This window comes from Lithobates pipiens, unplaced genomic scaffold (assembly GCF_037356315.1).
Source record: "Lithobates pipiens isolate NorthernLeopardFrog02 unplaced genomic scaffold, aLitPip1_a1.2 Scaffold_23, whole genome shotgun sequence".
NCBI lineage: Eukaryota > Metazoa > Chordata > Amphibia > Anura > Ranidae > Lithobates > Lithobates pipiens.
In genome coordinates this window covers 99,277,827-99,349,915 of record NW_027507785.1, presented here as the reverse complement: position 1 = coordinate 99,349,915, position 72,089 = coordinate 99,277,827, and positions in this window count along the sequence as shown.

The following is a 72,089-nucleotide window of genomic DNA, read 5'->3' as shown; positions in this document are numbered from 1 at the left end:
CGCCGGTTTGTTTCCAAGTGATCACTCCGTCATTTGACGGAGCAATCACGTGGTAAACGGCCGCTATGAGCGGCCGTTTACCGTGATCCGTGATGCGACCCGGCGGTCACGGATGCTCTCGAGTGCGCACACCTCGGGGCACGCGAGAGCAGAATTCTGGGAGGCCGTTAATTAACGGCCTCTCAGAGTTAAACAACCCCCCTGAAGCCGGCAATGGGCAGTTGTTAAGTGGTTAAAGCTAGATCACTAGCTATATAGGTGAGGTGAATATAGTGGTGTATACTGCAGTCAGGGCACAGACAACAACCACTACACAGCAGCAAGATAGGAAATCAGCCAAAAACGATTGGTGTGTACTGTGTTGAAGGTACACAGAACACCCACTGCTTCAGATGCTAAGTAACACACTACAGGAGGCCGCCTCAAAGGCGGCCTTATATAGTGTGGGGCGTGCACTACACAGCCTGAGCTATGATTGGCCACAGGCAGGATGCCTGTGGCCAATCATGGCTCTCCTCGCTGCCGGCGCTGCGATTTGCCAAGCATGCGGGGTCATAGTGCATGCTTGGCCAATCATGGGGCAGCAATGCACTGCGCCACCGCAGTGCATTGTGGTCCGCGCGCGCGTCACTCGAATTTTGACGCGAACGGCCCAAACGTTCGGAATTCGCCGAACAGCCAATGTTCGAGTCGAACGTACGTTCGACTCGAACACGAAGCTCATCCCTACTTGTAGAACCACAAGTATTAGCAGAACACAGCAACAAACCCCAAGCTTATGGAACCACAGGTGACAGTTCAGGTCTGCAGCTGATCTGTGCTAGATATTGCATTTATGCCCCTAGATCTGTAGTTACAGTATGTCCATACACATGCAAAGCACAAAGCAGCTTCTGATCTTCAAAGGTACAGCTCTACCAAAAGTAAAAAGGTGTGCTTTTATTTTTTGTAACTGTGACCTGTTAATTGAAATATTGATGATTTTGTATATGTTTTATATTGATTAGGTTGTCTGTCTCATTCTGTACCTGTATATTACAAAAAATTTAATTTTTAAAGGGAGGGTGGGACTTTAATTGAAGCACCAGGCAGCAAGAGAGTATTAAGATGAATATAAGGAATTTTATTGAAAAGCTCAATTAGCAATATACATATACATGGTAGCAATAGTAAAAAGTTATATACATATAATAGACCATTGAACACAGTCCATACAAGTAATAGTATAGAATACACAAGATACTAACAGTGAAGTTAGAGATGAATGTTACATGGTATAAACACATTAAATTCCTTAATTCATCTCAGAAGTATTAGGTATAAAAATAATTCAAATGGTATTGCCTGCAGGACCTATGACCTCCCTAGATCTGAGGGGATAAATTACAATATTGCTTGAGAAAGTCTTGATAAGATTGATGAATTCATGGCAACCAGTATCTCTACGTGTTTCGTGACTTAAAATGCCACTCGTCAGGAGCAAGCGCATGTGATATCTGTAAAAGGTTATTGTAGAAGTAAGAAAAAAAAAGATAAATATATGAAGAGACAAGGTTAGGGGTAAAATGTAAAACCCCAATAACCAGGGCTTACTCACTGAGGTTTGATGTGTTGCTGATGTGGTGGTAGGGCCCCGCAAATAGTCTGGAAATGGCTCCAACCAGGAGCGTAGGTGAAAAAACCCAGCTGGCTGGGAAGGAGCGATACCCAGAGCAGGCACGGCAAGTGAGGACATGCTGTGAAGGGAAAACAATGTGTTAACAATAAGGAATGAGAGGAGAAAAATAAAAAAAAAGATTATTGTCCCATTCTGTACCAGTATATGTTATGAAATATTTATCTGTGGACTATTCTTTTCTATTAGCCCTTGCACACACGGTCGGAGATTCCGACGGAATGTGTCCTATCGGACCATTTTGTCAGATATTCCGACTGTGTGTGGTCTGCATCGGACTGTTTCCGTCGGAATATCCGACGGACCAACTTTTCCAACTTGCCGGTAAAATTTTCCGACAAAATGCTCCGATCAGACATACTCCGATCATGTGTAGCCTACTTCGAAGGACAAAGTGTCACGCATGCTCAGATCAATTTCCTAGACCATAGCTATTGGCTACTAGCCTGAACGTAGTCCCGTCGTAATGAAATAACGTCATCACGTTATGTACAATCGGATTTTCCGTCAACTTAGTCCAACCGTGTGTATGCAACATCACTTCCGGAATTAATCCGTCGGAATTACTCCGACCATGTGTACAAGGGCTTAGATCTTTGGAAAAGGCAAAAATGTTATATATTAGCCAACCTACAACAACAGTAAGTTCATCTAAATAACGACTTTACTCGTTAATACAAAAGTACAACACCAAACACAACACTCATGCAACACATTTGGGATATGGAGATTATCTAGATATTTAAAAATTAAATCTTTGTCTGGTTGGGAAGATGAGCTGTAAAGGTTGGAATAGAAATCTTGACATGCGCCCAAGATTTTGACTGGATTACCTGTGGGGGGTTGACCTGCTATTCTGATCTTGGGCATTGTATGAATTTTGACTAGGGGGGAGAGTTTTGTCGCTAGTAGTGACCCTATCTTGTTTGTATGTAAATAAAATGTATTACTACTCCATCTTATTAAATTTTTTGCTTGCGTAGTGAGGTCTAGGTTGAGATCTAGTCTAGTTTTATCCAATAGGGAAGTAGAAACCGAGGATGGATCTCGTTTGTGACAAGCTCTGAGGGCAGTGAACTCTGTTTCTATGTGCTCTATTTCAGCTCTTTATTTTATTTTGCTTTGGGGAGAGATTTGAATAATTTTACCCCAAATGAAGGCCATGTGGGCAGCCCATAGGGTTTCATATGAAATGAAACGTATCATTAAAGGAAAAATAATCTTTAAGTGCTTTATCGATTATCTCTACATTTTGTGGGTTAGATAGAATTGACTCATTTAGTTTTCAATGACCTTGCTTCCTACTTAGCATACTAGAACATATAGTTATGATAACCACTGAATGATCAGATAGGGCAGTGTCTGTGTGTTGATGATATTTGGTATGTGAGGGTCAGAATAGGGTCTATTCTAGAATAAGCATTATGAGGGTGTGTATAATGTGTGAAATAACGTTTCGTGGGGTTTAGTTCCCTCCAGGCATCAGCTAAACCATTATTTTTTCAATTTTATGACTTTCTTTGGTTGGGCGAGTAAATTGATCCTTTAAGGGTTTAGATCAGGGGTCTCAAACTGGTGACCCTCCAGCTACTGCAAAAATACAAGTACCATCATGCGTCTGCCTGTGGGAGTCATGCTTGTAACTGTCAGCCTTGCAATGCCTCATGGGACTTGTAGTTTCCCAACAGCTGGAGGGCCGCCAGTTAGAGACCTCTGGTTTAGATTTATCCAAAGTCTGATCAAATGCTACATTTGAATCTCCCCCAAAAATTACTGTGCCCGCGAGCATGGGGTTCAATGTGTCCATCATAGTCTTAAAAAAGACAGCTTGTCCTCTATTGGGAGCACAATAAGACACTATAGAGTAAAGGTGTCTTTCTATTGTACCCTGTACCAAGAGTATTATCCCTTCAGGATCAATGTACTCTATATTCTTTTAAAATTTACACATTTTTGAAAAAATTATACAGTGGTGTGAAAAAGTGTTTGCCCCCTTCCTCATTTCCTGTTCCTTTGCATGTTTGTCACACTTAAGTGTTTCGGAACATCAAACCAATTTAAACAATAGTCAAGGACAACACAAGTAAACACAAAATGCAATTTGTAAATGAAGGTGTTTATTATTAAAAGTGAAAAAAAATCCAAACCATCATGGCCCTGTGTGAAAAAGTGATTGCCCCCTAAACCTAATAACTGGTTGGGCTACCCTTAGCAGCAACAACTGCAACCAAGCGTTTGCGATAACGTGCAATGAGGCTTTTACAGCGTCCTGGAGGAATTTTGGCCCACTCATCTTTGCAGAATTGTCCTAATTCAGTTACATTAGAGGGTTTTCGAGCATGAACGGCCTTTTTAAGGTCATACCACAACATCTCAATAGGATTCAGGTCAGGACTTTGGCTAGGCCACTCCAAAGTCTTCATTTTGTTTTTCTTCAGCCATTCGGTGGTGGACTTGCTGGTGTGTTTAGGATCATTGTCCTGCTGCAGAACCCAAGTTCGTTTCAGCTTGAGTACACGAACAGATGGTCGGACATTCTCCTTCAGGATCTCTTGGTAGACAGCAGAATTCATAGTTCCTTTTATCACGGCAAGTCTTCCAGGTCCTGAAGCAGCAAAACAGCCCCAGACCATCACACTACCACCACCATATTTTACTGTTGGTATAATGTTCTTTTTATGAAATGCAGTGTTCCTTCTACGCCAGATATACTTGGACACACACCTTCCAAAGAGTTCCACTTTTGTCTCATCGGTCCACAGAATGTTGTCCCAAAAGTCTTGGGGATCATCAAGATGTGTTGTGGAGAAATTGAGACGAGCTTTGATGTTCTTTTTGCTCAGCAGTGGTTTTCTCCTTGGAACTCTGCCATGCAGGCCATTTTTGCCCAGTCTTTTCCTGATGGTGGAGGCATGAACGCTGACCTTAACTGAGGCAAGTGAGGCCTGCAGTTCCTTGGACGTTGTTGTGGGGTCTTTTGTGACCTCTTGGATGAGTCGTCGCTGCGCTCTTGGGGTAATTTTGGGCGGCCGGCCACTCCTAGGAAGGTTCACCACTGTTCCATGTCTTCGCCATTTGTGGATAATAGCTCTCACTGTGGTTCGCTGGATTCCCAAAGCTTTGGAAATGGCTTTATAACCCTTTCCAGACTGATAGATCTCAATTACTTTCTTTCTCAATTGTTCCTGAATTTCTTTGGGTCTCTGCATTATGTGTAGCTTTCAAGGATCTTCTGGTGGACCTTACTGTGTCAAGCAGCTCCTATTTAAGTGATGCCTTGATTGTGAACAGGTGTGGCAATAATCAGGCCTGGGTGTGGCTAGAGAAATTGAACTCAGGTGTGGACAACCACAGTTATAGTATGTTTTAACAAGGGGGGCAATCACTTTTTCACACAGGGCCATGATGGTTTGAATTTTTTTTCACCTTTAATAATAAACACCTTCATTTCCAAATTGCATTTTGTGTTTACTTGTGTTGTCCTTGACTATTGTTTAAATTGGTTTGATGTTCCGAAACACTTAAGTGTGACAAACATGCAAAGGAACAGGAAATGAGGAAGGGGGCAAACACTTTTTCACACCACTGTAGCTACCCCTTTAGTTTTATTTTCAGCGCTAGCTAGGTGAAATTGGGGATAGGGTGGATGTATAAATTTGGGACTATACCGTACAGGAAAATGCGTCTCTTGGACTAGGAGGATATCTAAATTAAGGGATTTGTGGTAGTCGAGAATTTTTCTTCTTTTGACTGGTGATTTAAGGCCTTGAACATTGCTAGTAGCTATTTTAAGGAGGGTCTGTGTATTATCAGCCATGGAAGTCAATAAACATGTACTCGTGAATTAAGTCCTCACTCACCCGAGGAAGTCTTCTGATCAAAAGCGTTATAATGACCTCATCCAATAGATAAATTCGGAGGCTGATATACATTGTTAATCTGAGAATGTGGATTTATGTAACATAAAGAGAGGTTAGACACATATCAATAGAAAGGGGAAGAGAACAGGAAGAGAAAAGAGGAGAAAGGAAAAAGTCTCCTATCATACAGAAACAGGGTACGGGAGGGGAGACATTCCCCAAAGCCTGGGAAAAAAAAGTAACAGAAAAAAAAAACGTATTAACAAAAATAGCACAACAAGATTGACGTATACAATCATGCAGTGTCACAGTCCTCTGAGAATTAAATTTTTCCATGAGGACCTAGACATTAGTGATGGCCGAACGGTTCGCCCGGCGGTCGTTTCGCGGCGAATTTCCGACTTTCGCCGTCCGCGGGTTCGAACGCCTTTTTCCGTCGTTCGCCCCGGCGGACTTACGTGTTTAATGTATACAAGAACTTTAACCTTTCGTGACACGTTTATCATGTGTTACAGGACAACCAATTGAGACATGACAGCTCATGGACACTTGGACATTCCCCCTAACCTATAAATACACCCGATCCGGTGGCCATTTTACATTCTTTCTTCTGTCACTGTAGGGAAAGGATCCTGTGTGGAGTAGGGACAGAGAAAACGCTAGCTATTTGGTACACAAAAGTTCTTTTCAGGACTGGTATAGGTGTTAGGTCAGCAGCCTGAGTTTCTTTTGTCAGTTTAGATAAAGGGACAGAGCGCTGTATGCTGCTATTTTAGGGACAGCTCAGCCAGATTAGTCTTTCTTCATCATCATCATCATCATCATCATTAGCTGTTACTATCAGGTCCACAAAAGAGCTGTTCCAGCTAATCGTTCCAGCCTACTCTTTTTTGCCAATTTGTATAGGGACAGGCAGGAAGCAGTGTGTCAGGCAGTGAGGATAATTTTAAAGACTTGCTGTTACTATTAGTTCCACAAAGGTTCTTTTCAGGACTGGTATCAGTGGTACGGTAATAGGCTTGTACACGTATAATATTCTTTCTTCCAAATATAGAAAGAATATTATACTTGACTGCTGCCCTTCTGCTGCAGTCTGCTAATCATTCACAACTCACTTGTTCCACAAAGCTCTTTATCAGGACTGGTAACTTGGTCTGTCTAGGGTGCTACGGTACATAGGCTTGGGTGCGGTACAGTCTGCTGTTCTGTAAGGACCGCTATCGGTCCACAATACATAGGGTTGCCGTGCACTACTGCTGACCGCTGCCCTATACTGCAGCAGTCCTTCATTGGTATAGGGACTGACGTACAGTCTGCTAATCACTAACACACAACCTGCTTGGTCCACAAAAGTTCTTATAAGGACTGGTAACTTGGTATAGGGTGCTACGGTACATAGGCCTGAGTGCGTTACAGTCTGCTGTTCTGTAAGGACCGCTATCGGTCCACAATACATAGGGTTGCCGTGCACTACTGCTGACCGCTGCCCTATACTGCAGCAGTCCTTCAGCGGTATAGGGACTGACGCACAGTCTGCTAAACACTAACACACAACCTGCTTGGTCCACAAAAGTTTTTATAAGGACTGGTAACTTGGTATAGGGTGCTACGGTACATAGGCCTGAGTGCAGTACAGTCTGCTGTTCTGTAAGGACCGCTATCGGTCCACAATACATAGGGTTGCCGTGCACTACTGCTGACCGCTGCCCTATACTGCAGCAGTCCTTCATTGGTATAGGGACTGACGTACAGTCTGCTAATCACTAACACACAACCTGCTTGGTCCACAAAAGTTCTTATAAGGACTGGTAACTTGGTATAGGGTGCTACGGTACATAGGCCTGAGTGCGTTACAGTCTGCTGTTCTGTAAGGACCGCTATCGGTCCACAATACATAGGGTTGCCGTGCACTACTGCTGACCGCTGCCCTATACTGCAGCAGTCCTTCATTGGTATAGGGACTGACGTACAGTCTGCTAATCACTAACACACAACCTGCTTGTTCCACAAAAGTTCTTATAAGGACTGGTAACTTGGTATAGGGTGCTACGGTACATAGGCCTGAGTGCGTTACAGTCTGCTGTTCTGTAAGGACCGCTATCGGTCCACAATACATAGGGTTGCCGTGCACTACTGCTGACCGCTGCCCTATACTGCAGCAGTCCTTCATTGGTATAGGGACTGACGTACAGTCTGCTAATCACTAACACACAACCTGCTTGGTCCACAAAAGTTCTTATAAGGACTGGTAACTTGGTATAGGGTGCTACGGTACATAGGCCTGAGTGCGTTACAGTCTGCTGTTCTGTAAGGACCGCTATCGGTCCACAATACATAGGGTTGCCGTGCACTACTGCTGACCGCTGCCCTATACTGCAGCAGTCCTTCAGCGGTATAGGGACTGACGCACAGTCTGCTAAACACTAACACACAACCTGCTTGGTCCACAAAAGTTTTTATAAGGACTGGTAACTTGGTATAGGGTGCTACGGTACATAGGCCTGAGTGCGTTACAGTCTGCTGTTCTGTAAGGACCGCTATCGGTCCACAATACATAGGGTTGCCGTGCACTACTGCTGACCGCTGCCCTATACTGCAGCAGTCCTTCATTGGTATAGGGACTGACGTACAGTCTGCTAATCACTAACACACAACCTGCTTGGTCCACAAAAGTTCTTATAAGGACTGGTAACTTGGTATAGGGTGCTACGGTACATAGGCCTGAGTGCGTTACAGTCTGCTGTTCTGTAAGGACCGCTATCGGTCCACAATACATAGGGTTGCCGTGCACTACTGCTGACCGCTGCCCTATACTGCAGCAGTCCTTCAGCGGTATAGGGACTGACGCACAGTCTGCTAAACACTAACACACAACCTGCTTGGTCCACAAAAGTTTTTATAAGGACTGGTAACTTGGTATAGGGTGCTACGGTACATAGGCCTGAGTGCAGTACAGTCTGCTGTTCTGTAAGGACCGCTATCGGTCCACAATACATAGGGTTGCCGTGCACTACTGCTGACCGCTGCCCTATACTGCAGCAGTCCTTCATTGGTATAGGGACTGACGTACAGTCTGCTAATCACTAACACACAACCTGCTTGGTCCACAAAAGTTCTTATAAGGACTGGTAACTTGGTATAGGGTGCTACGGTACATAGGCCTGAGTGCGTTACAGTCTGCTGTTCTGTAAGGACCGCTATCGGTCCACAATACATAGGGTTGCCGTGCACTACTGCTGACCGCTGCCCTATACTGCAGCAGTCCTTCATTGGTATAGGGACTGACGTACAGTCTGCTAATCACTAACACACAACCTGCTTGTTCCACAAAAGTTCTTATAAGGACTGGTAACTTGGTATAGGGTGCTACGGTACATAGGCCTGAGTGCGTTACAGTCTGCTGTTCTGTAAGGACCGCTATCGGTCCACAATACATAGGGTTGCCGTGCACTACTGCTGACCGCTGCCCTATACTGCAGCAGTCCTTCATTGGTATAGGGACTGACGTACAGTCTGCTAATCACTAACACACAACCTGCTTGTTCCACAAAAGTTCTTATAAGGACTGGTAACTTGGTATAGGGTGCTACGGTACATAGGCTTGAGTGCGGTACAGTCTGCTGTTCTGTAAGGACCGCTATCGGTCCACAATAGATAGGGTTGACGTGCACCACTGCTGACCGCTGCCCTATACTGCAGCAGTCCTTCAGCGGTATAGGGACTGACGTACAGTCTGCTAAACACTAATACACAACCTGCTTGGTCCACAAAAGTTCTTATAAGGACTGGTAACTTGGTATAGGGTGCTACGGTACATAGGCTTGAGTGCGGTACAGTCTGCTGTTCTGTAAGGACCGCTATCGGTCCACAATAGATAGGGTTGACGTGCACCACTGCTGACCGCTGCCCTATACTGCAGCAGTCCTTCAGCGGTATAGGGACTGACGCACAGTCTGCTAAACACTAACACACAACCTGCTTGGTCCACAAAAGTTTTTATAAGGACTGGTAACTTGGTATAGGGTGCTACGGTACATAGGCCTGAGTGCGTTACAGTCTGCTGTTCTGTAAGGACCGCTATCGGTCCACAATACATAGGGTTGCCGTGCACTACTGCTGACCGCTGCCCTATACTGCAGCAGTCCTTCATTGGTATAGGGACTGACGTACAGTCTGCTAATCACTAACACACAACCTGCTTGGTCCACAAAAGTTCTTATAAGGACTGGTAACTTGGTATAGGGTGCTACGGTACATAGGCCTGAGTGCGTTACAGTCTGCTGTTCTGTAAGGACCGCTATCGGTCCACAATACATAGGGTTGCCGTGCACTACTGCTGACCGCTGCCCTATACTGCAGCAGTCCTTCAGCGGTATAGGGACTGACGCACAGTCTGCTAAACACTAACACACAACCTGCTTGGTCCACAAAAGTTTTTATAAGGACTGGTAACTTGGTATAGGGTGCTACGGTACATAGGCCTGAGTGCGTTACAGTCTGCTGTTCTGTAAGGACCGCTATCGGTCCACAATACATAGGGTTGCCGTGCACTACTGCTGACCGCTGCCCTATACTGCAGCAGTCCTTCATTGGTATAGGGACTGACGTACAGTCTGCTAATCACTAACACACAACCTGCTTGTTCCACAAAAGTTCTTATAAGGACTGGTAACTTGGTATAGGGTGCTACGGTACATAGGCTTGAGTGCGGTACAGTCTGCTGTTCTGTAAGGACCGCTATCGGTCCACAATAGATAGGGTTGACGTGCACCACTGCTGACCGCTGCCCTATACTGCAGCAGTCCTTCAGCGGTATAGGGACTGACGTACAGTCTGCTAAACACTAATACACAACCTGCTTGGTCCACAAAAGTTCTTATAAGGACTGGTAACTTGGTATAGGGTGCTACGGTACATAGGCTTGAGTGCGGTACAGTCTGCTGTTCTGTAAGGACCGCTATCGGTCCACAATAGATAGGGTTGACGTGCACCACTGCTGACCGCTGCCCTATACTGCAGCAGTCCTTCAGCGGTATAGGGACTGACGCACAGTCTGCTAAACACTAACACACAACCTGCTTGGTCCACAAAAGTTTTTATAAGGACTGGTAACTTGGTATAGGGTGCTACGGTACATAGGCCTGAGTGCGTTACAGTCTGCTGTTCTGTAAGGACCGCTATCGGTCCACAATACATAGGGTTGCCGTGCACTACTGCTGACCGCTGCCCTATACTGCAGCAGTCCTTCATTGGTATAGGGACTGACGTACAGTCTGCTAATCACTAACACACAACCTGCTTGGTCCACAAAAGTTCTTATAAGGACTGGTAACTTGGTATAGGGTGCTACGGTACATAGGCCTGAGTGCGTTACAGTCTGCTGTTCTGTAAGGACCGCTATCGGTCCACAATACATAGGGTTGCCGTGCACTACTGCTGACCGCTGCCCTATACTGCAGCAGTCCTTCAGCGGTATAGGGACTGACGCACAGTCTGCTAAACACTAACACACAACCTGCTTGGTCCACAAAAGTTCTTATAAGGACTGGTAACTTGGTATAGGGTGCTACGGTACATAGGCTTGAGTGCGGTACAGTCTGCTGTTCTGTAAGGACCGCTATCGGTCCACAATAGATAGGGTTGACGTGCACCACTGCTGACCGCTCACCTATACTGCAGCAGTCCTTCAGCGGTATAGGGACTGACGTACAGTCTGCTAATCACTAACACACAACCTGCTTGTTCCACAAAAGTTCTTATAAGGACTGGTAACTTGGTATAGGGTGCTACGGTACATAGGCTTGAGTGCGGTACAGTCTGCTGTTCTGTAAGGACCGCTATCGGTCCACAATAGATAGGGTTGACGTGCACCACTGCTGACCGCTGCCCTATACTGCAGCAGTCCTTCAGCGGTATAGGGACTGACGTACAGTCTGCTAAACACTAATACACAACCTGCTTGGTCCACAAAAGTTCTTATAAGGACTGGTAACTTGGTATAGGGTGCTACGGTACATAGGCTTGAGTGCGGTACAGTCTGCTGTTCTGTAAGGACCGCTATCGGTCCACAATAGATAGGGTTGACGTGCACCACTGCTGACCGCTGCCCTATACTGCAGCAGTCCTTCAGCGGTATAGGGACTGACGTACAGTCTGCTAAACACTAATACACAACCTGCTTGGTCCACAAAAGTTCTTATAAGGACTGGTAACTTGGTATAGGGTGCTACGGTACATAGGCTTGAGTGCGGTACAGTCTGCTGTTCTGTAAGGACCGCTATCGGTCCACAATAGATAGGGTTGACGTGCACCACTGCTGACCGCTGCCCTATACTGCAGCAGTCCTTCAGCGGTATAGGGACTGACGTACAGTCTGCTAAACACTAATACACAACCTGCTTGGTCCACAAAAGTTCTTATAAGGACTGGTAACTTGGTATAGGGTGCTACGGTACATAGGCTTGAGTGCGGTACAGTCTGCTGTTCTGTAAGGACCGCTATCGGTCCACAATAGATAGGGTTGACGTGCACCACTGCTGACCGCTCACCTATACTGCAGCAGTCCTTCAGCGGTATAGGGACTGACGTACAGTCTGCTAATCACTAACACACAACCTGCTTGTTCCACAAAAGTTCTTATAAGGACTGGTAACTTGGTATAGGGTGCTACGGTACATAGGCTTGAGTGCGGTACAGTCTGCTGTTCTGTAAGGACCGCTATCGGTCCACAATAGATAGGGTTGACGTGCACCACTGCTGACCGCTGCCCTATACTGCAGCAGTCCTTCAGCGGTATAGGGACTGACGTACAGTCTGCTAAACACTAATACACAACCTGCTTGGTCCACAAAAGTTCTTATAAGGACTGGTAACTTGGTATAGGGTGCTACGGTACATAGGCTTGAGTGCGGTACAGTCTGCTGTTCTGTAAGGACCGCTATCGGTCCACAATAGATAGGGTTGACGTGCACCACTGCTGACCGCTGCCCTATACTGCAGCAGTCCTTCAGCGGTATAGGGACTGACGTACAGTCTGCTAAACACTAATACACAACCTGCTTGGTCCACAAAAGTTCTTATAAGGACTGGTAACTTGGTATAGGGTGCTACGGTACATAGGCTTGAGTGCGGTACAGTCTGCTGTTCTGTAAGGACCGCTATAGGTCCACAATAGATAGGGTTGACGTGCACCACTGCTGACCGCTCACCTATACTGCAGCAGTCCTTCAGCGGTATAGGGACTAAGAGTTTTGTCACAGGGTCATTTAAAAAATGACATGCAGAGGAAGAGGCAGGCCCTTCCGCAGGGGTGGTAGGGGTAGGGCAGGAGCAACAGGCTTGAGCCAAAGTGGGAAGTTGCAGAAGGTGCGTTCAATTACTTTAAAGGATGCACCAGACTTGGTTGAGTGGCTCGCTCAGCCTTACTCTTCTGCACCCTCCTCATCCTCTCGATCTGCACCCTCTTCTTCACTCTCTGCTATGTGCACCCCCAAAGACACTACCACCAACAACACGACCACCACCACCACCACCACATACCTTCCGCTTGAGTCACTGGAATTATTTTCCGATCCATATCAAGAGGACATTTCTGATGCGCAGCCACTCTTGGTATTGGATCAGGAAGAGGAGGTAGCAACAAGCGCTACTCAGCAGTCTGACGCCAGTACCCAGATCAGCCCAAGGAGGAGGTTGGTCCCCGGTGTTGCTGCCTACTCTACTTATAGCGGTGGGGAAGGTGACGTTGATGATGACGTGTCTAGTGATGTCACGTGGGTGCCCACAAGAGAGGAAGAGGAGGGGAGTTCAGAGGGAGATATGGACCAGCAGATAGGGAGGAGAAGCAGCAATGACTTACATTGCACAGCAGGGACAAAGCAGACTGCAAATGTATCAGGAGCGAGTCATCGACCATGTACGGTCACATCTGGCGCTCCCAGGACACCGGCACATGGCTCCGCAGTGTGGGCTTTTTTTAACGTGTCCGCTGCTGACAATAGCGTTGCCATCTGCAATCTTTGCAGTCAACGCGTTAGTCGCGGTAAGCCCAATACTCACCTAGGGACGACCGCCTTAAGAAGGCACATGAGCAGCCATCACCGAGCCCAGTGGGAGCAACGGAACACACAAAGCCACACTGCAGGCTCTCACCGTCCAGCCTCGTCTTCTACTTCTCCTTCTCCTCTCTCCTCACAATTGTCCTCCACTCCACCTTCCATCACGCCAAGCTCACATTTTTCTGCAAAAAGGCAGGCTTCCGTGGGCCTAATGTTTGAGCGTAAAAAAATGATGACGCCGGATAACCCTCTTGCCCAACGGTTGGCGGCTGGCTTGTCAGAACTCATAGCCCGCCAACTACTGCCATATAAACTGGTGGACTCGGAGGCCTTTCGCAAATTTGTGGCCATTGGAACACCACAATGGAAGGTCCCAGGAAGGAAGTATTTCTCAGAGAAGGGCATCCCAGAGCTATATGGCCATGTTCAGCGGCAAGTGAATGTATCTCTGGCACACAGTGTCGGTGCCAAGATACATCTGACCACAGACACGTGGTCTAGCAAACACGGGCAGGGAAGGTATATCAGTTTTACTGCCCACTGGGTGAACCTTCTGACGGCCGTCAAGCATGTAACCCGTGGCACCCGTGTAGATTTGGTTTTACCGCCACGGATTGCATGCAGGCCTGACTCTTCTTCTCCTCCTCCTACTCCATCCTCCTCCCTCTCCTCCTCAGCTGCCTCCTCCTTTTCCGCTGCTAGCGTCTCTTCCACTGCACCGCCCAAGCTCCCCAGAACCTATTCCACATGCCAGGTGAGACGTTGCCATGCCGTGCTGCGTCTGTTGTGCCTGGAAGCAAAGAGCCACACTGGCCCGGCACTCCTTTCAGCTTTGCGTTCACAGGCAGATGAGTGGCTAACACCGCTCAATTTGACAGTTGGTAAAGTGGTGTGTGACAACGGTGCCAATCTGCTTAGCGCATTGAAACAGGGCAAAATCACGCACGTGCCGTGCATGGCACACGTCTTAAACTTGGTCGTGCAGCGATTCCTTGTCAAATACCCTGGGGTCCAGGACATCTTGCGGCAGGCAAGGAAAATCTCGGCCCATTTCAGAAGATCTTACACGGCCATGGCTCGCCTTGCTGACATTCAGCGGCGACACCATCTGCCGGTCAGACGTCTTATTTGCGATTGCCCGACGCGATGGAACTCAACCTTCTATATGCTTGATAGGCTGCTCCAGCAGAAACGTGCAGTTAACGTCTACCTGTATGAACTCTGCGAAAGAAACGGTTCTGGGGAGCTGGGTTTTTTTTCACCGCGCCAGTGGCTGCTCATGCGCGACACATGCAGACTTCTGCGGCCATTTGAGGAGATCACCAAACTGGTCAGTCGCAGCCATGGCGCCATCAGTGACATGGTACCTTATGCCTTCTTTCTGGAGCGTGCATTGCGTCGTGTCATTGATCAGGCTGTGGAGGAGCAGGAGCGGGAAGATGAGGAAGTCGCAATGCTGGATGAATTCCCAGGGGGGGCTACTCTATCTGAGACAAGTCAACAACAGGAGTCTGATGAGGAGTCAGAGGAGGATGGTGCCGGGGCGGATGAGCAGGAGCAAGAAGAGCATGCTTTAAACCTTTCTGGGATCCCTGTTGTGCGAGGATGGGGAGAGGAGAATGAAGAGGACGACATTATCCTGGATGATGAGCAGGAGCCAGGCCACCACACCGCTTCCACTTTAGTGCAAATGGGGGCCTTCATGCTCCAGTGTTTTAATAGGGACCCCCGTATAAAAAGCATGAGGGTCAAGGACCAGTACTGGGTGGCAACGTACTTAGACCCCCGGTACAAACACAAAATGGCGGAAATGTTACCGCCGTCGCAGAGGGCTGTCAGAATGCAGCACTTCCAGGCCTTGCTTCGAGAAATGCTGCATTCTGCTTTTGCGTGCGCTGGCAGAGGAGCAATTCCCACTCCCAGAGAAGGATTTGCGGGTACCAATCCAACAGCGCCTGCAAGAAGAGGCCGGTTTGAAGATGTGTTGGTGACTTCGGATATGAGGTCATTCTTTCAGCCGACCCATCGACAGGTGTCATCCGGATCCAGCATCAGGGAACGCCTAGACCGTCAGGTGTCCGACTACATTGGGTTAACGGCCGATGTGGACGCTCTGAGGAGTGATGAACCCCTAGACTACTGGGTGGGCAGGCTTGACCTCTGGCCAGAGCTTGCCCAATTTGCAATCGAACTGTTGGCTTGCCCCTCATCCAGTGTCCTGTCCGAAAGGACGTTCAGCGCAGCAGGGGGGATTGTGACCGATAAGCGTACTCGCCTAGCTCACCACAGTGTTAACTACCTCACATTTCTAAAAATGAATGAGGCATGGATCTCGGAGGAATTCAACACATGTGATCAGTAGACCATGTATATGTCTATAAACAATTTTTGGAATCAAGCACACAGACCTTCTTAATTCATTTGGCTCACTTCCCTGACCCAAAAAAGCACACCGTACTATATGCCCCTACCCTCCTCTTTGAAGAGGTTGAGCGGTGTCATATTTCTACTGGGGCTGCTTATTATGAGGGGTTCCCACCATCCCTGTGCTGTGCTGACTTCCTCCTGGGTGTTCTTATTATGAGGGGCTCCCACCATCCCTGTGCTGTGCTGACTTCCTCCTGGGGGTTCTTATTATGAGGGGATCACACCATCCCTGTGCTGTGCTGACTTCCTCCTGGGGCTGCTTACGGTGCTGCTGTCAGCGCTGTATGTCACGGAGCTGCTGTCAGCGCTGTATGTCACGGAGCTGCTGTCAGCGCTGTATGTCACGGAGCTGCTGTCAGCGCTGTATGTCACGGAGCTGCTGTCAGCGCTGTATGTCACGGAGCTGCTGTCAGCGCTGTATGTCACGGAGCTGCTGTCAGCGCTGTATGTCACGGAGCTGCTGTCAGCGCTGTATGTCACGGAGCTGCTGTCAGCGCTGTATGTCACGGAGCTGCTGTCAGCGCTGTATGTCACGGAGCTGCTGTCAGCGCTGTATGTCACGGTGCTGCTGTCAGCGCTGTATGTCACGGAGCTGCTGTCAGCGCTGTATGTCACGGAGCTGCTGTCAGTGCTGTATGTCACGGAGCTGCTGTCAGCGCTGTATGTCACGGAGCTGCTGTCAGCGCTGTATGTCACGGAGCTGCTGTCAGCGCTGTATGTCACGGTGCTGCTGTCAGCGCTGTATGTCACGGAGCTGCTGTCAGCGCTGTATGTCACGGAGCTGCTGTCAGCGCTGTATGTCACGGAGCTGCTGTCAGCGCTGTATGTCACGGAGCTGCTGTCAGCGCTGTATGTCACGGAGCTGCTGTCAGCGCTGTATGTCACGGTGCTGATGTCAGTGCTCTGTATTACGGTGCTGCTGTCAGTGCTCTGTATCTCCTGCACCCTCTTGTTTGCCTACCCTGGTCCCTGACCTTCCCTCTCCTCCATTGCCTTCATTAGCTCCATAGTCCTGAATTGTCAGAACAATTTCCCAAATAAAAAAAAAATGCTTGTAGTTATCGATCCCAAATTCACCTCATACATGTATTATGCTATTGTCCAGGTGGTGGGACTACGTGCTACCCCCTAATAATTACCCCGTGGCCGCAAATTCGACCTAAAGGTTTGCGAAATTCGCCTCCCATTGAAGTCAATGGAGCCCGCGGCGAACGGTCGTTTTCGCGAACGTTTGTGTCCGTTCGCGTTTCGCGTTCGCGAAACGTCCCGTCGGAAGTTCGTCCATCACTACTAGACATCTATGACCGATAAATGCTGTTAAAGCCTATAAGCGTATAATTGGAACCTATAGACTAAAACATAATAAGTCTGTAGGATTGTGAATAACTATAGAACAGGCAAGGGGAATAGAAGAGTAAATGGGGGTAAAAGCCCCTAAGGAGTGTCACAGATAGGTCTGTGAGCGGTCTCTAAATCCGATTAAGAGACGAGGAACAAGAGTGGTGTAGGAATCATTGTTCAGGTGGGTCCATCGTCCTTGCTTTTCTTTGCCCTTCCCTTGTTCCAAAGGGGGCCTTGTGGGCTCGTCGGGTTGGGTCTTTTGGTCGGGCTGGAACAGACAGTAGCGGTATCCATTTTTGTTTTTTGCAAGATGAATTTGAGTTGTAACAGCAATGGCTCCCCTTTCTGGAAGCTGGAAAAGGAGTAGGATCTCCCCGTGTTAGTAAACTTGACTGTGAATGGGAAGGCCCATCTGTATTTTATTTCTTTCTGTGTGAGGATCAGCAAAAGTGGCTTCAGTGCCCTCCTGCATTGAATCGTGGGGGGGGGGGGGGGGATAGAGCTGCGAAAAGCTGAATCGGGTGGCCAAGGCAGAATATTTGAGGGGCAGATCTGGCCTGTTTTATGACCTCTTCTTTCATGGCATACAAATGGGGCTTGGCAATAATATCTCTGGGTTTTCCATCCTTTCTAGAAGGCCCTAGAGCTCTGTGGGCTCTATCCAGCTCTAGACGGTGCTGGGGGATATGAGTAATCATGGTTCTGATCATTTCCTGGACTGCTGATGGTATGTTCAAAACAGATTCAGGTTGCCCCTTGATCCTAATATTATACCTGCGGGATCTGTTTTCCAGGTCATCGATTCTGGAAATAGCGAATTCTAGTTGTTCCTCGACAGTGTATAATTGTTTTTCATTTTGGTTCGATGCGGCCACTGTTTCATCCGATTTGTGTTCTATAGTGTCAATTCTTGATCCTAGATTTTGAAAGTCGGTTTTCAGGTCTCCGGTATTTTTAGCCAATGTCTGTGCTAGTCCTCTATCAAGAAGTTCTGAAAACCTTTGAAATAGGTCCGTCAGTATAAATGCCTGCTCCCCGGAGAGACCCTCTGAGGGGATTGAGGTAGTCTGAGAGGAAAAATTTAGCACTGAGGAGACTATGGAATGGTCAGGTATTAAGTGGCTAGTGAGGGGCTCAGCATATGCCAGTGGAGGTATGAGTACCTGAGGGGGGGGCTGTCTGAAGCCCTGAGGTAAAATTCAATGTCTCAAAGGAGAAAACTGTGAGGCAGAGTGTGCTGGGTTGTGTATTCTGGATAGCGGCGGCCATATTGCATTTTGCCCCTCACAGTCCTCAGACTTAAATTAGGGTCTGGAGTCCTTCCTAAATAAAGTTTGACTATTGGGGGGTGCTCCCGGTTTAATAGGGAGTCTGCCTGTAAATTTTTTTTGCCGCTATGTTAAGCTGGAGTGGAGATCTTACCTCAGGTGGCCATCCTCGGAGCTCCGTGCATGTGCACCTCCAGCTTATTTATATTATTAAACTGAAATTGCATGATTTCAAAACCGCCCTCAGTGGGAATGTGGGCTTAATCCCCTTTCTTCCCCATTCTGATGTTTGGTTTGAACTTCAGCAAGTCATCTTCACCAGGTCTAGATGCCTAAATGCATCTGCCATGTGAATGGCTGATTAGCAAGTTGTGTTACCAATCAATTTAACAGGTGCACCTTATAAAGTGGACGGTGAGTATATATACAGTATCTCACAAAAGTGAGTAAACCGCTCACATTTTCGTAAATATTTTATTATATCTTTTAATCTGACAACACTGAAGAAATTACACTTTGCTACAATGTAAATTAGTGCTTGTACAGCTTGTATAACAGTGTAAATTTTCTGTCCCCTCAAAGTAACTCAACACACAGCCATTAATGTCTAAACCGCTGGCAACAAAAGTGAGTACACCCCTAAGTAAAAATTTTCAAATTCGGCACAAAGTGTCAATATTTTGTGTGCCCACCATTATTGTCCAGCACTGCCTTAACCCTCTTGGGCATGGAGTTCAGCAGAGCTTCAAAGGTTGCCATTGGAGCCCTCTTCCACTCCTCCATGATGACATCACAGAGCTGGTGGATGTTAGAGACCTTGCACTCCTACACCTTCCATTTGAAAATGCCCCACAGATGCTCAATAGATTTTAGGTCTGGAGACATGCTTGGCCAGTCCATCACCTTTACCCTCAGCTTCATTAGCAAGACAGTGGTCATCTTGGAGGAGTGTTTGGGTTCGTTATCATGTTGGAATATTTCCCTGCGACCCAGTCTCTGAAGGGAGGGGATCATGTTCTGCTTCAGTATGTCACAGTACATGTTGGCATTCATGGTTCCCTCAATGAACTGTAGCTCCCCAGTGACGGCAGCACTCATGCAGCCCCAGACCATGACACTCCCACCACCATGCTTGACTGTAGGGAAGACACACTTGCCTTTGTGCTCCTCACCTGGTTGCCACCACACACGATTGACACCAATATTACACTGTTACGCAAAGTGTACACTCACTACTTTGTTGCAAATCATCATTTCTTTAGTGTTGTAACAGTAAAAGATATAGTGAGGGATCTACTCACTTATGTCAGATACTATAAATAATTAAATATATATATATATATATATATATATATATATATATATATATATACAGTATATAGTAACAGAGTGTCTCAAAGTGAGCCTGGAAAGGTCCTGTTTGGAATTTAGGCCCTGTTCACACATAGTTAGCCAGGTTGAGAAAAGTCCATGCAGTTCAACCAATAAAAAATAAAAAATCATACAATCCCATATTCACAATCTTATACCCACAGTTGTTCCAGAGGAAGGTGAAAATCCCCAGCAAAGCATGATCCCATATGCTACAGCAGGGGAAAAAATTGTTTCCTGATTCCCAGGGAGGCAATCAGATTTGGCATGCGATTTGACATGTCAAATCACATGTCAAATTGGCCCAATGTGATACAAGGACCCATAGCAATTTAAAGTGATCAAAAACATGTGCCAACACACGTGCAAAAGAAATGTATGCCATTGGAAGGCATATTCATTTTTGAGTATTTTCATGCATTTAGTGCATGTTTATTTTTTGAACAGGCACTTATATATCTCCCAGGCACCTGTCCCACACCTTTCGGGACCTCAGATTATTTGTCCACTCTGGATCTTGTACAGGTCATGTCTGTGAGAGCTAAAAGGTTGGTGGAACCTGGAATATGGAGGCACACAAGCGTTAAGCGTGGAAAGCCTGGTAGTTATGTCATTGATTTGTGCAGTTAGTGCCGGGACATGGCTTGGATTTTGTTTTTGGAATTTTTTTAATTATTTATTTTTAGAGCACTGTACACCACCTGTATATAGCCTGTAAGTAGCACTAATAAATTCACCACTGTTTGGCACCTCATCATTGAACTACTTTTGCCTGAAAGGGTTGAGCACCTCTCAGTTCACATATGGATGTTGAGCAGTTTTGGCAAGAAACTGCTATTTAAAGTGCCAGTGCCTGGGGGGGGGGCATGTCCAAGATGTCGGCATGAGCAGACGTGCTTCCCGCAGCTCTGTTAGAGACAGATCCTAATTGATCCTGTTGCCCGTGCTGCTGACCTGGAGCTGGCCGTTCTGACCCCCCTTATGCCGTCCCAATCCTCGGCTGGACCTAAAGGAGGCAGGAGGCTCCGGTTTCCCCTGGGTGAGCCAGCGCTGGATGTTCTGATGCCACGTGGAGCGGGAGGCCTACGCGGCCATTCCATCATGGCTATGCAGGCCGCACCTGTTGAGACTGACACCTCGTCTCTCCCTGGTATACCCGAAGTGACGGCAGTGATCTTGGCATGTCAGACAGCGCTGACGGGGAAGATTCTTTTTTTTTTTTCACAGTTTTCAAATGCAATTTTACTTAAATGTACCTGATATGGTAAGAGGTTCAGTCCCATGGGAATTACATGCCACGCGGTCTCTATGTATGGGGACAATTGGCCCTATGTCGAGGTGGGGTTTCTGATCCCCGGGAAGGTAAACTGTTGGACTAAATCCTGAGATACATGTTACTCGGGCACCCCCTATGGCTAACTTCTCTGTGCTCTCCTGGAGCATAAAGCGCTCGTTAGTTTTAAATTTTTTGAAAAATATACCCTCCAGTCTGCATACTGCAGAAGACCCACCTAGTGGGGTCTCGAGTGCTTGGTCTCAGAAGAGCGTGGGTTGGTCAACATTATCATGCCACATACTCTAGCTACTCCCGGGGGGTGAGTGTGTTGATCCACAGGTCCCTCCCCTTCCAACTCCATGAGATGAAGACTGACCCAGGGGGTAGGTTCATTATCATGTATGTCACTATAGCCAATGTGGAATATGTATTAGTAGGAATATACTTCCCTCCACCTGTGGATACCTCTCTTTTGTTTGACATAATACAGACTGTCATACAGTATGGGATACAGAATGTTCTGTTGGTGGGGGACTATAACATGGCTCCATGCCCGGATCTAGATAGGCTCCACCAGTCGACCCGAAGAACATCAAATTTAATGCAATGGGCCGACACTTTTGAGTTGATAGATGTTTGTCGTCATTATAACCCCTCAGACAGAGAGTTCACCTGTCATTCCTCTACGTTCCACACTCTCTCCCACATAGACCTGAGGTTTGTTAGGCGGGCTATGCTGCAGCGGGTAACGAATGCCCAAATTCTACCCAGAGGGGTTTCTGATCACGCCCCTCTTCTTCTCATGGTGTCGTTGGGACTTCCTGGGGGGGACACTGTGGAGGCTATCAAGGTATTGGATTGCAGATACCAGGGTTCAAGAGGATATGTCGGAGGCCTTGTGTTGGTTCTGGCTTGAGAATGGTTTAAGTGATGGCTGAGGGGCAAATACATCTCCCGAATTGCTAGTAGTCGCAAACAATCTGTGCAGTCGCTGGAGGACCTGGAGGGGACACTCAGAGATAAGGAGGATAGGTATACTGAGAATCCTACACCCCTCAAATATGGGGAGCGGTCGAGCTCCACAGGATTGACATGACCAAGAAATCTATGCTGAGTGCTGCACAGAGAGTCTTTGAGTATGGGGATAAAAACAGGAAATTGCTGTAATGGCTAGCCCGGGGATACTTTGCCAGCGCCCATATTGGAAGAATTAGGGACGAGGGAGGGGTCCCCATTAAGGATTCAGAGGAAATCCTGGCTAGGTTTGTGCGATATTATAGCTCCTTATACTCAACCAGGGTGGAATATGACAGATCGGATCTGCTGGCCTACCTGGATGGAGTGGATCTTCCCACTCTGTCTCGGGGGGCAGTGGACCACTTGGAGCGGGACATTATTTTGGAGGAGGTTCAGATTGCAGTGGCCCAATTGCAAGCAGATTAGACCCCCGGTGCCAACGGAATCCCGGTAGATTTTTATTCGCCCTACCAGTAACTGATAGCTCCTGAATTGCCAGCCCTGTTTGCCTGGTCTCTAGAGGCGGGGTCACTCCCGGAATCCATGTCGGAAGCGATTATAGTGTTGGTGCCCAAGCCGAGTAAGGACCCCGAGGACTGTGCGTCATACCGACCGATGTCTTTGATTAATGTCGACGCTAAGTTGCTGGCCAAAGTATTGGCAAATCGGCTGGAACAGGTCCTGGAGGAACTTATCCATGTTGATCAAACCGGGTTTATGCCCAGTAAGGGCACCGACATTAATCTAAGGCGGCTACACTTGAACTTGTCTAATCCCCTTGATAACACCAGGGCTAGAGTCATCGCCTCACTCGATGCCAAAAAAGCATTCGACTCAGTGGAATGGGGATACCTCTGGGAGGTACTGAGCAGATATAGTTTTGGCCCCGTTTCCTGAGTTGGCTGCAGCTGCTTTACAAGTGTCCCATGGCTCGCCTACGGATTAATGGTAGGCTGTCGGAGGGTTTCCAGTTGTGGCGTGGTACCCGCCAGGACTGCCCCCTCTCCTCCTCTCTATTTGCGCTGGCGCTAGAGCCTCTAGCTATGTCACTGCAGGCATCTAGGAGGGTGGAGGGTCTACAGATCAGCCCCCTGGAGGAGAAAGTATCATCGTACGCTGATGAAGCCCTGCTATACTTGCATGATGTGGACTCCTCCCTGCGGGCTGCTCTGGAGCTTTTTGATGAATTTGGCCACTTTTCAGGGGTTAGAATAAATTGGACTAAATCTTTCCTTTTTCCTCTGGACCCGGGGTCGAGAGCTGCTGCGGCGGATACTCAGCTAAAATGGGTCACCGGTTTTAAATACATCGGGGTCTCGGTGGGTAGTGATCTTTCTGCATATTATGAACCTAATATTCGTCCCGCCCTGCTCAAGCTCAAAGCCCGGTGCTCTTCATGGGGAACTCTTCCACTTAATTTGCTAGGACGAATTAATTTCATAAAGATGGTGTTTCTCCCCAAGTTCAACTACCTGTTTAGGAACTTCCCCATTTGGATCCCGGGCACATTCTTTAATGAATTAGACAGTTGTGTTGGGTCCTTTATCTGGGGGGGCTCCACACCTAGGCTTGCGCGCTCTACCCTTTTCCTCCCTGTGTGTTGTGGGGGGCTGGCTCTACCCAATTTTAGGGTGTACTACTGGGCAGCGGTTTTAGTGTCGGTCCACTGGTGGTTTGCCCGCTCTAGGGCAAATGCTGCAGTCTGCCTATAAGCAGCTAGGGTGGGTTCACTCGGTGATCTGAACAATCTAGTGTATAGAGGCCTACCCCGGACTCCTACTCCCAACCAAGACAAAACTCAGGGTGTGGGTGGTGGCCAAGAAGCAGTTTCTTAAACCGGGTGTGTGGTCACCCTGACAGCCGTTGTGGGGGTACCCGGGGTTCCCACACTTCCGTACCGTTCTGGACCCGCAGGTGTGGGCAAAGTATGGGGTGAGGATGTTGGGCAATGTCATGGTAGCTGGAAGGTTGCTGTCCTATAAAGACCTCTCTACTAAATTGAATCTACCTAGATGGATGTATTTCTGCTATCACCAGCTGTACCATGCGGAAAGAGCACAGCTTCTGGAGTCTACGATCCTCTCTATGGACCCCATAGAGGAGCTCTTAGCTCAGGAATCCCTTTCCAAGCCTCTCTCCTCCCTTTATTTCTCATTACTCAATGTAGACTCTCCCAAGTTGGAGAGGCTGTGGGAGGCTTGGAAGACAGACATCCCTACACTGGAGAGAGAGGATTGGAACGATTGTTTTGAGGAAAGCCTGGGACTGGTTATCTCATCTAAAGACAAAGTGATCCAGACTAAATTTCTTCATAGGGTGTATTACACTCCACAGCGACTGCATAGATTGTACCCACAGAGAGATCCCTCTTGTACTAGGTGTCGAAGTGAGATAGGGACATTTTATCATATGTTTTAGAGCTGCCCTGGTGTGGCCAGATACTGGGCTGCAGTGTTTGAAACCATAAACGAGCGCCTTGATCTATCCCTGGTCCAGTCCCTGGAGCTGGCTCTGCTTGGCATTCAGGAGGACGACCAGAGGCCACGCTATTCTAAACTTCTGGTTGCTTTTCTACTCTATTATGCCAAGAAGGCCGTTCTCCTTAGATGGACTTTTACGTCCACCCCTACAATGGCTTTATGGGAAGACATTATAAACAAGGCCCTTCTGCTGTATAAAATGACATATCTGAGTATGAAGTGCCCTAGGAAATTTGAGGGCATTTGGTTACCCTGGATGGCATAAAACACTGGGGTTACCTAGGAGGCCAGTTAAGGTACTCCTGAGCTCTCCTGTGGCTGCCCCCCTTCCCCCCTTCCTTTTCCTTCTTCCCCTCCATTCCCCCCCCCCCCCTTTTTCTTCTCTGTCTCTCTCCTCCACATGTCTGGGATGGCCTGTCGGGAGTCAATAAGGATACATTGAACTACTGAGTGATGTACAGAACTCAGAATCCTAATAACGTGGTAAATGCATTTTCCTGTGACGGCTGTATAACCTCTCTATATGGTAGACGATGTATGAATACCAATTGTTTATATGCTCTGTACCATAGTTGTTTATTTGTTCCTTTGTTTGTATTTTCTAAATAAAACAAACCTTTTTCACCGTGAAAGTGCCAGTGCCTCAAGTGACTGAACATAGAGATAATAAAACAATTGGTTTCCTCTAATGCCACACAACAGCTAGTAAATGCTGCACAGCAGCAAGCAATCACTGTACTACAACACCAGGTGCTGTGCAGGAACAAACACAGGTGCCAATTCAGCAGAATCAACAGAAGATCTGTACAGTAACAAATGCATTTGCTATTTTAAAAGTTAGAAAGTATTGTGGAAGAAAACAGCAAGGCGTTGACAGACATGGTGCAGATGCTTGCACAGAGGTCTCCTGCAAAAGCTGCAGATGTTCTTCGCAGTTCCTCAGCCATCCAAAGTGGTCACATTTTGTCGAAGAAGACTGCTGATGATGACCTAGGGCAGACATGTCCAAAGTCCAGCCCCCAGGCCAATCGCGGCGTGTGGTCCGGTTTTGAATGGCCCGCCTGGTTATTTAAACATGCATATCTTTTGTGGCCCCCGACGATCTCCCAGCACCGGGACCATAAAAGATATATAGGCTGACTGCCTCGGAGGGAGGAGGCGGGACGAGTGCTGTGCACACAGGAGGAGTATTTCCTGTTTACTCGGCAGCCTCTGTAATAGGAAGTCCCGTCGCCATTGGACGACTATTCTGTCCATCAAAGAAGGGGGGACTTTCTCTTAAAGAGGCCACTGTGTAAACAGGAGATTCTCCTGTAGGATGTCTTTGGCGGTCGTCCTGCCCCCTCCATGTTCCCTCCAAGGCTGCACTGATGGTAATGGTGAGTGTATTTCTGGCAATTGTGGGGCTGCATTCCTGGCAATGGTGAGCTAATTCCTAGCAATGGTGACTGCATTCCTGGCAATGGTGGCTGCCTTCCTGGCAATGGTGAGTGAATTCCTAACAATGGTGGGTGCATTCCTGGCAATGGTGGATGCATTCCTAGCAATGGTGGGTGAATTCCTGGCAATGGTGGGTGAATACCTGGCAATGGTGGGTGCATTCTTGGCAATGGTGAGTGAATTCCTGGCAATGGTGAGTGAATTCCTAGCAGTGGTGGGTGCATTCCTGGCAATGGTGGGTGTATTCCTGGCAATGGTGAGTGCATTCCTGGCAATGGTGGGTGCATTCCTGGCAATGGTGGGTGCATTCCTGGCGAAGGTAAGTGAATTCCTGGCAATGGTGAGTGAATTCCTAGCAATGGTGGGAGCATTCCTAGCAATGGTGACTGTATTCCTGGCAATGGTGGGTGCATTCCTGGCAATGGTGAGTGAATTTCTAGCAATGGTTGGTGCATTCCTGGCAATGGTGGGTGCATTCCTAGCAATGGTGGGTGAATTCCTGGCAATTGTGGGTGAATTCCTGGCAATGGTGGGTGCATTCTTGGCAATGGTGAGTGAATTCCTGGCAATGGTGAGTGAATCCCTAGCAATGGTGGGTGCATTCCTGGCAATGGTGAGTGTATTCCTGGCAATGGCGGGTGAATTTCTGGCAATGGTGGCTGCATTCCTAGCAATGGTGAGTGAAGGTGCGTGCTATACGCCAATAAATACGGTATATCCAAATAATACACCTGAGTTCATCTCTTCACCACACACAACCACAAAGGAAAGAAAATTCTTGTTGGGCAGTGTATTAGTGCTGGAACTAACACACTTAGACCAAATTTTAATGATTCAAAGAATGTCAGGCAAAATGGTTGGCCCTCGCTCATGTTCACTTCATCAAATCTGGACCTCTTTGAAAAAAGTTTGGACACCCCTGACCTAGAGAATTTTCTGGTTATGTTTGAAGTAACCGCTGTAAGGGATCTTCCCGGGGTAGGGTGTGTTTGGACACAGTTCACAGCAGACTTGGAATTTGATAAAGCAGATCTTGGCGTTTATTCGTGGTACAAACAGTCCAGCAAACAAAATATACAGCAACACCGTGCTTTCTAAGTACAACAAAAATAAAAGTCCTAGCCCGGCTGGGCGCTTACTAACAGGTTCTGCTCACCTATCTGACACTTACAAACACAGCGTCTTTCGCCTGGATATCGCAGGGTGAGTTTTAGCTCCAGCAGTGGCTGTGCTTGCAGCTTCCTTCAACACACAGATTGTTCATTCCCTGGCTGAGAAGCAATCACCTGCAGACCCTACAGAGCCTTTAGCTTCCCAGGCTAATTAGGATCCAAGCTCACCTGATCCCAAACCCAGAACTGGATCGGGGGATGTGGAATGACAGGTCCCTCTACCAAACCTACCTGCCATTCCATATAAACCCAGGCCCGGCAAAATTAAATAACAACTCAGCAGCATATCGCTGCTGAGAAACTGATCCATCCTGGATTTACCATCTCACCCTGTGTAGCAACCTAGGTGAGATGTACACCCCCTCGATCACTTCTCCAGTGACATGTCTACACCGCCTAGAGGGAAGGCTGGCCTAAAACACAGTGCTCAGGGCTGGTCGCCCCCTTACAAACTAGTGAATAGTAGAAGGCCTATTATGATTTGGAGTCTATGGAGGATTTGGATTATGATGAAGTCAAGCAGGAAATACTGGCATGACTAGGTGTTACCTAAGCGATACAAGCACAGCTGGTAAGAAGCTAGTCTTTTCAAGTTAAGCGGCAATCACAATCTCAAATGTTTGACCTTATCCACCTGTTGCAAAAATAGCTGCGACAGAAGTCCCTGTCTGGACCACAGATAGTGGAACTTGTGATAATGGATCATTGCCTGAGGTATTTACTTATAAAGTGGGTGACCAAGGGGACCAAAAGTCAGCTGATAGTCTAGTGGGGTTTGAGAGGTGCTTTGCTGTTGAGAGCCTAATCACCTTCCCTACAACCCCATGGACTTTCCACCCAAAGCCATGGTCTCCCCAGGCAACCAGTAAAACAACTCCAGGGGAAGTGGGTGGCAAGCATGGCAAGGAGACAGGGGAACTATTAGTGTCAGGTGTGAAGTTTGGCTTCCCAAACCAGGGAAATTGGTGCCTGTTAGCGGACCTAACTGGGCAAACATTAGATGTTTTTTTTGCCAGAAACTGGGCAGAAAACAGTCCATTGACTAATGGACAGTGGTGTAGTGGTTAGCACTCTCACCTAGCAGTAAGAAGGGTCGCTGGTTCAAATCCCAAACCACAACACTACCTGCCTGAAGTTTGCATTTTCTCCCTGTGCCTGTGTGGGTTTCCTCCGGGTACTCCGGTTTCCTCCCACAATCCAAAGACATGCAGGTAGGTAGATTGGCTTCTGTTCAAAATTGGCCCTAGGATATGAATGGGGACCTTGGATTGTGGGCTCCTTGAGGGTAGGGACCAACATGAGTGTGCAATGTACAGGGATGGGGACAATTGTAGACACTCACTCAGGTTGAACTGGATGGACTGGTGTCTTTATTCAACCTAACTAACTATGAAACTATGAAACCTATGCAGTGTGACTTCTTTTTCAGGGGTAGATGGCAGTCTGTTTACTGCTGTTTTTTGCACTATAGTGGCAGTAATGGGAAAACGTGCTAAATGATTGTAAATGATAAGCATATTATGGCCTCACTGGAGTCAGAGATTTTGGTTACTCTGGTTAAAGTGGATGTGATTTTACCTGCAGACTTTCATGCTAGAAAGATTGCTGTAATCTGTGTACATGGGGTTATTTGAGAGTATCCTTTTGCAACAGTAAACTTTGAAACTGACCTGAGTACTGTGATGCATCTGGTCAGAGGGGTACCCCACTTGGTCCATAATGCCATAATTTGTAGGGATTTCCCTAATTTTTGGGAACCGTGGGGTCATCCCGAGCTGGTCATAGTATCTGAATCAGAGGCAGAACCAGAATCCATAGCCTGCACAGACAATTTGGTTTAAAAAAACTCTTCTCAGGGACCCCTAGAGTAGATATTCCTTTCTCAGCTATGGCAGGAGAACAGGAGGAGTCTGAGAAAGCCCATACAGCCAGTGAGAGTGAACAGCCTTCTGCTGACACTGAGGATTCATTAAGTTTTCTGTTCTTAACAAAAACAAGGAAAACATTACCCTTACCTGGGTCTGGGAGAATGTTGTGGTAATTAATGATATATGTGTCAAACCAAGGGACAGACTCTGTTTTCCCTATTTCAGTATCAATCAGGAATTGTATGAAGTGTATAAAAAGAATATTGAAACTTTTGGGCAGTTATTGGTCCCTAAGCCATACAAAAGGGTGGTACTGGAGCTCACCCACATACCCTTACTGGGAGGTCATTTGAGTGTAGAAAAAAATACAGAAAGAATGTTATACAGGTTTTGCTGTCCTTGGGTACAAAAAGACATTGAGAATTATTGTAAATCCTTTCCAGTATGTCAAATGTTGGCACCCTTGCCCCACTGTCAAAATTATCTAGTGCCATTGCTAATTATTGAAGTGCCCTTTGAGAGGATTGCCATGAACCTTGTAGGTCCATTGCCCAAGTTTTCCCAGGGCCATCAGTATGTTCTTATTATTATGGATTATGTCACCCGTTCCCTTGAGGCAATTCTTCTGCGTGACACATCTGCCAAGAACAATGCCAAGGAATTGTTCACAGTGTTCAGTCACATCAGGATCCCTAAGGAGGTCCTTGCAGACTAAGTACTATGATGGGAAATGTAGACAATCTGTCTTAGTTTCACTTGAGACTTGGGCTACAGGTGTCCCAAACCTGGCCTTGAAACAACTGGGGGGAGAGGGCTACAGGGGAAATATGTGGCAGAGTGTCTTAAAAGGAGAATGGAAAAGTCCTGTTTGGGATTCATAAATCTCCATGCTCCGGTTCTACACCTTTTAGGACCTCTGATAAATTGTCCACTCTGGGTTTTTTAACTCTTTCTCGCTCGCCACTTAGGATCACCTGAAACTCAGAGGCAGTGCTCTACAGCCTGGGGAATACACAAGTCATGTCTGTGAGAGCTAAAATGTTGGTAAATGCTGGGAAACTCTGTATGTAGAGTCTGACAAGCGGTAGGTGTAGACAGTCTAATAGTTTTGACTTTGGTTTGTGTAGTTAGTGCCTGGACATGGCTAGGATTTTGATTTGGAATTTTTATAGTTATTTATTTTTACAGCACTGTACATCATCTGTATATAGCCTGTAAATAGCACTAATAAATTCACCACTGTTTTATATATATATATATATATATATATATATATATATATATATAAAGAGCACACATAAGGGACAGTTAACTCATTGGCTCACAGATGTGTCCATTTCCACTTTTATTCTTAGCTGTAGGTAACAAAACAAAGTTTTAGCCCACCAAGTGGTATCGGTCTACATAACATAAACTAGGGGTTGCAGCCATCCTATAAGTCCTAGACTTAATCTGTTGGCACATCACAGACAAGCACCTCCTACTTCCCCCTACAACAGACACTTCCTGGTTTTTACTTTAAAAAAAAAAAACTTACTCTGTGTACTTGAATACATTTAGTTCTATATGTATTTCTATAGAAAGTCCCCCCAGTGTCTGTCAGTGACCAAATCAAATCAAGTATTATTTACCTGTATATATATCACTGTTGTTCATTTGTCATGTAGCTATGATTAAGCTAGTACGTGTGATGTGAAACGTGTCAGATGCTGTACATTTTATTCTGCTTGTATGGACTTTCTCTTCAATAAAGGCATTTTCTTGACCATGTGTGGCCATCCAGATTATTTTTGCTCACATTTATCTTGCATACTATCTGGGTGGGGGGGTGTTATTTTGGAACAGCCACCATGTGCTGGTTTTTCTTCTTGTCTCTCAGTGAGCATTGATTGACACAGCAACATTACTTGGATGGACTTTTGTCTATAGAACCATTTCAAGCCTTCCAAAGCTTTCACTTGTTGCCTTGAATTGCTCTTTTATGAGAATCACCTTGGCCAACCCTCATGTATTAGGGTACAAAAGAATCAAGGGTTTCAGGAAAATGGTTATAGGGCACGTTTAATTATCTCTCTGTGTTACTCACTACATATTTCTGAAGGACAACGTGCTTTAAACAAATTACTCCCTGGAAAATGACCTCATCATCTCACCAACAATCCTGCATTATAGTTAATTAAAGCTATGACATATTCCATATATCTAAATTGCTCTCTGCTGCAAAAATGGCTTGAGACAAACTGCTAAATGCAACTAAGTGGAGATCACCAAGCTAGGGAGCAGAAGGCATAACTCGTCAAACAAAAAAACAACACAGGTTGCATAAATAATATACATTCCCTGACTGACTGATAGCTTCGGATGGGAGCTGTCAAAACCTATCCCTTTGTGTTTCATGGCTGAGCACTTTTGAAAGCTGGCATCAAAAACACCAGTTACCCAATAAAGAGAACATCTTAAATCAATAATGTCCTGAGACCTTCATAACAAATGTGGCTCACGTAGCTTTATTCTGTTGCTTACTTCTTTTTGGATGACATTTTTTTTTCCTTGCTGATTGTATTTAAATGGACAGTTGAAAGCATATCTGTGTAATTGCTTATAGAAAAATAATTTCATGTAAAAATATTACAGATGAAGCTGAAAAAACAAGTTTTATTGGTAAGGATGATTGTTATTGTATCAGTTTTCTCTCTGAAGAATGTAAATTTGAAAACAGTACACTGAAATATTTGCTGTAAAACTGATGACCTTTGAAAGTCAAAGAACACAGGCAATAGAAGAAAGAGCATCAAGGTGAAGGAGGCAAACACAAGTCTTCTAATTGATGCACTCACATTAGTAGTGATAGTAGTAATACTATGGCTTTTCAAAGGATTTCACATTGGTTTCTTCCTTATTAAAATTGGTCAATATCCCCCTTCAATTTTCCTTTTTAATTTTTAAAGTCCAACCTCTTCCCAGAAGTCTGTGCACGTGTCTTCCTTTTCTTTTTTTTTTTTTTTTTTTAACAATCTTTTTATTAAAGGTTTCAAAAATTGACATTCCACATAGGCATATACATACATAGTAAGCCATAAAGAGGATTACATATCTCATACAGAATCGTAGAAGTATAAATTATGAAATACCAAAATAAAACAAAACCAGTAAAGCCTTCTTTGATAACAATGTTGTATCCCAATGGGCGGGTTGATAGACAATCATATAAATGCAGCAAATGAGTGAGACAACGGCAGAATTTCAGGCAAGTCACAACAGATTTATCAGATATAGTCAAGAAACAGTATGATGACGTCTTCTAAATTTGTCCCATAACGCCCATTTTTGAAAAAAGGATTTTAATCTGTCTTCCTGAAACGCTACAGTTTTTTCATATTCAAACGAGTGATCCACTAGGGTCACAACTTCTGAAACTAAAGGAGATATATTTGACTTCAATTTTCTTGTGATGCTCAGCCGAGCAGCAAATAATATATATGTCACTAACGTGCGTTCTGGGATAGGGTATACATCCAAGTCCACCCCCAGGAGGGCTTGTTCTATTCTAAGGGGATTCAAAATTCCTGTCAGTTTAGCTATCAATTTACCTATTTCTCTCCAGAAGCTTCGTAAGGATATGCAGAACCCAAAAATATGTGTCAGATTTCCTATCTGGCCGCAACCCCTCCAGCACATGTTTGAGCCCTCTCCTGCATATTTCGCTACTATGTAAGGGGTCCTGTACCATCTAAGTCGTAAATGATGTGCGCCTTCCCTAAAGTTGGAGCAGCAGGTGGAGCTATAACTACCTTTAATAGCTCTCATCCATTGGTCTGGGGAAATGGTGATATGTAATTCCTCCTCCCATTTGGCCAGCTGATTAAACACTTCAAAATGCATTTTGCCATGTAAGAGATTGTATATGGCCGTTATCCCTTTTTTGTGTGCAGATGCGGGTTGCCACAGCTCCCAAATACACTCCGGGAGGCTAAAATACCCTGTATGTTCTCTAGGGATCATGCTAGTCAATCTGGCGAAATTCAGATATTCAGTTTTAGGAATACCTTGAGTAGCCATCAAATTTCCAAATGTCCGTGTGCGGCCCTGTGTTAAAAGTTGGTGAGTAAAACAGAGTCCATAGTTTGCCCAATGTGTTACTTGTAAGTTCGGGGTAAGAAAGGACAAGGCCGAAAGGGGAATAGGGAGGTATTTAAGGTCGATATTGGATGGTTGGTGTTTACGTAAGTAGGCCCAGGCCCGCAATGTAGCATTTATAATGGGATGATGTGTATGTGCTTTAGGATCACCTATCATAAGAACCTGCTTAATTGGCATTGTAGCGTTGCATAAAAGGAGACTGGAAGCACAATTGGAAGTGTTCTAAAAAGATAGAGGAGTTTGGGTAGTAAAAACATTTTGTACGCGGCAAGTCTACCGGACCAAGAAAGGTAAAACTGCTTAAATCTAGACAATTCCCCCTCAAAGCTGGACGGAATAGATTCAAAGTTGCATCTATAAAGTTGAGATAGGGAGCTGGTTAATCTAATACCTAAATACTGGACCCGTAAAGCCAAACCTCGAGAGAACCGCCGAGAGATACCCCCGGCCGGACTCTGTCAAAAGCCTTGTCGGCGTCCAGCGAGAGGAGGACCGCTGCCCCCCCCGGCCGGACGCCGAGTGGATCAAGTTCAACACCCTCCTAGTGGCATCCGGGGCCAGCCTCCCAGCCACAAATCCAACCTGGTCGGGCTGTACCAACTGAGGCAGAACCCCAGACAGCCTATTAGCCAAAATCTTGGCATATATCTTCAGGTCCACATTTAATAAAGATATGGGCCTGAAGTTCTGAACCTTATCTGGATCCTTTCCTGGCTTGGGTAACGTAACTATAGTAGCTGAAAGCATCTCGGATGGAAAGGAAGCTGAGGAGGCAGCTGCATGGAACACCCTTTGCATGTAGGTGGATAAGATATTAGAAAATGTCCTATAATATTCAGAGGAGTAGCCATCTGGACCGGGAGAATTATTTTTAGGGAGAGCGTCTATAGTTTTTTGTATTTCGGCTAGCGAAAATGGGGCATTTAAGTGCTCTAAGTGTGATGGTTGTAATTTCGGAAGGTTAAGTGTCTGGAGAAAACGCTCTATAGCGTCAGGTGAGGGCTGTACAGTGGAGGTATCTTCTCTTAAATTATATAGGCTACTATAATACCAGCCAAAAGCATCTGCTATTTCTTTAGGATTAGTAAGCCTAGATCCCGTTTCTGGATGGACTATGTAAGGTATTCTTTGTTTAAGTACCTTATCTTTAAGCTGCATAGCCAAGAGCTTCCCAGCCTTATTTCCATGAGTATAGCAATTGGCTCTAAGTCTATGCATGTTCTTGGCATGTTGGGCTACCAGTAATGTACGTAGGTCAATGCGAGCTTTAGTAAGTTTGTTGCTAGTGGAGCAGGAAGGGGTAGCTTTATTCACGATTTCTAAATCATGTATTTCTTTCAAAAGGCTATCCAGACGCTGCCTCCTCCTCTTATTCACTCCCGCACTGATCTTAATCAGCAGACCCCTAATACAAGCTTTGTGAGTATTCCATAAGATAAACGGGTCTATACCCTCAACATCATTAGTCATAAAAAATTCCTTCAGTGCGTTTACAACCTCCTGTACCACCTCTGGATCTTTAAACAACTGGGGGTCACACCTCCACCGGTTTGCCCGGGTGGAGAAGGCACCACCCCCAATCGTCATTGACACCGGTGCATGATCCGTCCATGAAATGGTACCGATCTCTGAACCAGATACACGTTGTAATAAAAATTTATCAATTAGAAACATATCAATCCTAGAATAGGACATATGAACCTGAGAAAAGAAAGAAAAGTCTCGTTCAGTGGAGTGTTGACATCTCCAAACATCATATAAGCCAGCCGAACCCATGAATTTAGCAATCTCAGGCCTGCAGGAGAGCCTCGGAGAGGGATTAGATACGTCTAATATCTTATCTGGGACTGCATTTAAGTCCCCACACAAAATAATATGTCCTTTAGCTGTCTTTTGTATTCTCCTCCATAGCTTGTTAAGAAAATGCACCTGTCGAGCATTGGGGGCATAAGCGTTGATTATAGTGTAAGCTACATTATTAATTTCGCAGTTGAGTATCAGATACCTCCCCTCACTGTCTTGTTGATGGGAAATATACTTATAAACAACTGAGTGTTTAACGAGAATCGCAACTCCCCTTTTTTTTGTCGGGGCATTGCTTAGAAAAATCGTGGGGAAGTGTTTGTTGGTCAATTTAGGATGGTTACCTTCTTTAAAGTGGGTCTCCTGCAGGCATAGGATATCACAGCGCAGCCGCTGGGTCTCTTTCCATAACATATGGCGTTTTTGCGGGCTGTTTAGGCCATTAACATTTAAAGAGGATAACTTGAATGCCATGACCTAGGAGCTTGTGACGTCTCCAAAAATGGAGAGCAGCAACCTCGAAAATACAAAAAGAACCTCTATTCACTCCTCTGCTCACACCCAGTAGTCAATCTGATGCGCACGATAGTGAGCGTGTACAGGAAGTCTCGTTGCAAGAGAAAAGAAATGCAAAAAAAAACGTTTAACAAAACAATGAAGTGTGAGAACCTTCGTTTCAGAAAACTTAGAAAAAGTGATAATTAAAAAAAAAGTAGGAACTGATTCCTAGGAACCAAGCCAACAGTGGCTAATAAAAACGGGGGGAAACACAAGTCTCAATGCCGATGGGGTCATCCAGACTGAGGTGCAGTAAGTACAAACCAGACACGGAATCCGGGAATAGCTGCTTTAGCTCCCAGGGGTGTCCTTTACTGCTTGATGGACCGGCTGATTCCTGGGGGACGACTGCTCTGTGTCGATGATGTCCCATTTCCCCAGTAGGTGCAAGCCGTCTTCTAGTGTACTGATGCGATGATCTCTGTCCCCTTTGGTAATAATTAGGGTAGCTGGGTGATTCCATTTGTATGGGATCTTGTGATTTCTGAGCGCCTTGGTAATAGTTAAGAGATTACGTCTCCGTTGCATAGTGTGAGCTGACAGATCTGCAAAGAACGTAAGTCCCTGGATGCAATCTGGGGGATGATCTGCTTGCCTTATAGCATACATTAACTTCTCCTTTACCCTGTAGTAATGTATCCTTGCAATAGTGTCTCTGGGAAGTTTCGCCTGAATGTGTTGTGGCTTAGGCAGCCTATGGATGCGGTCAATAGTTAGTTCCTCTAACGACACATCTGGTAAAATTTCACGCATAATAGAAGTTAGGTGTGCCATCAATTCTTGGGGTTTAACCGTCTCCGGAATGCCTCTGATTTTAACATTATTCCTTCTCGAGTGGTCTTCTAGGTCCGCCACTTTAGCTTTAAGCCAGGATATGTCCTCATCATGTTCGTTGTGAGCATCCACCATATTGTTAAAGGTATCTGTGAATTCTCCCATCTTATGTTCAATATGAGAGACCCTGTCACTGACCGCTCTTACTTCAGATTTGCATTGTGACACTAACTGCAGCATGTCAGTGTGAATTGCTCCCCTCAATGAGACTAACATGTCCTTCAAGATGGAGTCCATAACTGGCTGATTACTTGTGGGGAAAGCTGCGATTGCATCTTGAAACTCCAACGTTTCATCAATAATAGCAGCCGTGTCTCTTTCCTCTCTATCAGCCTTCCCTTGTGTTAGCTTAGGCTTAGATTTAGCTGGGCTATTTGTGCTGGAGGAGGATGGGGACACGGCCTGCGGTGCTTTATGTTTGTGCCTGTGCCTACTCACAGTTTCCCAGCCGTCCTCAGCGTCCTCCGTGCAGGCCTCCTCTGCGGCCTGTGACACACGTGCGCCGGGCGCGCCATCTTGCCTGCCTGTGTGGCCTGGTCGGCCGAAAAAGTCTGTCATTTTCCCGGGCTGAGAGCGCTCCCTCCTCCTCCGCGACATGACTGGGCACTTCCCTGGGCCTTCCGAAGTGAAGAACTGCCGCTCGTCCGTGTCTGTCGTTGCTGTAAACGGTGCTGGATGCCCCGTATGGCGAGGAGCTCAGACCTCACGCGTCCATGCTCCCTGCGCGCCGGCTCCGCCCCCCACGTGTCTTCCTTTTAAAGCATAGTCATCTAATAAACTCCAAGATGACATCTCTGACACAGAGGGAGGTAGGTTCCCTTAGGTTCTTTCTACCAATTCTCTAAATCTGGAAAGCAGAACTGATCAAATAAAGATGAAGGGGCAATTAATAAAAATAATCCCCCAAAGAGAATAAGGAGATAACTGTGTCTGTGCCTATGCCCACTGAAGAATTCCTGTGGAGTATGGTATGAATGATGTATAATGAAAAGTTGGGTATGTTTTTGACTTGCAGAAAGGCACACTTTCTCTACACTGTCAAGGTATCTTAGATGACTCTTCATAATTAAAGAAGCTGATATCAATTTGCCAATGCATTCTACACTTCAAAGACATTGATTTTGAGGTTCTTTGTAGCAATGACCTATAAAGTGCTGATATTTGTTCCCACTTAGAGATTGCAATTAAGGTTTGAGTAATGCCACATACACACGACCAGACTTTCTGTTAGAATAAACTCTGATGGTCTTTCCGAAGGAGTTCCAACCGAGAGGACTTGCCTACACACGATTACACCAAAGTCCGTTTGTTTCGAATGCAATGACGTACAGCGGGACTAGAAAAGGAAGTTCAATAGTCAGTAGCCAATAGCTGCCCTTGCCTCATATTTGGTCAGTCGGAATAGCATACAGATGAATGGTTTTCCCGACAGGAATTGATTCCGTCGGAAAGATTTAAAACATGTTCTATTTCTAGGTCCGTCAGGATTTTTTAAGAAAAAAGTCAGATGAAGCACACACATGATCAGAATATCCAATGAAATTATTCAGTCCTGACCTTTTCTGTCGGAAAAAACAGTCGTGTGTACGCGGCATAAGAATAGTGGGAATAGTGTAAAACCAGGAAGTCAGTTTAGATTGTGTTTGGATGGCAATGGCGGAGCTGCAAGTACTGATAGAAACATTTGGTTGGCAAGCCAATCTCCTCCAGAAATATACAGAAGTACTTCAGCAGTTGGCCATTATACAATTGCAGGATATAAGCAAGGCCCTCCAGGGACCTTGCGGCGAATCCCCCTAATTTTAGTAAGATCAGGATAGTTCAAGTTCTGAATAATTTGGGTAAAAGCCATGTAACCAGTTTAGTGTCACTGGGTTCTAACTCTGTTCAACCTAATCTATCATAAACAGAGTAGGGTATAGGGATGAGCCGAACACCCCCCGGTTCAGTTCGCACCAGAACTTTCGAACGGACCCCAAATTCGAACGAACTTTAGAACCCCATTGAAGTCTATGGGATTCGAACGTTCGAAATGAAAAGTGCTAATTTTAACGGCTAATATGCAAGATACTGTCCTAAAAAGGGTTTGGGGACCTGGCTCCTGCCCCAGGGGACATGGGTCAATGCCTAAAATGTTTTTAAAAATGGCCGTTTTGGCGGGAGCACTGATTTTAATGACGATTAAAGTGAAAAAAAAGTGAAATATTCCTTTAAATATGGTGCCTGGGGGGTGTCTGTAGTATGCCTGTGAAGTGCCACGTGTTTCCCGTGTTTAGAACAGTCCCTGCACAAAATGACATTAACCACTTAAGGACCGTCGTATTGCCATTGTACGTCATCACAATGGCACAGGCAGGCACAATCACGTACATGTACGTGCCTGCCTTCCAGCGGGTGGGGGGTTCGATCGGACCCCCTCCCACTGGATACGGCGGTCCGTTTCCCTCCAGCAGCGATCCGTGATGAGGGGATGGCCATTGGTTTCTGGCCACCCCCTCTGGATCGCTCCTGGCCAATGACGAACTTCCTCCCACTGTGTATTGTTTACACAGGAAGGAGGAAGTGATGTCATTCTCCTCGGGGCGGTCTTTTTGACCGGACTACGAGGAGAAGACTAATAGTAAGTGTGCACCAACACTACACTGACATGTAGGTACACACAGGCACACAAACCCCCCCCCCCCGATCCCCCCCCGATCGCCCCCCGATCCCCCCCCGCCCCCCTCCCCCCCAGTCACAGTGTCACTGATTGCAGTGATCATTTCTTTACTGATCACTGTATTCAGTGTCAGTTGTGACAGTAAAAACTGTCAGGGCAGTTAGTGTTAGGTCCAGGGTAGCCCCCTATCACCCTCCAATAAAGATTTAACCCCCTGATTGCCCCTAGAGTTAACCCTTTCACCCCCTTTTGCCAGTGTCACTAAGCGATCATTTTTCTGATCGCTGCATCAGTGTCGCTAGTGTCGCTAGGTAGCTAGTTATTTTTTTAGGTTCACCGCCAGGTTTTTATAGCGCTAGGTACCCCGATATACTACCCAATAATGGTTTTAACCCCCTGATTCCCTCTAGTTAACCCTTTCACCCCCTTTTGCCAGTGTCACTAAGCGATCATTTTTCTGATCGCTGCATTAGTGTCGCCACGGTCGCTAGGTAGCTAGTTATTTTTTTAGGTTCACCGCCAGGTTTTTATAGCGCTAGGTACCCCGATATACTACTCAATAATGGTTTTAACCCCCTGATTGCCGCTAGTTAACCCTTTCACCCCCTTTTGCCAGTGTCACTAAGCGATAATTTTTCTGATCACTGCATTAGTGTCGCTAGTGTCGCTAGGTAGCTAGTTATTTTTTTAGGTTCACCGCCAGGTTTTTATAGCGCTAGGTACCCCGATATACTACCCAATAATGGTTTTAACCCCCTGATTGCCGCTAGTTAACCCTTTCACCCCCTTTTGCCACTGTCACTAAGTGATCATTTTTCTGATCGCTGCATTAGTGACGCTACTGTCGCTAGGTAGCTAGTTATTTTTTTAGGTTCACCGCCAGGTTTTTATAGCGCTAGGTACCCCGATATACTACCCAATAATGGTTTTAACCCCCTGATTGCCGCTAGTTAACCCTTTCACCCCCTTTTGCCAGTGTCACTAAGCGATAATTTTTCTGATTGCTGCATTAGTGTCGCTAGTGTCGCTAGGTAGCTAGTTATTTTTTTAGGTTCACCGCCAGGTTTTTATAGCGCTAGGTACCCCGATATTCTACCCAATAATGGTTTTAACCCCCCGATTGCCGCTAGTTAACTAATTTCACCCCCTTTTGCCAGTGTCACTAAGCGATCATTTTTCTAAACGCTGCATTAGTGTCGCTAGTGTCGCTAGGTAGCTAGTTATTTTTTTAGGTTCACCGCCAGGTTTTTATAGCGCTAGGTACCCCGATATACTACCCAATAATGGTTTTAACCCCCTGATTGCCCCTAGTTAACCCTTTCACCCCCTTTTGCCAGTGTCACTAGGCGATCGTTTTTCTGATCGCTGCATTAGTGTCGCTAGTGTTGTTAGGTAGCTAGTTATTTTTTTAGGTTCACCGCCAGGTTTTTATAGCGTTAGGTACCCCCATATACTACCCGATAATGGTTTTAACCCCCTGATTCCCCCTAGTTAACCCTTTCACCAGCGATCACAGTATAAGTGTCACTGGTGATGCTGGTTAGCCAGTTAGTTATTTAGGTTCCCCGTCAGGTTTTTATATAGCGCCAGGGACCCCCATATACTACCTAATAAAAATTTGAACCCCCTGATTGCCCCTAGTTAACCCTTTCACCACTGATCACCGTATAAGTGTTACGGGTGACTCTGGTTAGTTTGTTTTTTATAGCATTAGGGTACCCACCATTTATTACCCAATAAAGGTTTAACCCCCTGATCACCCGGCGGGTGATGTCAATTAGGTTTTAGGGTCAGGGTCTGCGTCACCCCAGGCAGCGCTAGGTTAGTGCCAGTACCGCTAACACCCACACGCAAAGCATAAACCTCCCGTAGTGGTATAGAATCTGAACAGATCAATATCTGATCTGATCAGATCTATACTAGCGTCCCCAGCAGTTTAGAGTTCCAAAAAAACGCATTGTTAGCGGGATCAGCCCAGATACCTGCTAGCACCTGCGTTTTGCCCCTCCGCCCAGCCCACCCAAGTGCAGTATCGATCGATCACTGTCACTTACAAAACACTAAACACATAACTGCAGCGATCGCAGAGCGAGGCCTGATCCCTGCCATCGCTAACAGTTTTTTTGGTAGCATTTTATATTTAAATCCGGAAGGCAGTGCTTGGTTTTCGGGGTCCCCTACGTGGCTAGGCTCCCAAAAAGTCCCCCACATGTGGTATCCCAGTACTCGGGAGAAGCAGCAGAATTTATTTTGGGGTGTAATTTGACTTATGCCCATAGCATGTGTGAGCAATATATCATTTAGTGACAACTTTGTGCAAAAAAAAAAAAGTTTGTAATATTCCCGCAACTTGTGGCAAAATATAAAATATTCCATGAACTCAACATGCGGTATCCCCCTACTCGGGAGAAGTAGCGGAATATATTTTGGGGTGCAATTCCACATATAACCATGGCATGTGTGAGCAATATATCATTTAGTGACAACTTTTTGTAAAAAAAAAAATTTTTTTTATTTTTTGTCATTATTCAATCCCTTGGGACAAAAGAAATCCTGAAGGCGGTGCTTGGATTTCGGGGTCCCGTACGCGGCTAGGCTCCCAAAAAGTCCCACACATGTGGTATTCCTGTACTCAGGAGAAGCAGCAGAATGTATTTTGGGGTGTCATTTCACATATGCCCATAGCATGTGTGAGCAATATATCATTTAGTGACAACTTTGTGCAAAAAAAAAAAAGTTTGTAATATTCCCGCAACTTGTGGCAAAATATAAAATATTCCATGGACTCAACATGCCTCTCAGTAAATAGCTTGGGGTGTCTACTTTCCAAAATGGGGTCATTTTGGGGGGTTTTGTGCTATTTTGGCATTTTATGGCCTTCGAAACTGTGATAGGTAGTGAGGGGTGAAATCAAAAATTTGCACCCTTAGGCCGCGTACACACGCGGGGACTGTTCGCTCAACTTTGTCCGTCAAACAGTTTCAGCGGACAGTCCGCTCAAAATTAGCATGGACGGACTTGCCCACACACGACGAACGAACAGTCCGCTGAAACCGTGCGCGATGACCTGAACGGCACGTACGACGGGACTAGAAAACGACGTCCTATACACTGCAATGCAACCTTCGGCGTGTAAATTCTTTCTGAGCATGCGCGAGACTTAGTTTGACGAACAAGCCTACACACGGGCGGACTGTCCGCTCAAACCAAGTTTCAGCGGACAGTTTTTCGGAATTTCCGAAAAACTTTGTTCGTCAGACTGTCCGCTGAAACTGTCCGCTGAAAGCCCACACACGAGCGGACTGTCCGCCGAAACACTGTTCAGCGGACAAAGTTGAGCGAACAGTCCCCGCGTGTGTACGCGGCCTTAGAAATCCTGAAGGTGGTGATTGGTTTTCGGGGTGCCGTGCGTGACTAGACTCCCAAAAAGTCCCACACATGTGGTATCCCCGTACTCGGGAGAAGTAGCGGAATATATTTTGGGGTTCAATTCCACATATAACTATGGCATGTGTGAGCAATATATCATTTAGTGACAACTTTTTGTAAAATATATATATTTTTTTTTCATTATTCAATCCCTTAGGACAAAAAAAATAAATATTCAATGGGCTCAACATACCCATCAGCAATTTCCTTGGGGTGTCTACTTTCCAAAATGGGGTCATTTGGGGGGGGTTTGTACTGCCCTGCCATTTTAGCACCTCAAGAAATGAGATAGGCAGTCATAAATTAAAAGCTGTGTAAATTCCAGAAAATGTACTCTAGTTTGTAGACGATATAACTTTTGCGCAAACCAAAAAATATACGCTTATTGACATTTTTTTTACTAAAGACATGTGGCTGAATACATTTTGCCCTCAATGTATGACTAAAATTTAGTTTATTCGATTTTTCTTATAACAAAAAGAAGAAAATATCTTTTTTTTTCAAAATTTTCGCTCTTTTTCCATTTATATCGCAAAAAATAAAAATTGCAGAGGCAATCAAATACCATCAAAAGAAAGCTCTATTTGTGGGAAGAAAAGGACGCAAATTTCGTTTGGGTGCAATATTGCATGACCGCGCAATTACCAGTTAAAGCAGTGCAGTGCGAAATTGGAAAAAGACCTCTGGTCCTTAAGGTGTTTATTGGTCCGGGGCTGAAGTGGTTAAACGGAAATAACACCATTTAAAACTGCTTGCGGTTTTAATGTTATATCTGGTTCCTGCAATATGGTTGAAAATCATTGAGAAAAATGTCATGGGTAGCCCTCCCTGCCCATTACCAGCCCCTTTAGGTCTTGTACGCATATTAAGGGGAACCTCGTACCCATATTAAAAAAAGGAAATGCGTGTGGCCCCCAGGCCCTATATACTCAGAACAGCAGTATACAGGCGGTGCAAACAAGACAGGGACTGTGTAGGTTTGTTGTGTTAAGTTGAATCTGTTTGTAATTTTCAACTGGTACATTTTTAAAGTGTAGCTCCAGTCAAAAAAACTATTTTTAAGCTTTTTGGAAAACATAGGGAAGGGTTATCACCCCTGTATAATTTGTTTTGTCGTCCATCTTTTTTCATCTCACTTGCTGTTGTCTCCTTCCGTTTGCAAGTAGGAGATGTTTGTAAATTGGATGTTTGAAAGTAGGGGCCTGCCCGATATGCTCTGCAGAAATGGCGGAACAAGGTGTTGGTTTTGCCACAACATTGTAAGCCCTCAAAGTGACTCTTGGTGGGCGCTGGAGCGCCCTGCTGTGAACGATTATATCAAGAATTGTAATTGCATGCCATTGTTGAACAGTGGTAGAAAAATTGACCTTTGGTGGTTGTGGTGCTGGTGCCACAACACTATAAGTCCTCACCGTTACTCTGGGTGGGCACAGGAAGGGGCCCTCCTGTGAAATATTATATCAAGAATTGTAATTACATGTCCCTGTTAAACAGGGGCAGAAAAATTTGGCCTTAGGCACTGCTGCTGGTGCCACCACACTGCAACCTCTCCCATATACTCTAGTTTTATTGCAGGAATTAGCCCTGCTGCAAAGCATTGCATTAAAAATTGTAATTAAACGCCCCTGTTAAACAGGGGCAGAAAAATTGGGCCTTAGGCACTGGTGCTGGTGCCACCACACTGCAACCTCTGCCATATACTCTAGTTTTATTGCAGGAATTAGCCCTGCTGCAAAGCATTGCATCAAAAATTGTAATTAAACGCCCCTGTTGAACAGGGGCAGAAAAATTGGGCCTTAGGCACTGGTGCTGGTGCCACCACACTGCAACCTCTGCCATATACTCTAGTTTTATTGCAGGAATTAGCCCTGCTGCAAAGCATTGCATCAAAAATTGTAATTAAACGCCCCTGTTAAACAGGGGCAGAAAAATTGGGCCTTAGGCACTGGTGCTGGTGCCACCACACTGCAACCTCTGCCATATACTCTAGTTTTATTGCAGGAATTAGCCCTGCTGCAAAGCATTGCATCAAAAATTGTAATTAAACGCCCCTGTTAAACAGGGGCAGAAAAATTGGGCCTTAGGCACTGGTGCTGGTGCCACCACACTGCAACCTCTCCCATATACTCTTGTTTGATTGCAGGAATTAGCCCTGCTGCAAAGCATTGCATCAAAAATTGTACTTAAACGCCCCTGTTAAACAGGGGCAGAAAAATTGGGCTGATGGCATCAACCAGAACCAGAAATGTTCTTCCAACATATCAGCGGAGGAGGAAGAGGATAGATAATCAACATAACAGGACAGTCACTCAGCATCAGCATAGGCAGTCTTGAAGGGATGTGATATTTCAAAAAAAATTATTCTGTTACATCAGCTTCAGGTGCTTGGTAGCTGTGGGTGATCCAAGACTGATTCATCTTGATGAAGGTCAGTCGATCAACTGATTCGGTGGACAGGCGCACCCTGTGATCGGTAACAAAGCCACCAGCAGCACTGAAGGTGCGTTCCGAAAGAACGCTGGATGCAGGACAGGCCAGTAGCTCAATTGCATACTGTGCAAGCTCTGGCCAGTGATCCATCCTCAAGACGCAGTAAGCCAGAGGATTTTCGGTGGGAAAGGTGTCCAAGACTGACCTTGCCCCTAGGTATTCCTGCACCATGTAAATCAGACGCTGGCGATGGGTGCTGGAACCGATCATACCTTGGGGCTGCGGACTAAAAAATTGTCTGAAAGCATCAGTCAGACGGCCACCTTCTCCACCGCTCCTTCTGACCGATGCCTCAGCAACACGTTGTCCAGGACCAGGAGTTTGTAACCTCCCAGTCTCTGGGAATGCGTTGCACAGACCTTTCTGCAAGGCCTCCCGGAGATGTCTCATCCTCTGCTCCCTCTGCGATGGCAAGATAAGGTCGGCAACCTTACCCTTGTACCGTGGATCAAGGAGAGTGGCCAGCCAGTAATGGTCCCTCTCCTTGATCCGAAGAATACGAGGATCCTTCCGCAGGCTTTGCAGGATCAGGGAGGCCATGCAGTGTAGGTTAGCTGAGGCATTTGGTCCGGAGTCATCTGGGTCACTAAGGACAACATGATCCGCAGCTACCTCCTCCCAGCCACGTACAAGTCCACGTGTTTCTTGGGACTGTAAATCATCCCTACAAGACTGCTGCTGCTGCTGCTGCTGCTGCTGCTGATGCTGAGTGCCAGCCTCGACCGCCATGCTGACACAATCATCCTCCTCCTCCTCTTCCTCCTCCTCATCCTCTTCCTGTGTGATGGGTGGCACAGCAGGAACACTGTCTGGATAAAGGGGGCCTTGAGAGGCAAGGAAGTCCTCCTCTTCCTGCCTCTGTTCTGCCTCAAGTGCCCTGTCCATTATTCCACGCAGCGTATGCTCCAAGAGGTGGACAAGAGGTACAGTGTCACTGATGCATGCACTGTCACTGCTCACCATCCTTGTGGCCTCCTCAAACGGTGACAGGACAGTGCATGCATCCCTGATCATGCCCCACTGGCGTGGTGAGAAAAAACCAAGCTCCCCTGACCCTGTCCTGGTGTCGTAGTCGCACAGGTACTCATTGATGGCCCTCTGCTGCGTGTGCAGCCGCTGCAGCATGGCCAATGTTGAGTTCCATCTGGTGGGCATGTCACATATAAGGCGGTTCTTGGGCAGGTTCAACTCCTTTTGGAGCTCAGCCAGCCGAGCACAGGCATTAAATGATCGGCGAAAATGCACACAGATTTTCCTGGCCTGCTTCAGGACATCCTGTAAGCCGGGGTACCTGCCCAAGAACCGCTGCACCACCAGGTTAAGGACGTGAGCTACACAGGGCACATGGGTCAGTTGTCCCTGTCGGAGGGCGGAGAGGAGGTTGGTGCCATTGTCACAAACCACCATTCCTGGCTTGAGCTGGCGTGGCGTCAACCACCTCTCGGCCTGCCCCTGCAGAGCTGACAAAACATCCGCCCCAGTGTGGCTCCTGTCCCCCCAAACAAACCAGCGCAAGCACAGCATGGCATCGTTTTGCCTGCGTACTTGCGTAGCCCCTGGAACGCCTATGAAGCACCGCTGGTTCTGAGGACAGAGCACTGGAAGAGGCCATGGAGGAAGAATAAGAGGAGGGGGTGGAGGAGAGAGGTGTGTCACAACCAATAGTAGCATTTTGGAGGCGTGGTGGCGGAACAACCTCCAACACTACTGCACCTTGTCCTGCATCCTTCCCAGCTGCCAGAAGAGTGATCCAATGGGCCGTGAAAGACAGGTAACGTCCCTGTCCATGCCTGCTGGACCATGAGTCAGCGGTAATATGCACCTTACCACTGACCGCCCTGTCCAGCGAGGCAAGGACATTGCCTTCCACATGCCGGTAGAGAGCCGGAATCGCCTTCCGTGAGAAAAAGTGGCGTTTGGGGACCTGCCACTGAGGAACAGCTAATTGTACAAACTCGCGGAAGGGGGCCCAGTCTACCAACTGAAAAGGCAGCAGTTGAAGTGCTAGCAATTTAGCCAAGCTAGCATTCAACCGCTGGGCATGTGGATGGCTGGGAGTGAACTTCTTTCGCCGGTCCAGCAGCTGGGGCAGGGACATTTGCCTGCTATAATCGGACGCGGGTGTACCGCTAGCAGAGTTCCCGGAAGCACTTGGCTGTGACACACCTAATTCTACACCTTCATTCCTCTCAGAGCAGGTTTCAGAGAGGACTGAAGGTCTAGTGGGGTTGGAGATGCCAGCTGATGAGGAGCAAGGAGAGGTCCGCTTTGTTCTTTGGTGTGGGTCTTTGAGGTACGCTTGCCAACGAGCTGCATGGCAGGTCAAGCATGTGGTGCCCAAGCGGCTGATGTTTTGGCCACGTGAGATACGCTTGAGACATATGTTGCAAATAGCAGCGGTGCGATCTGATGCACTCGTCTCAAAAAAGGCCCACACCAATGAACTTTTAGAATAACGCGCAGAGGCAGCGCTCTGCACAGGCGGAGCTCTGCGGTGTGATTCAGTTGGTGTGCTGCCCCTAAGCTGGCCCCTGGAGGGCATCCTGCCTCGTTGGACATGTGCCTCCTCCTCCTCCTCCTCCTCCTCTCTCCTTCCAGGCACCGACGTGGAGTCAGTGCCCTCATCATCCCCTCCCTCTTCATCGCTGTAGCAAACCTGGCAGTATGCTGCAGCTTGTGGAACATGACTGCCAGATTGCTGTCCTTCTTGAGCATCCCCTCTCTCTGCGCTCACGCTACTGCCTTCCTCTAGCTGAGTGTCATCATCAGAGCCCACAAAACACTGGGCATCCTCCTGGAGCATGTACCCAACACTGTGCTCAAAGAGTTCAGGAGACTCCTCAGGAGGACGTGGTGAGTCTAGGGAAGGAGTCACTGATGATGACATTGAGAGGAGGGAAGACGATGCGTTGGCAGCTGCTTTGCTAGTACCCTGAGACTGGGTGAGAGAGGATGAGGAGGATGAAGAGGGCTTGGTCATCCACTTTACCAAGTCGTTGGCATGTTGCGGTTCAACATGTCCAGCTGCCGAAAAGAAGGACAAGCGTGTCCCATGGCCACGTGCTGATGACAATGCACCACGTCCACGACCAGCCCTGTTGTCTCTAGACACAGAGCCTGCTTGCCCTCTTTTATCGGCTCGCGCGTGTCTGCCTCTCCTTGCTGGCCTTCCAGACATGGTAATGGCCTGAAGGGAGTTGGGTAAAAAAGCAGTTGGGTAGTGTATATTGTGCTAGAGGCACACAACACCCACTAACTCCTGCAGATGCCTTTATTATAGAACACCAGAGATAAAGGGGTATATACAGATGTATACTGTGCTGTGCTGGAGGCACACACAACTTCCAATAACTCCTGCAGATGGCAAGTGGGCTCAAATAGAGAACAGCTATGTAGGTGGATATAGCGGTATGTACTGGGTACAGAGCGCGCAGACAGCACGCACTATCTCCTAACACTACTGACTGCAAGCTCTATTATAAAAGATAGATCACTAGCTATATAGGTGAGGTGAATATAGCGGTGTATACTGCGGTCAGGGCACGCAGACAATAACCACTACACAACAGCAAGATCGAAAATCGGCCGAAAACGATCGGTGTGTACTGTGTTGAAGGTACACAGAACACCCACTGCTTCAGACGCCAACACACTACACAAGGCCTCCGCGCTGGCGGCCTTATATAGTGTGGGGCGTGCACTACACAGCCTGAGCTATGATTGGCCACAGGCATCCTGCCTGTGGCCAATCATGGCTCTCCTCGCTGCTGGCGCTGCAATTGGCCAAGCATGCGGGGTCACAGTGCATGCTTGGCCAATCATGAGCCAGCAATGCACTGCGCTATTGCAGTGCATTGTGGGCCGTGAGCGCCACACGAATTTGGAGCGAACGGACCAAAATGTTCGGACTTCGCCGAACGGACGAACAGCCAATGTTCGAGTCGAACGTATGTTTGAGTCGAACGTATGTTCGAGTCGAACACGAAGCTCATCCCTAGTAGGGTATTGCCCAACAACTCTGAATTTGCTTGGTTACAAACAGTCAGTAAGGTTTTAGCCCAGAAATATAGCAGAAAGCAGAAAGCAACAGGATCATCTGTCATATCCCCATTCTAACTAGGTAAATATTGGAGCTGTGCAACCAGGTAGTATAATAATGGAATGGAGATGGCAAGACCTCACAAATCCTTGACTTCCTGCAGTGCCTCCATTTTAATGACAGACAAGATCTCATGGGCTCAAAAGTGATGTTTCCTAGGATCTCTATGGCTCTGGGTAAAGGCACAGACCTTGCTGCCCTCCAAGGTTCGGGGGAAACCTAATAGGAACACTGTGGAAAAAACAAAAAGAGGGCGCACCAACCTTGCGCATTACCCAAGTTACGTTTATTGGTATAAAAAGAAAGGGCATATACTCACAAACATGTCAATCTTAAAATCATTTCAAAGTCCAAAATGGACGGACACAACACGATCAGGTTACTGGGACCGTGTCCATTTAGAAGGTCCTCGGCGTGCTGGAAATGGTCCCTGTGACCTGGCCATTTTGTGTCCATTGAAATGCAGCTGCAGATAAAATAAACATTTTGAATGGTATGTTAAGCAACATTTAAAGCATGTGAACAATAATTTGTCCAGTGTTCACTCTTACCTTTCAATGGCATTGCATGGCTTTGTAGTGACTTGGAAAAATTTGTCACTGGTGGCGCTCTTTTGTCCTGATGGGCCTCAAACATATGGGAACTGCCTTGTGCAGGCTTTCAAAGTTCTAAAAGACATCAAACTCTTTAAGATATACAACATCAAAACTCATGCGGTTGCACGTTTGGAAAAAAAAAAGGCATCCTGCAATTTCAGTCAAATGAAAAGATCATTTTTTTGTTCCAATAGTTTTTATCACATTTTCAAAACAGCATACAGAACATTATGCTCAGATATTTATCAGAAGATTGTTGAAACAAGGATGCAATATACAATATGATCAGTGGCACTTTTCAAACACATATTAACAAAACATAGTAAGAAAGGTTATATTTTGGCTACAGAGACTTCCTTGTCTCTTGATAGCATCCTACAAAACCATATATCCCCCCCTCCCCTCCCTCCATCATTATGTTATCACCGAACAAACGTCTAAAAAAGTGAATGAAGAAAGAGAAAAAAAGGGGGAAAATAAGAAATTAACAATTAGAGAGAGCAGAACAGAGTGGGATGGGTCCCACTGACCCCGGCCTCTCATCACAAATAACCCAGCATTCAGGGAGCTTGGAGATAAGCAATCCAGGGATTCCACACCTTCTTCCTTACTTATCTCATATTATACTGGCCAGTTTTTCATTGATCATAATCCAGGACACCTTGTGTTTTGCTAAGGTAATGTTGATCACAAGCGATTTCCACGCACATGCTATAGTTATTTTAGCCCCTAGGAAAATGAAAAATATGATAGATCATAGATGTCTGGGGATCTCCTCCAACAGGTCAGTAAACAACCCCATTTTGGCTTCTCTAGGTATGTTTTGTCCTGTCACTGAGTAGATCAGGTTCAATATTCTGCTCCAAAAACATCAGACCTTCGGACAAGACCACCAGACATGATACATATCTCCTTTCTGTCTGCACCCCCGAAAGCAAAGGGGTGAAGCACCAGGGTATATTTTTGTTAGCCTTGTAGGGACAAGGTACCAATGCGCTAGCTCCTTATAGTTTGCCTTTACCAATGCCTTTGTTGCCTTTGTGCACTATGGTTGACAATTTTGTCCACACTTCCTCTTCCACTATTTCCCCTAGGTCTGATTCCCAAGCTGTTTGGTAGGAAGGTTTGTTACTCTGATTATAAAATAGGGTATATAACTGTTATCCCTTCAGGTGCTTGTATACAACGGTTTTAAAAAAGAGTCCCAGTGGTTATATCCACCTGGTCTTGCAACAAAGTTTTCATGAAATGGATAATTTTGTACAGGCGATAAGTCTCTGTGGGGGGCATTTGTAAGGTTTCCTTAAAATAGTTAAGTCATCTTATCCCCATATTATCTATAAAGTGAGCAATTCTGTAAAGACCCTTGTTGATCCACCACGTGAATTGGGTGATCTGTTGGCTCTGTAGGAAGTGAGGGTTATTAATAAAGTGTGGCTACTGGCAGATGGGGGGATTTTAAGGGGTGTAACTTGCATCCTGTGTCCCACAAATGTAAAGAGTGGGATAAAGATGGGTTCAACACCGCCCAACGCTCCTTCGCAGGGAGCCCCATTAGAAGATCCAATGGAATGGTTGGACTTGCTTGTGCCTCTAATTGGACCCAGTCGTGTCTGTATCCTTCAGTAAAAATTTGGTATAATTGGAACAGTTGTGTCGCCCTATAGTATCGCAAGAAATGTGGGCCTCCCAGCCCACCTCGCCATTTGGACCTGTATAGGATAGAGCGGGCCACCCGGCAACCACCCTTATTCCAGACAAATGTATATACAGTATCAGTGACAGTAACTGCCGGAAGAAAACAGAAGAAATTGGTATTGGAAGAGATCTAAAGTAATATAGTATGCAAGGGAGAACCATCATTTTTTTTTTCTATTTCAATAGATTTTTATTGGTATTTCAAGAGAATAACAATAAAGGCGATACAAGTATAACAGTTACACGGCAAGGTAAATGTATGTGTTAACATGTGGTATACAAGACAGTACAAGGGGAAGTCATAGTATTTTATGCATGCATAAGTCGTAATTTATGGTTTATATATTCAATTCCAACCGGTTGATGTAAGTGTTAATGGATATCAACATAGAGCCGGCTCATCCCAGACACCCCAGTGGGCACATACTGTGTCTGAAAGAGCTCGGCCTCCACATTGTGATACATTAAGTAGATATGCATCCTCAAGGAAAAGGTGTTAATCCATTATTTGCATACCAGGAGTTCCAAGGCGCCCATTGAATAAGGGAGTTTTTAGTGGTCCTGAGCAAGACGCCATCATCTGTTCATAGGAGTTATGTAAATTTGTTAGATCTATTACTTCTGTTGGGGAGGGAGGTATACATTTTTTTCCAGTTTCTTGTGATTGTTAGTCTTGCTGCCAGGAGTATGTGGGTAATTGTATGTTGTAGTTTAGGTGGAAAGTAGTCCATGCCTAAGGATAGTATTGCCAGTGCCAGGTTTGGTGGGATCTTTAGCTGGGCGATGTTGGATATAATGTTGAAGATATCAGACCAGTAAGATGAGAGTTTAGGACAACTCCATAGGGTGTGTAGGAAATCTCCTTTCAGGCCACAGTCTCTCCAGCATCTATTAGATAGTTTTTCTGGAGTGTGGTACCAACGCAGTGATATTTTAACCAACAATTCCCACAATGTGGAAGAGCTGGAGGCTTTTACACACTTTTTGCCATTAATTTGTGGTGAAAGATTGTTTTAAATCGACTCCCAATTGTATGTAGGAGGTAAATTTAACAAGAGTGCATTTCTGTTGGAAAATGTTGTAGAACAATGTGATTCCTTTTTGTATTAGTGTAGGGGATGTCAGGAATGAGCATTTTGTTTGGCAAAGAAGAGGAGGAGGCAGCGTAATTGAATAGTTTGCATAAGTGTGGAAGTCCTGGAGTTTGAGAAAGTTATTGCTGTGTTCCCTCAGTGGTACCAGGGGGAAAAATAACAATATTAGTATCCAATCTTTCCAAGTGGATGGGCCGAAGTAAGGCAGACCGAGTAACAGAGTTGCAACTGAGTCCCAAAATGGGAAAAGAAAACAGAAACATGCAAACGTGAACTCAAAGGTCAGTATGTATTTCGTGAGGTACTCAGCATATGTGGGGGTAATGTTCATAAAAAAGTGATATTTAGCTAGAAGCCAAACCAAACCGCAGATATAGGTTACAGTTAAGAATATATGCCGCAGGATACTTAATTTTCATTTTCATTTTCATTTTTGTACATGTTGATCATATCCCCCCTTAATCTCATCATTTCAAGAAAGAATACATTCAGTTTCTCTAATCTTTCCTTATAGCTGAGCTCCTCCACACCTCTTATCAGTTTGTTTGTTAACTGGTGTCCAAAACTTAACTGCATATTCCAGCTGAGGTCTTACTAATGATTTGTACATGGGCAAAATGATGCCTTTCTCTCTGGAATTCATACCTTAATACAAGAGAGGATTTTGCTTGCTTTGGAAACCACAGCTTGGCATTGCATGCTATTATTTAGCTTATGATCTACCAAATCCCCCCGATCCTCCTCCACTATGGATTCTCCCAGTTGTTCTCCCCTAGTATGTATGATGCATGCATATTCTTAGCTCCCCCCCAAGTGCACAACTTATCTACATTAAACCTCATATGCCACATAGTTACCCAATTAAACAGTACATTGAGGTCAGCTTGTAAGTTGGAGATGTCCTGTAATATTGTTGTAGATATTGTTGAGAATGCAATAATTCTAGTGTCATAGTTTATTGTTATCTATAAATGAATGAACTGTAAAGGCTTTTAAAGTGGTATTCGGCCGAAAGCAATTCTCCATAGAGAATTTTGGGTACCATAGATTTTTGTGATTCCAAAGGGCATGCAAAAATGTAAGACTTAACATGTTTGGTATCTATTTACTTAACGCAACACCATCTTTCATATTTTACAAAAATTTGGTATAATATTGTGTTTGCCCAAAAATTAATTTTAGTGTATTTTTTCTTGAAAATATTTATTTGATAATAAACTGCACAAATATTGTGCAACATAAAAATTGCAACTGGCACCATTATTCTCTAGGGTCTCCTTTCATAAATATATACTTTTTGAGGGGTAATTACAGTCAGCATTAGAAAAAAAATCAGATTTTAACATGTGTGCAAAAAATAAAAAATTGCCCTGGTAGACAAGTGGTCAAGTATAGCCAGACACCTGGGTGGCTTGTTAAGGATGCTGCTTGCACTGCCTCATACATAAGATGACTAAAGGGCACACTTTTAGATTTATTTGTAAAATATCATCTTAAAATGATATAGCGAGCATGCAAATATTTGTAAATCAAGGACATTTTTGATTTTCTTTTACAGAAATTGTACAAACATCTCACTTTAAAATAAAATACTGCAGGTGCATAGTAAACTCAAAAATCTCAAGCTTCACCAATGCTTCAAGTAAGTCACAACATTATCTTACCAAACTACATCAACGCAATCCCTATAACTTCATTAATTATCCTGGCTTATACATCAATTTACTTATCTAAAGCAAACATGAACTATGTGATACCAATAAGGGATTTAAAAACATATTTTATTTTAAACATCAATTAAAATACTATTTACAATTTATAATTAGCCAGTGGCTTTTTTAATGTGCAGGAGCATTATATATTGTAAATTTCTGATACAATGATCCTTCTAAATTCTTCCTAAATAACGCTTTACGTTAAAGAACAACAAACTTTTTGTGCTCCTGATTTTTTTCCCCCTTAAAACCCACATCATTAAAAGGCAGGTTTGCGCCACAAAGACTTAGAGCTTGTTTTCCTTTAAAATTGCTGTATATTAAAATGCACTTAGAGAAAATGTTTAAACTTGTTTGTAAATTGCCAGGAAAAGTTCTGTTACAAAACGTTATTCAGAGCTGTCTTTGTGGCATGTTCTTACTAAGCTTGTTTCGCAGTCTTTTCCATGGGATGTTTTATATCTACTTGTAGAGAAATGGTACAAATTGCAGTACTGGAAAATGACAAATTTATTTTATTCTTAACCTTCAGGTAAATATATTTTTATATGTATTTACAAAACTGTTACTTCTTTAGAGGGCTTGCATAGCAGTGTTGTACAAATTAATTTTATTACTATTTATTATGGGATTTTAAGAGACAAAAATAAATAAATTTTAGCCAGGTAAATATGAAATATTGTATATGAATACATTGTAATTTGTCATCTCTGCAGGATAATTATTAGGTTAATATTTGCAGGTAGAAATACATTTAGGAATTCTACAACTAGAAGCATACTGTGAAGCTGAGCGCATTACAAAAAAAGGCCACATTTTAAACGGAAGGAACCACAGCACCTACAGGGGGACCAGATACCCCACACAGCCAGGACTAGGGGAAAGGGAAGAGTGGATTCATCTGCCAGAAAGGCAAGCATGAAATCCCTTTTTTTACAGGGTGGTGGTATTTTTCTTAGTTTTTTTGAAAGACAAGGTCTCTTTAACACAACTGAAAAAGTAACAACATCTCCCTAGTCCCTAAAAAAAAAGAAATGATTGATATACGAATAGATACAGAGGGTTCCGTAAGTGACCAACTCCCTCACTAAAATTCTAAATATAAAATAATGCTTTTCATTTTTTATTATTTTATTTGTACAGGGCAAGTAAAAGCTAACTTTTGCATGCAGGAGTATTCAATAATACCTTTCAACAGCTTTAAGTATTTTGGGAAGTCATTTTGACCTATTTGCCATTCTGCCTGTTTGGATGCTTTGACCAGCTTAGTTTTAAATAGACTCACAGATTCCTAGTTTGACTGAAATCACGACTTTGACTGAGCTACTCACTTTTCTGGTCCCTTGGCCTCTCCAATGTTACTTTAGCCTTGTGCTTGGGATGACTATTCTGCTGAAATGTTATGAAGAATTAATTCTCTAATATAGTTACATATATTCTCTTTAACCACTACAATACAGGGCACTTTCGCCCCCTTCCTTCCCAGCCCAATTTTCAGCTTTCATCGCTCTAGCGCTTTCAGTGACAATTGAGCGGTCATGCTACACTGTACCCAAAATAAATGTTTTTGGTAAAAAAAATTCCGTTAAGTGTATAATTATTGGTTTGTGTGATCACGGACATATGTACGCAAATGATCATGTACATATGTGTGCAGGTGATCACGTACATATGTGTGCAGATAATCATTGGGACATGTGATTTTAGTGGGACATATGTGGGGGACATGTTTTTATTATTAGGAACATGTGTTTTTATTATTTGGGGACATGTATGTTTTGGGGACATGTGTGTTTTGGGGACATATGTAGGGACATTGTGTTTATACTGTGTGGTGTGTTGTGTGTTTACACTAGACTGATGATCAGTGAGTAAAAAGCTGTAAAAAACAGCTCATACTCACTGATCATCAGCCGGCTGCAGCGATCTGCTCTCCTCTCCACAGCGATGACTTCTGTGTGAGGAGAGGAGGAGTCGATTGCCTAGCAACCGGCTGTTTGTTTACATCACATGACGGCCGTGATTGGACACAGCCGTCATGTGATCAGGAGGGCCAATCACAGAGCCCTCCTGCCGATCTGAGATGCGCCGTGTCCGGGTGACACGAGCACATCGGGATCGCGACGCTGTGCAGGCACGCGTGCGCGCGATCCCGCTCCTTCTGAAGGACGTTCCTGAACATCCTATCAGAAGTAGACGGCTCCCACCAGGCCGTATATGTGCATTGGCCAGGTGGGAAGTGGTTAAAGAGGAGCTTCAGGCTCCTGCAGAAAAATAGAATAGAACAAATACTTTAGATGCTGACTTTTAACTGCTTGCCAACCAGCCTCCCTCATTTTACTGTGGCAGGTCTGCACAATCCCGTGAACCGCCGTAGCTATACGTTGGCTCGCGGGATTGCCCGCTGCACAGCGGGGGTGCCGATGTTCGTGGCCGACGGTCGCGATGACCGCCGGCCACAAGCGATTGCGAGCACCGGAGACAGAACATGGAAGTGTGTGTGTAAATCCCTGTTCTTTACTGAGAGGAGTGACAGATCGTGTGTTCCTATTAGCTAGGAACCACAATACATCACTTCTTCTAGTCAATCCCCTCCCTCTTCAGTTAGAATCACCTCCCAGGGAACACAGTTGACCCCTTGATCGCCCCCTAGTATTAAGCCCTTCCCTGCCAATGACATTTTTATAGTAATCAATGAATTTTTATAGCACAGATCGCTGTATAAATGCCAATGGTCCCAAAAATGTGTAAAAATTGTCCAATGTGTCTGCCATAATGTCACAGTCCCGATAAAAATCGCAGATCGCCTCCATTACTAGTAAAAAAAAATAATAATAATAAAAATGCTATAAATCTATCTGACGTTTTGTAGATACGATTACTTTTGCGCAAACAATCAGTATCCGCTTATTGAGATTTTTTTTACCAAAAATATGTAGAAGAATACATATCGGCCTAAACTGAGAAAAAAATAGCTTTTTAAATACAAAAAAATGGGGATATTTATTACAGCACAAAGTACAAAGGGTTATTTACTTAAGGTAAAATCCACTTTGCACTGCAAGTGCACTTGGAAGTAAAGTCGCTGTAGATCCGAGGGAGACTTGCAAGGAAAATAAAAAACAGCATTTTAGCTTGCACATGATTGGATGATAAAATCAGCAGCGCTTCCACTCATTTCCGATCTACCCCTTAGATTTAGAGCGATTGCACTTCCAAGTGTATTTTCAGTGCACTGTCAAGTGCGCTTGCAGTGCAAAGTGGATTTGCCTTTTGTAAATAAATGTTTTTTTCAAAATTGTCGCTCTTTTTTTGTTTATAGCACAAAAAATAAAAACCGCAGAGGCTATCAAATACCACCAAAAGAAAGCTCTATTTGTGGGGAAAAAAAAGTCCCTCAATTTTGTTTGGGTGCAGTGTTGCACGACTGCTCAGTTGTCAGTTAAAATGACACAGTGCTGAATCACAAAAAATGGCTCGGTCTTTCAGCAGTCAAATCTTCCGGGGCTGAAGTGGTTAATATTAAGATACTTACCTGTCCAGGAATCCATCAGTGTCTTCACCTGAGCTGATTTTTCTATCAGCTATAGGGTGCTGCCGCCACCATCTCCACTGAACGAAACTGGCAGTGAAGCCTTGTGGATTCACAGCTGATTCCCTACTGCAATCCCTGATTGAGCCGGCTGCAGGGGAAGGAGGAGGGAAGCTGCACTTCTGACTGAGTTTGCCACGGTGAAACCAGGTACCCTCTCACCCCCCCTCAAAAAGTGGCAAATGTGGGAGGAGGCAGACAAGTCGAGTTTCCTTTTTGAGTGGAGCTCTGCTTTAAGTATTTCAGTGTATATTTTTCCATTATTTCCTCCTTCCATATTAAATAACAAGAATCTCAGCCCTTGTTGGAAAAAGTTGTGATCACCATAATAACGTTACCAACATGACTACTCTCCGCTGATGTCACTGCCATCAGTCAAGGCAGCGCATCATCCCGACTTCCCAAGTCTGGATCCACCAGCTGTCTTGATTGATGGCATTCTCAGCGTCTGAGCGAGCCACTGAGATGGCCTCTCCCTGCCCTTCCACAGTTCATCACTCCAATGAGCATGGAGAAGCACACCAGCAGCGATGCTGACTGACAGTCAGCATCGTTCTACTTGGGGAGGAATGAGAACCGAACCGTCGGCGGTGTTCTTGGCTCGGTTCTCAGTGCAGAAATGCCAGGGGACAGCTGCAACATTGCTCTGATATTCCATCCACCGAGGTAAGTATGATTAGCAAAAAAGAAAAAACAATACTTCTCTTTTAAAGGGCAATGTTTCCCAGTAGCGTCTGGTTGTTTTGATGCAGCTTCCACTTCTTAAATTAGAAGCATAAGTGCTCATTGGCATGTCCAAACATTTGGATATTGTTTTATTATTTCTGTTTTCAAATGCATTTACATCACAGTCTAAATGTTGAAACACAAACTCTTAGGTTTTTACCCGGATATGCAGCAGTCGTGGTAATGGCTCGCCGGTAGAGGTGATTTGTAGGGCAGTTGTTTTTTTGTCAGGAAATAGTTTTGTTTTTTTAACCAATGTTGACTTTAACAATACAGGGATTAAATACCTCTACAAAAACATATCTCATATTTTCTTCCTAAGAACATTCACGGTAAGATCACCAGGTTTCTTTTAATGAAAGTTGCATGTAGGAAGGTGGTTACTGTGTGTCAATATTTTGTTGCATTTGGCCTGTGTTAATTATTTTGTTGGTATGTGCATGTAATAATTCTGGTTGATTGCTACAGGTTGATTCTCTGCCGATGTGTCATATCGTGAGTCTTTAGGGGTATATATACAGTATATATATCTACAGAGGACCATAAGATTACATTTTCCAATGGGGATACGGTAACTTGTTCTACGGACAACTATCTAAGAAAGCATTTAAATTTTTTTTTAGAGATCCCACCAATTCTGTTGTGTGAAGTGACGGTAAATCTCCCTATTGGAACAGAGACAGGAAAAAAAGCTTTTCTAAGGCAATAACCATTTCTGACTTTCTGTTTAGACATTAACACCTTGACGCTAGCATCACAAATAAGCAGTCCCACTGGACTGGACTTTTTTCCGTAGGTCTGCATATTTACGTACCCTTCTTTGTGCTGGGAGCACGCCACATGGCCTGCTCCCAGCACAGAGACCGTGGTCTCACCGAGAGCCCTGTTCTTACGAATGGGACCTAGAACGTCCAATTATGGGTAACCTGATCACTGTGATAGCCTCTGCTTGGCTATCACAGTGATCGGTAACTGTGAAGCCTGCCCCTGTGTTTCCTTTCTCTGTGAATGAACTAGAGAGATACATTGTATCTTTCTCTGTCCTTGCAGAGAGAGAAAAAAAATGTGTGTGTAATTTTTTTTATATAAAAAATGTTAATAATAATTTAAAAAAATGAAATTAAAACATTTTAAAAAAATAACCTAGATCAAGGTTTGATCTAGGTCAAGGCCAGGGTTCGTGTTTGGGTCAAAGGTCAGGGTCAGTATTTTTTTAGACAAGATTTTCTTTTTTAATTAGTATCAGGGTCAGTTATGTCGCGTACACATGATCAGACTATCTGTTTGGCGGAGGTCCGCCGGACTTTTTAAATGAACGGACTTGCCCACACAAGGTAAAGTCCGTTCATTTGAACATGACTTCAGGTAGACGGGACCTCCATCGGTGAGATTGACACCTTGCTAGTCTGTCGCCTGGTATGGATTTTAAGGGGAACCCCTACGTCAAAAAAACGGTCTGGTACGGCTCGGGGGGGGGGGGCACTCGCTCATCCCCACCCCCTTTCCTGACCGGCTGGGGAACCCCCATGCCATTTTTTTGGCGTAGGGGTTCCCCTTTAAATCCGTACCAGGTGACGGGGCTTGCGAGGTGTCAATCTTGCCGATGGAGGCGGCGACATTGACTTCCTTCACTAGTCCCATCTACCTGGAGTCACGTTCAAATGAACGGACTTTTAACCTTATATTCGTCCCCAACAGCAAAAATCAGAGTTAATGGTCTTCTGTCGGACGCTTTCTCCGATTCGAATGGAACTAGACAGGGTTGTCCCTTATTCTTGCTTATATTTATGGAACCTATTCTAAGCAAAATTAGAGCCAATGGAGATATTAAAGGAGTTGAAATAGCAAATACTCATTACAAATTAGCGGCTTACGCCAATGATATTCTTCTTTTTCTTACTGATCCCATCATAACATTTCCTAACTTACCGTATATACTCGAGTATAAGCCAAGATTTTCAGCCTCTTTTTTGAGGCTGAAAGTGCCCCCCTCGGCTTATACTCGAGTCATCGCCGTCTGTCTGCCCGAACAGCGTGTCGAGCAGACAGACAGCGGCCATTCTAACTTTCAAAAGCCGCGCCTCCCTGTCTGTGATAGGCGGAACACAATTTCCCAGCAGTCTGTGTTCCGCCTATCACGGACATCCGCTCATCCTCATACTACGGACGAGGATAAGAGGATGTCCGTGATAGGCGGAACACAGACTGCTGGGAAATTGTGTTCCGCCTATCACAGACAGGGAGGCGCGGCATTTGAACAGGGGAATGGGCGCCGACGAAGAGCGGTGATCCTGGGACGGGACCGGACGGAGGCTCGGCTCGGGACGGGACGGGACCGGACGGAGTCTCGGGACGGGACGGGACCGGACGGAGTCTCGGGACGGGACGGGACCGGACGGAGGCTCGGGACGGGACGGGACTGGACGGAGGCTCGGGACGGGACGGGACCGGACGGAGGCTCGGGACCGGACAGAGGCTCGGGACACAGGTAGGCTGGACACACAAGGCCACACACACACACACACACACACACACACACACACACACACACACATGGATGGACACACACACACACAGGGATGGATGGATGGACACACACACAGGGATGGATGGATGGATGGACACACACACACACAGGGATGGATGGATGGATGGACACACACACACACAGGGATGGATGGATGGATGGACACACACACACACAGGGATGGATGGACACACACACACACAGGGATGGATGGATGGATGGACACACACACACAGGGATGGACAGGCATATCTCACCCTCGGCTTATACACGAGTCAATAGGTTTCCCAGTTTTTTGGGGGTAAATTGGGGGCCTCGGCTTATACTCGGGTCGGCCTATACTCGAGTATATATACGGTATTGAAGGATTTTGACCTTTTCAAAAAAATCTCCAACCTCCAAATAAATTTATCCAAATCGAAAGCACTCAACATTTCTCTGTCAGATTCCATTGTATCGCAATGTCAGTCCAATTTCCGTTTGGCTGGGATGAATCAGCCTTCACCTACCTAGGGATACAATTACCATCAAAACTACCTGAACTTTACAAGAAAAATTTTGCCCCCATTTAAAAAACCATACAGAAGAACCATCAAGACTGGAACAAAGGCAATTTTTCCTGGTTTGGTAGGGCAGCGATTATAAAAATGAATGTACTCCCCAGACTCTTATACTTACTCCAAACAATTCCTATAAAATTACAGCCAGCCTTCTTCTCCACATATAAAAGATTATGTTTAAAATTTATCTGGGCAGAGAAACCATCACGAGTCAAATGGGGTAAGCTAGTGTCCCCAAAATTGAAGGGGGGAATAGGTCTTCTGGATATTCAAAAGTATTACTGGGCTTGTCATCTGACTAGAATATTAGATTGGCATTTACATCACAAGACAAAGGCCTGGATAGGTATCGAAGAAGCTGTCCTCCATTTACCAATGTTTTATTTATTATGGATCAATCCACAAAAATGAACACATGAGTTCAGATCACATCCTCTAATAGGGCCCACGTTACAAAATCTTCCATTTCGGTTTGCAATAAGCTGCACATTGCCTCAGTTCTGGGCCCACTAACCCCAATTGACCAGAATCCGGACTTCCCTCCTGGTATTTCGCCTAAATCCGATGCTGACATATCTGCAGTGGAACCCATGAGAGCTAAATCCTTCTATCACAATGGTCAGATGTTATCTTTTCAAGAAATTGTAGCTCGTTTCCCTGGAATGAAGATTCCTTTCTTTAAATACCTTCAAATAAGACATTTTTTGCAAAGCTCTAACTCCCAATCTCTGTGGTATAGAGACCATACGCCGTTCAAAAATGTTTGCTCCAAAACAGACCCTCAAAGACACCTCATTTCATTTACCTATTCTTTATTGTTCCCAGATGCTTCTTTCTCAAATGACACCCCATGTAAGAAATGGGTAAGAGAACTGTCTTTGGATTTAATACATGAGGACTGGCAAAACATATATACACACATACATTCAGGCTCCCTAAATGTTACTGCTCAAGAAAATGGATACAAATTATACTCTAGATGGTATAGAACACCTGACCGAATTCACAAATTCCATTCTACTATCCCTCCCACATGTTGGAGATGTAATCTAGCGCACGGTTCTCTTCTCCACATATGGTGGGATTGTCCTTTAATCCAATCATATTGGAAGGAAGTCCATAAGCTCATCGCTAAAATCACAACCTATACCCCAGACTACACACCAGCTCAATACCTCCTGCATTATACATCTATTCCGCAATCGACTTATAAAAGATCCCTCACATTACATCTTATAAATGCAGTAAAGCTTTGCGTCCCCATTCATTGGCGTTCTTCCTCTCCCCCCCACTATTTCTGAATGGCTCCGCAGAATAGAGAAAATAGCTGAAATGGAGGGCTTGATCTCTCAAGCGAAAGATACCCATATTAAATTTCATAAAACGTGGCCATGTTGGTCACATTTTAAGTGCTCGACTACATATAACACCCTAATATCTGTCCCTGTTTAGCTTGACCTGGGGACCCCAACTTAATATAATAGAATAAATTACATTTCACTGCTTTTATATAGTAGCTTGTACTCAATTCTGGATACAAATCCCTTATAAGGTAGACAATGATGCTGGTTGTAGCTCAGATTAAAGCCATACAGACCACTACCTTATTTACTGTATAGTCTGATGTTAGGACTCAAATTATTTTCGTGCACAGTTTGATCCCATTAGGGGTGCGTGAGATAATATGGAATTTACAGATTCATTGTTACTCTAGTTTGTTACACCTTTTTGTGGTTTCTTATGAGATGTAGGTATGCGACTAATATGACTCCATATATACGCATGTGTTGTTTAAATCAATTTTATCCGGAAAAAATAAAAATAAAAATGAACGGACTTTACTCCGTGTGTGGGCAAGTCCGTTCATTTGAAAAGTCCAGCGGACTAGCACACAAACAGGCAGATTTACCCGCTAGACTGCCGAGTCCGGCAGACAATTTTGAGTCAAAACTTCTTTCTAAGTCCGCCAGACTTTTAGGAAGAAAAAGTCAGCTGGCGCCCACACACAGGCGAATTGTCTGGCGGACTCTGGTCTAAGTCTGCCAGGTAGTCTGATCGTGTGTACGCAGCATTATTGTTTCTGGGCTGTACTACGGGAACAAACAACAACTAACATACACATATCTGGTATCACTGCAAGGAGCAGGAACATTTGTTTTGGGTTGTTCTTTGGTGGTAGGTTATGGTAGAAATATACAGCTACATTTAAAAAAAAAAAAATGTTTTTTTTTTTTTTAACTATTTTGGGCCAGTTTTCCTTTGATAAAAAAAATAGGAGATATTCATTATCCTTTACCACCAAATGAAAGCCCAATTTGTCCTGAAAAAGCAAGGTAGAACTCTCCTGGATGCACAAAGTAGTTGTGATGATATGTACAGTTAATGTCATGTCAAAGTTGCAAAATTGGGCTTAGGCATTGAGATTTGTTTTACCCTTTGGTGCGAAGAGGTTAAAAAAGCTTTGGTTTTAGATTAAGTTTATTACTATTTACTGGTTCCTTATTTTTGTTATATGAACAATCCTCTTTGCTGCAAGTATAATAATCAAAATTCTCATGTATGTGCATATATTGTGTATATGCTTAATTTTGCATGGTTTATGTAATTAAAGTAAAAGGCAAAACTTTTTTTTTATTATTTTGGATACAGTAAGGGATAACTCCTGTCAGATTTGTCCCATAGCCAAACAGGAAATCAGAATAAATCCCTGCAAATTAAGGAAATTACTTGGGGACCCAGAACTACTGCCCCCCTATTACTTTTGTGGGGACAACCTGAAAATGTGGGATTTTCTTTTAGTTTCACTTTCAATGATAATTATAAACAAGACAAATAGAGAGGGTGACTCTCCTTAATGGGAGCACAGGCAGCAAAAAAACTGACAAGCATTTAAATGCCTCTGCACTCTATCCAAATCTAAACTTGCCTTTAGTTTTACTTTAGTGCCACAAAGGTCCATAAACAGTCGAGTAAAAAACAAGTAAAAAAAAAAACGATTATTCAAGCTTAATGACCATCTAGTAACTTGTTTCAAAGTGTTTTTGTTATACAAACTTCATCATCCATTTACAGAAAATTGATTAATATTCCCTAGTTTTACAGTTCTGTCAACAGTGTGTCTTTCTTGCTGTCGTTAATGACTTTTCCTATGATAACTATCTAAGTAAAATGTGAATGTGCTGCCTATTTTGCTTCCCCCAAAGTGTGAATGTCTAAATGTATGCACCATTTAACCTTGACAAATGCACCAGGGTGTTCTCTTGATTAAAATCACAAAGGTATGTAGACATCAGTAAGAAATTCATCTTGGAAACCCTTCACAGACCATTAAGAACTTCTTTAAAGATGTTGAAACCCTTCAATTGCAAACGGATCACAGGAGGCTGTTTTTGTATATGGCATTCTTATATTACCCAGGCAAACTAGGAACAGATGTCAGCTAAACTCATCTTAATAATGTTATCTAATGTGTGCTTTCCTGGTGGACACATAATGCAACTGTACAACTGCTCTTTTTCAGATAGATGGCCAGAAAGAAAGAACTGTACTGTACCATGCATACATTATATTAAAATCAGACTCCAGCCATTTTTAAAGCTGTTAAATTGTGTGGAAAATAGTTGAAACTACTGTTGAGGGTTGACGCCTGTATGTAACCCTACTGGGAAAGTTTTCCTTTACTTCCTATCCCAGTAATTCTTATACAAGGAATGGCGGGGCGAGAAGGGCATCACTAAGCTAGAAAGGTATGGACAGATATAAAAACATTTACAGAAGTTCTAACACATCCTAATTTGCATTGTAACAAAACCTAACAAAGGTTCTAACCCTTCCCCACTCTATTTAAAATTGAATAAATGTTTTAGCTGGAGTTATGCTTTATATCTCCACTCTGGAACTGGTCTCAACATCCCCACCCCCTCTATCGATAAAGAATAAAATGTTCCTATCTAAAATCCTATCTAACATGCCTTAACCTCCTTGGCGGTATTCCCGAGCGTGACTCGGGGTTGATTTTCTATGCCAGGAGCAGTAACCCCGAGTCACGCTCGGGGTAACATTTCAGAGCTGCCAGCAGAGCCCCTTACCTTCTCCTGGCGATCCAGCGATGTTCTCCGCTGTGATCGTCGCCGAGGTCACCGGCATCTGACTTCCTGGTTCCATTTTCTGCGAGCAGCAGCTGTGCATGGGAGCGTAACTGGGCGGGAAATGTAAAAAGTGAAACACAAACACACACATTGTAGGATTACACTGTATCATCTCAGATCTGACACTGATCAATGTACAGTGCCCCTTGCCTCCATTGTACTGTAATTTGTGACCATAAAATATTTCTAACATGGCATCAAAAAAGCGCCACTTCTCTACAAAAGCGCTTTTGGATCAGTTGAGTGACAGCGACAGCGACACGGAGTTGCTCGCAGAACTGGGCGATAGTGAGTCGCGGGGAGATTTGTCGTCTGACACTGACACTGATCTGGCAAGTGACAACGTTGATGATCCTGCACCTGACCTCAGCAATGTGTGCACTTGGTGCCCTATTGACTGCGATATGGACCAGGTAGCGCTCCCAAGATTCCCCTTCACTGAATCACTTGAGATGTTGAGAGTGACAACCCTCTGGCATGCCTGCAATTATTCCTCACTGAGGAGGTAATTGAAAAAATTGTCATAGAGACAAATTGCTACCAAGAGCAGCAATCCGCTACGCTGCATGCCAGGTTTTCCAGAAGCAGAAAGTGGGAACAAAAATGTTGAAAAAAATGTTTTTTTTTATATATTTTTGGGGGATAGTTATTATAGCAAAAAGTTAAAAATAATGTGTTTTTTTCAAAATTGGCGCTCTTTTTTGTTTATAGCGCAAAAAATAAAAATCGCAGAGGTGATCAAATACCACCAAAAGAAAGCTCTATTTGTGGGAAAAAAGGACGTCAATTTTGTTTGGGAGCCATGTCGCATGACTGCGCAATTGGCAGTTAAACTACGCAGTGCCGAATCGTAAAAAGTGGTCGGGTCTTTGGCCAGCCAAATGGTCCGGGCTTAAGTGGTTAAAGTGAAACAATAAAAGTGTAATATTCCTTTAAATTTCGTACCTGGTGGGTGTCTATAGTATGCCTGTAAAGTGGCGCATGTTTCTCCTGTTTAGAACAGTCTGAGTGCAAAATGAAATTTCTAAAGGAACAAAAAGTCATTTAAAAGTACTATCGCTAGCGCCGGCTATAATGAATTGTCAGTCTGGCAATACACATACAAGTTCATTGATAAAATCGGCATGGAATTTCCCCACAGGGGAACCCCGAGACAAAATTTAAAAAAAGAAATGCGTGAGGGTCCCCCTAAATTCCATACCAGGCCCTTCAGGTCTGGTTAAGGATATTAAGGGGAACCTTGTGCCAAAATTTTATAAAAAATGGTGTGGGCTCCCCTCAAAAATCCATACCAGACCCTTATCTGAGCATGCAACCTGGCAGGCCACAGGAAAAGGGGGGGCGAGAGAGTGGCCCTCCTCCTGAACCATACCAGGCCACATGCCCTCAACATTGGGAGGGTGCTTTGGGGTAGCGGCCCCCCAAAGCTTTGTGTACCCATGTTGATGGGGAAAAGGGCCTCATCCCCACAACCCTTGCCCGGTGGTTGTGGGGGTCTGCGTGCAGGGGGCTTATCGGAATCTGGAAGCCCCCTTTAACAAGGGGACCCCAAGATCCTGCCCCCGTGTGAATTGGTAATGGGGTACAAATGTACCCCCTACAATCTCACAAAAAAAGTGTCAAAAGGGTTAAAAAAGACAAGAGATGGTTTTTGACAAAGGGTGTTCTGCGGCTTTCGAATTTGCCGCAAACATCCCAAATTGTTCGCTATTCAGTGAACGGGCGAACAGTTCAAGTCAAACTCATGTTTGACCCAAACATAAAGCCCATCCCTAGTTCCTTACAATGTGTAATGTGTGTAAAGTGTGCTGATTTTACTACAGATCTCTCAGTTTCTCATTTCTGCTTTGCAGGGATGAGAAACTGACAGATCGCTTCCTCGGTACAACGCTCTATATTGTTTACTAACCCATAGCTCAGGGCTGTGATTGCACAAAGCCAATCAGCAGGTCCCGGCCATGAATCATTGGCCAGGACTTGCTGAGAGGCACTTGCTGTATACAAGCACAGCAGTAACCGTGGCAGGGGGTGTGAATGCGGCACCCTAAACCTGCAAATAGGCAGCAATGTACGGGTACATTGCTTTGCCTACAGCCACCGCTTGCCCGCAGTACATTGTACAACCCGTACCAGAGGGGCCTAGCTCTGCTGTTTGTCATCGGGCTTCCATCCAGCACCACTTTGGTCACCTGTCAGTTGGTGTACCAAGCTTCACATTGGGATATCGAGATGGTAGATCCACTGCATGAGTGTCATTACACGAGTCACTGTCCGGAAGACTTCCTATCGGTCTGGTCGTTGGTGAGAGGGCAATCGCCCAACCTTTACCCACCCTTAGTCACGGTTTCACTGGGACACTTTGCAAAGACATATCTAACCTAAGAATACTTTGCTGAACCTATTTGTGCTTAGACATCTTTAGCCTTCTTCACTACAAGAAACGTATTGCTTCCCACTACACCTCGGATTACAGTTAATGAGCTCCTATGTACCGGTGAAGACCATCAGATCTGCAACAGGGACATTAATGCTATTACTGATACAAGGTTATTATACTATAACTTATAGGCCTGATCTTTCCTTAGAGTACCAGGTATAGGCTAGCCAGGTTCCATCTCATACAGTGTGTCAATATAATACTCATAACTACAATCAACAGGTGGCTTGGAGCATGACAAAAAAAGAACACTTTAGTTAGGGGAGGGGCTGCCTTTTATTTAGCTAGGAACAGGTGGTCCTGTGGGTCTCCAGAGGAGGTGTTAAACTGTTGTGTTTGTACATGAGGTAGGCCAGGAAAGTCCAGTTGCAGGGGCTTCTGAGGATGATTGTGATGTGGCATCTATCTTGGTGTTGAAGACCTGAATACAAGATCAGCTATGACGGGGCGATCCTCCAACCATTGTCCAACCAACCTGAAACACAGCTTCTCCCCACCAGAAACCATGGTGTGATACTGAAACTCAGAGTCAGCATATCTACTCTGCGTCTTAGGCTCCATTCACACCTGAGCGTACTGGAATCACAGGTAGAATCGTGGGAAAACATGGAACATGTTTGCAATGCCATTATTTCTTAATGACACACCAAAGAAGATGCCGTGTTGCAATTGATTTTCAAATGAGAAAACGCTCTAAAATCACAACAAAAATCGCAGCACAAAACGTGCCTGGCTCTGTGCTGAAATTTGGTACATGAGGTTCTTTGGCGCGGAGAGAGGCCCATTAAAATGAATGGTGCTGCTCCAAAAATGTGTCACAAAAAAAAACACAAAAAAGCTAAAAAAAACAAAACATGGTGCAGCAGGTGTCCCTGCAGTACGCTTAGGTGTGAATTGAGCCTAAATCCTTAGTAGCTACTAATCTGCCATGCAACCAGACCTCTAACTATCAGTTAGAGAGGTCGTCCCTCAGATGGCTAACATGGCTCTAGCTATGGAATCTCAGACCAAAAGTGACAATGTTAAATAGAATAACAGGAGCTGCATATAAAACGGAAAATTTATATCAAATACTTACCGTAATTTTCCTTTCCTGATAGGCTCCATGGCAGCATACGTGTGGGTAGCCCCGCCTCCACGATTACCCAATAGGACCCAACTCCCATAAATCTTTGCTCCTGGCCACTATCAGTGTTCCGTAACTAGCCGACTCCAGACATTTGGGAGGGAACTCCTGCTGCCATGGAGCCTATCAGGAAAGGAAAATTACGGTAAGTATTTGATATAAATTTTCCGTTTTCCTGAAAGGCTCCATGGCAGCATACGTGTGGGAAATAACTCGCCAAACACACCCGGGTGGGCAAAATGTCGAGCAAAGAACAAAAGTTTATTTAGCATTGTCAACCGACAAAACTTGCAAACCAAAATTAACAGAAGACAGAGCCGCTGGCTCTACACAGTAATGAGAAACAAAGGTATTAATAGAAGACCAAGAGGCCGCTCTGCAAATAACTTCAGGCGCCACATGGCGAGAAGCTGCCCACGATGTTGAAATACTCCGTGTTGAATGAGCTGTTAATGCCTCAGGAGGAGCCAAGCCCTTTGCTCTGTACGCCCTCTGAATGATCTGAATGATCCAGGTAGAGATAGATCTAGCCGAAGCTTGCAATCCTTTATTCTTGCCATGAGGGAGAACAAAAAGAAATTTCGTTTGTCTAAAGGGAGCTGTGACTTCCAAATATTGTTTCAGCGCGTGTCCTACGTCCAGAGGATGAACATCCTGACTCTCTGAGTTTTTGAAAGTGGGAAGCACAATTTCCTGATTCTCATGGAAGACCGAGGTTACTTTGGGATGCGATCCCAACATGGGAATCAATACTGCCCTATCTGGAAAGAAAGTCAGAAAGGGTTCTTCCGAACCTAGATTCCTAATCTCAGAAACTCTCTTGGCTGAGGTTATAGCTACCAAGAAGATGGTCTTGAGAGTGAGATCCCTTATGGACAGAGGCTCCGTAGAATCCTTTCCAAGGTTTGAGAGAAAATCCAGCACTAAAGGGAGGTCCCATTTAGGAAACCTTGGTTTTCTTTGGGGTCTGAGCCTAGTAGCTCCCTTGAAGAATTGTTGTACCAGTGCATGGTTTGCCCAGGAAATACCCGTAAAGGCTGAAATAGCCGATACTTGGACTCTCAATGAACTGATAGCTAGAGGTAAATCAAGGCCTGTTTGAAGAAAGCTTAGTATGTCTTGTATTGTTGGAGAACTGCAAGAATTTTCTCTGGAGGACATATGGGCCGAAAACTTGGACCATATACGCTCATATACCCTATTAGTACTCCCGCGTCTGGAATTGAGAAGGGTTGGGATGACCTCTTCCGGACAACCAAGAGCTTCTAGCCTTTCCCTCTCAAAAACCATACCTTGAGGTTCAGACATGATGGGCATGGATGTAACCTTGTGCCTTGAGATAGCAAATCCGACCTGAGAGGCAGGGGAACTGGCTCTTGATAACTGAGGAGCAGCAGTAGAGGGAACCAAGGTCTGTTGGGCCAGAAAGGAATTACTGCGAGAATCTCCGCCTTCTCTGACCTGAGTCTCCGAAGGAATTGCAGGATCACCGGAACTGGAGGGAAGGCGTAAGCTGTCTGAAACTTCCAATGTTCTGTGAGGGCATCTATCCCATATGCCTGGGGATCCCTGAACCTTGAGTAATATTTCGGAAGCTTCCGATTGCACGGGGAAGCGAACAAGTCGACTTCCAGGGACAATCCTAAGGTCAGGAGCCAATCGAATACTTCCCGGTGTAGAGACCACTCGTTGTTGTCCAACTCGACACGCGATAGGAAGTCCGCCTGAACATTCTGCACCCCTGGGATGTAGACTGCAGAAAGGTTGGACAAATTCTTCTGAGCCCAATTCATTATTGGCTCCGTCTCCTGTAACAGGGACCAGCTGCGAGTTCCCCCTTGCTTCTTTACGTAAGCCACCGCGGTTGTGTTGTCCAACCTTAGCATGACCGAGGCATTCGCTGTCAGATGATGGAATGACCGAAGCGCCTGGAAGGCCGCTCTTAGCTCCAGAACATTGGAGACGACTCTCTGTGATGGAAACGTCCACCTGCCCTGAGCGACCTCCGAAAGGCAGTGAGCGCCCCATCCTCGGTTGCTGGCATCTGAAGTTACCGTGACCCATGAGATGGGAATGATTGAATGGTGGTTGCGCAGGTTCTTCCCCTGTAGCCACCAAAGAAGAGACGTCCTCATGGCTGGAGTGAGGAATATGCGCTGTGTCTGGCTGGATAAGTCCCACTGTTGTAGAAACCCCTTCTGAAAGGGACGAGTGTGCCACTGGGCCCACTTTACCATGGGAATGGTGGCTGACATTGTGCCAATCACCCTCAGACATTGGAGAGCCGAGAGATGGGATGCTGCAAGGGCTGCATGAATCCTGTCTCGTATGACTCCAACCTTCTCTTCTGGAAGGGCGATAGTACCTTCTGCTGTGTTGAACTGCGCCCCTAGGAAAACAAGAGACTGAGTTGGATCTAGGTGACTCTTTTCTAAGTTCAGAAGCCACCCGAACTCCTGTAGAGTGGAGATGACTAGGTCTTTGTGCTCCAAGAGCTGATCTTTGTTCTGGGATAGCAGAAGAAGGTCGTCGAGATAGTGATGGAGACGAACACCTTTGACTCTGAGAAAGGCCACAACTGCCAAAAGAACTTTGGAGAAGACCCG